This window comes from Silurus aristotelis, assembly GCF_946808225.1.
Source record: "Silurus aristotelis genome assembly, chromosome: 21".
Lineage (NCBI taxonomy): Eukaryota > Metazoa > Chordata > Actinopteri > Siluriformes > Siluridae > Silurus > Silurus aristotelis.
This window is the reverse complement of record NC_139594.1, coordinates 2,437,315-2,499,144: the sequence shown is the minus strand read 5'-3', so window position 1 is coordinate 2,499,144 and position 61,830 is coordinate 2,437,315. Positions and strand designations below refer to the sequence as shown.

The following is a 61,830-nucleotide window of genomic DNA, read 5'->3' as shown; positions in this document are numbered from 1 at the left end:
TAATTAGTCGAGAGAAACAATAGTGCTCCATCAATGGTTGAGGGGAATATTGGTGAACAATAATGCTCTGTAATTGGTCAAGGGGAATAATAGTATTTATTATTCGACAGAGGGGAATAATGGTGCTCTGTGAGCGCCTAGGGGAACAATCATGATTAACGATTGGTTAAGGGGAGCAATGGTCCTCTTTGATTGGTTAAAGAGAAGAGAGGTGCTCTGTGATTGGTAAAAGGGAAGAGAGATGCTCTTTGATTGGTTAAAGGGAACAGCGTTGCTCTGTAATTGGTTAAGGAAAAGAGAGGTGCTCTGTGATTGGTTAAAGAAAAGAGAGGTGCTCTGTGATTGGTTAAAGAAAAGAGAGGTGCTCTGTGATTGGTTAAAGAAAAGAGAGGTGCTCTGTGATTGGTTAAAGAAAACTCTGGTGTGAGTTGGGATGCAGCGCTGTTTGAGTGCAGGACAGTCACTAGTTTTCCCACGAACACACCAACTGTGGAGACGCGTCACTGAAACACTTTTTCCACCATCAGGATACCGAGATAAGAAAACTGAACGATCTACATGCACTCAAGCAAAGCAGAGACGTACAAGAACATACACAAGTAAGATGAAGTGTAATTCTGCTCCTGAACTGAGCCACCAGTTTCAACCTAAAGCGTAATTACAGCACCACCATCAGGTCAAACACACACACATATTCGTGTATATATACTGTATATATATATATATATATATAGTTTCACCTCCTGATGTCCAATAAAACAACAGTTGTGATTTCCTGAGCTCTTCGTCAGTGTCCGAGCTGCAGTGGTGATAAACCGATCAGCAGAACAAATCCAAGAACCCACCAACGTGTGTGTGTATATATATACAGTGAGGAAAATAAGTATTTGAACACCCTGCTATTTTGCAAGTTCTCCCACTTAGAAATCATGGAGGAGTCTGAAATTGTCATCGTAGGTGCATGTCCACTGTGAGAGACATAATCTAAAAAAAATCCAGAAATCACAATATATGATTTTTAAACTATTTATTTGTATGATACAGCTGCAAATAAGTATTTGAACACCTGTCTATCAGCTAGAATTCTGACCCTCAAAGACCTGTTAGTCTGCCTTTAAAATGTGCACCTCCACTACATTTATTATCCTAAATTAGATGCACCTGTTTGAGGTCGTTAGCTGCATAAAGACACCTGTCCACCCTATAAAATCAGTAAGAATCCAACTACTAACATGGCCAAGACCAAAGAGCTGTCCAAAGACACTAGAGACAAAATTGTACACCTCCACAAGGCTGGAAAGGGCTACATAATTCCAGTAAACGTGTTTGGAGGAAGAAGATTGATGAGTACCATCCCAAGAACACCATCCCTACTGTGAAGCATGGGGGTGGTGGCATCATGTTTTGGGGGTGTTTTTCTGCACATGGGACAGGGCGACTGCACTGTATTAAGGAGAGGATGACCGGGGCCATGTATTGCGAGATTTTGGGGAACAACCTCCTTCCCTCAGTTAGAGCATTGAAGATGGGTCGAGGCTGGGTCTTCCAACATGACAATGACCCGAAGCACACAGCCAGGATAACCAAGGAGTGGCTCTGTAAGAAGCATATCAAGGTTCTGGCGTGGCCTAGCCAGTCTCCAGACCTAAACCCAATAGAGAATCTTTAGAGGGAGCTCAAACTCCGTGTTTCTCAGCGACAGGCCAGAAACCTGACTGATCTAGAGAAGATCTGTGTGGAGGAGTGGGCCAAAATCCCTCCTGCAGTGTGTGCAAACCTGGTGAAAAACTACAGGAAACATTTGACCTCTGTAATTGCAAACAAAGGCTCCTGTACCAAATATTAACATTGACTTTCTCAGGTGTTCAAATACTTATTTGCAGCTGTATCATACAAATAAATAGTTAAAAAATCATACATTGTGATTTCTGGATTTTTTTTTTTAGATTATGTCTTTTACAGTGGACATGCACCTACGATGACAATTTCAGACCCCTCCATGATTTCTAAGTGGGAGAACTTGCAAAATAGCAGGGTGTTCAAATACTTATTTTCCTCACTGTATATATATATATATATATATATATATATATATACATACACACACACACACACACACACACGTAACAGCTAAACTATTTCTCGAGCGTGGTTCCTCAACACTACAGAGGCCGAGACGTGTCCTGAAAGTCACATGGAATACAGATTAACATTGCAGAGGCAGAGCTGCATCTTCCTGAATCATATGAGTATCAGTATCATTTATTGTATCGTATCTTTGGCTATGAATCGAGTTTTGGAGATGCACATCCCTATACAACACACACACACACACACACACACACACACACACACACACACCTTGATTTGATTTAAGACAATCCTGGATTCTGATTGGCTGGAGGGTGCGGGTAGTTTGCAATCAGTTGAATCAGCGTTCTGAATGATCTTACTGAGCTCAATGGAGGATTTTTGCGTAGTGTAACGATGACCGTTGAAGGAATAATGGCACCAGGGGGTTAACTCCAACAGCTTAATTATCAGTAGAGATACACATAACACACATTCTTTTACACAATACACACAACAAATGTAATCTTCTGGCACTACTTTATCTCTGGGTGTGATTCGGTGCGGCAGAAAATTGTAGCTGTAACTCGATGTCTATAAAATGCATAATGAAAATAAAGCGTTATTTGGATCCATTTAATCGGTTTTGCGTTAAACATCAATGACATTATAGCTGTGGATAATCCTTTATACACACACACACACACACACACACACACACAACGCTAAAGAGTGTAAAAATGTTTATTACAACCTAGACATTAAACAAAGGCATTGGGTGAAATCCTACACACTTGCTCCCAAATCTCAAGCCGTACAAGTTTGTCTCCTGGACAAAGAAATAGTGCAACAGACATAAAATGGTCTGATCACCTGAACAACAATCAAATAAACAAAAACGAAAGATTCCCTGCGTTTCTAAAGTGCCGAAAAGAATGCGTAATCTTTTCAGCTGAGGTTGTTCGTCCATCAATAAATACACATCCACACGAATCGAAATGAAACATAAATACGTTTGTGTACAGTGCATACGGTGGCGTCTGAGCAGAGCAGACCAGACACTCCGGCGTCTCACACTGCCGGAGGACCAGTGCGAGAAAAAGTCCCAACAATCACCAAAATCATCGGTCAATATATAGATTTATATGGGTCACCAAAAACATTTCATCCAGCACCTGTTTATAGTCAAGTATTAATAAATCACCATTTTAGTGCAAAAAAAACCCTCATTACTTAAAAAAAGAAGTGAACAAATGTCCGGCTTTTAGAAGCGATAAAGAAAAGGAGGTGGAGGTGTGATGATCCTTCACTGAGATCTTTAAATATCCAGGTGTTTATTGTTGTTTTTTTTTAAAAGGCAGCAGCAGTGAAGGTGAAGGCAGTTTGATTTCCTCTGTGATCGAGGAAAAATGTAAACACTTTGATTTTTTACATACAGAAAAAAAAGAAGAAAAAAAGACAAAGAAAACCCTGTTTTTAATGTTTTTTCCCCTCAGAATCAGGAAAATCAGGACGCTGGAGTTTCACCTGTCAGAGGAAACACAAACATTATTATTATTATTATTATTATTATTATGATTATTTCTCTCTCAGTACTAAAATCTCACACTTATATCGCAGACGTTTTCATTCTTTTTATCTACATTTCATTTGCTTTACAATTTACATTCATATATATTTTAATTTGGCTTCATTTGTATCAAGTTTTAATATTTTAGAAAGTCTTCTACTGTTACTATGGGAATGAAAGAACAAGCTGTTACTTGATTCCTTTATCATTTAAATATAAAAATCGAGGATTGTTCTTAAAAAAAACCCGGAATAAACGATGGTCCACAACGTCACCTGTTCTGCATCAGTCTGTTCACACAGAGTCCAGTTTTATTCTGAGGGAAAAAGAACAAAGAAGAAAATTCAGGAGGGATATAAATACTTCATCTTAATGGTGTGTGTGTGTGTGTGTGTGTGTGTGTGTGTGTGTGTGTGTGTGTGTGTGTGTGTGTGTGTGTGTGTGTGTGTGTGTTACTTACCTTGTGCTTTGGACATCTCAGAGTAAAGTTTTCCTCATTAAACACACATCCTATAAATAGAAAGAAAGAAAGAAAGAAAGAAAGAAAGAAAGAAAGAAAGAAAGAAAGAAAGAAAGAAAGAAAGAAAGAAAGAAAGAAAGAAAGAAAGAAAGAAAGAAAGTGAAAACACGATCCAGTTCTTGCAGTAATGTATATAAGACTAAATCAGATTTGGGTCAGTGAGTCAGTGGTTCAGTGAGTCAGTGGTTCAGTGAGTCAGTGGTTCAGTGAGTCGGTGGTTCAGTGAGTCGGTGAGTCGGTGGTTCAGTGAGTCGGTGGTTCAGTTGGTCGGTGGTTCAGTGGGTCACACAGAAGCGTACCGGCCTGGAGAGCGCAGGGGAAATGGTAGTTACTCGAGCAGCCTTTGAAGAAGCATCCCAGCGTAGCACCACCTCTGTGGCAACACGAGCAAACCTGCAACATCCAACATCGTCATCATCATCATCATCATACACACTATAATCACACTATAATCACACTATAATCACACTATAATCACACTATAATCACACTTCATACACATCAGCTGTAACAACTGCATCTGACTGTTAATCTGTTCTGTGACTCCTGTATATAATAATATAGAATTCAGTTACATTTTAAACACTCACCCTATAAATAAACAAACAAATAAATAAACAGTCAGACAGACAAACTAAGGACGAAAGAAAGAAAGAAAGACAGAAAGAAAGAACGAACGAAAGAAAGAGCTCACTGCTTCTTGCGCGAGTCGCAGCGCCTCCTCCAGTCCATACAGTCGTCCTTTGATGAGGAAAACTCCAGATGACCAGATACTGCAGTCCTCATGAACCCAGGTTTCTCTGCTCTTCACGCCGCCGTCCTCATGTCCGTTAATCAGGAGACGTGTTGGTGGTGTATTCCTGTCTGCTCCACATGGATGGTACGGTCCGTGCAGGTCCCCCAACCCTGCGGCGTTGGCCGTCCGTCTGCAGAGGCAGCACACCTCTCCGGTCTGCCCCCTGCTGTCGGACCCCAGACGTCCCAGCTGTAAACAGGAAGTGGTGGGGACGATCCCGGGGGACGCCGCAGGCTGGCGTTGCTGCTTCCTCACCTGAACGTCTTCCTCGAAGTTGACAACGGTGCAGGCGGAGAACTTCACGTGGACATAAGGTGCAAAGGCATTCCCTCTGCCTTCTCTTTTCTCGTCCTTGCAGCTCGTGTACTTCAGCTTGATCTCGGGTCCGTGGGATGGAAACGCCGGCGGAGAGGCAGATGACAAACCGTAGCGCTGCTGCTGCTTCTTCTTCTTCTTCTTCGTCGTATTCGCGCTTGCTTTCTTGCAAGGTCTCGCTCGCTTTCTCTTAGCCTCTGGCGCCCTCTTCTGGCTTGAAGATGACGATGCGGATGATTCCGGTCTGTTCTGCGTGGGGATGAAGACGTTTTCTGTTTCTGAGGTAGACGCTACATTTCTGGATTCCAACGAGTCGCTGTCCTGGAGCACGTCCGAGTCCAGCAGATGTGAGGAATTTTCGGAGACTCTGAGTCTCCTGGAGGTGCCGTCGCTCCCCGGGACGCTGGGAGGCACCTCGATCACATCGCTCTCGGCGCTGGAAATGGATTCGGCACATCCGAATCCGGAACATTCCGAAGACAAGGTTTCGACTGCACGTAACGATGCACTGGAACCCGACAGTGGTGACGGGGTTTCCTCAGGTCCATCGCCGTTCCGTTCGGAATTCCTGATGTCCGTGTTGGTGGTCTGGATGTGGGCGAGTCTGTTAAAGGGCGAAAACGACGACTCATAAATGAAATCTGAGCAACGTGAACGGATTCTGTGGGTCACTGAGGTGCGATCGCTCCGTCTCGGCATCTTCACCAGATCCTCATCCTGCGTGATCCGTTTACAGAGATCCAGAGGCTGCGAGAGATGATCCTGAGGATTCATGAAGCTCAGACGACTCAGAGGATCCATAACTACAGACAAGAGCAGAACCACCGGCATTTTGGGAATAGATTATTATTATTTATTCATACAAATTCTATACTATTTTTTTTATGTATAATATATATATATATATTTGTTTATATTTATTATAATAAAAATTACAAATAAATCACTATATATATATATTTATATCTGATAAATCTTTTCTTTCCTTTTTTTCTTTCTCGATCTCTCTATTCTTTTTTCCATTTCTTCCATTTTTCTTTCTTTTTCCTTTTTTCCCCTCTTTCCTTCTTTCTAACTTTTCCTTCCTTCCTTTCTTTTCTTTTCTTTTCTCTCTCTCTCTCTCTCTCTCTCTCTCTCTCTCTCTCCTCTTCTTTTTCTCTTTCATTCATCTTTTTGTCTCTTATTCTCCTTCCTTTCTTTATTCTTTTTTCTCTTCCTTTTAATTTTTTCCCCTGAATGTTTACCTGTTTTTCTTTAATTTTTCTATCCCATTTATTCTCTCTCTCTCTCTCTCTCTCTCTCTCTCTCTCTCTCATCAGCTTCTTATTACAATAAGTAAATACTTTATTAAAAACACAGGGATGAAAAAGAAATAATTAGAATAAAAATCAAGCCGTTGCTGAAATTATTTTTTAAGAAAAATAATAAAATATGCAAATCAGTTTTCACCTTGAAATATTACAAAATCTTTATTTTATTGTTCAGATAAAATATAAAACGACCCCTCCGATAAAAAAATTATTAAATTGTTATTTACAGTATAATAAATAATATATATGTATTTTTAAAAGGCTTGGAAGAAAAAGGTTTAGCTTAGCATAGCATAGTCATCTTAGCATAGTTAGCTTAGCATTGTTAGCTTTAGCTCGACTTACCGAAGACTCACAGCCCGAGTGTAGGAGCAGCATCCCCACGAACGTCAATAAAGGCACGAATTAGTAAATATAAATATATTTTTAGTGTGAAATAAACCAATTAATAGTGTATATTATTATTATATATAATTGTTTTTTTTTTTTTTTACATTATTTAAACAAATTAGCTCCACTGTGACACAGAGCGCTAACAGATTCAAGATGGCCGCCAGGCACGAGTCACCGTACTTCATTTCAAAATAAAAGTCACCACGTGACTGCAGTGATTTCTGCGGCGCTGCTCGAGACTTCAGAAGACTGATGATGTTTTATATTAAACATTTATTATTTTTTTCTCTTTCATTCTTTCTTACGATTTACCTTTCTTTTTTTTCTTTCTATCCTTTTCTGTTTATTTTATTCTTCCTGTATTTTAATTTGATTTTTATTCTCTCTCTCTTTTTTTTTCTTTTATTCTTTATTTCTTTCTGTCTGTCTTTAATTCTCTCATTTCTTTCCTTCTTTCTTTCATCAGCTGCTATTGCAAAGAAAAGTAAAACCTTTTTTTTATAAATAAATAAAAAAAACCCACAGATGTCATTTGAATTTTTTTTATTCACATTTATTAATTTAATGACAGTAATTTATGTATTTGATCCCAACACACACTCAGTACACTGATTATTGCCCTTTACAGGGTGACGGCATTCACCTCGTTTCTGCCCCCAAAATAAGAAACTCAGACTCCCACATCAACACTGCATCGAGTCACAGCCTAAAACAAACACCAGGACTCGTTTATCAAACTGAGATTTAATATTGATCAGTTATTTAGCATCCTGCTTGTTCAAAAGCCCCACAAACCCAAATAATAAAAAAAAAAAAATAAGAAACTATAAATATTTTATCAGCCAAAATTTTGTAAACATCATTATTTTATCATGGTTTCTTCATAAAAAATAAATAAATGAAATAAGGACTGAATGTAACGAACATGAACCTGCTCTTTTTCTCTACTCAAATTTTTATCCGATAAATTTTTTATTGCATTTTTGATGTCATGGGCTGTTCATTAATAAATTGATAGGCTCATTAATGGGTCGTACCGTGGACGGGTGTTCGTACGAACGTATTTTCTTTATTCGAATTAAAGTAAATATATAATATTTTAGAAGAAACGCTTTAAGTGCGAACATTCACACTAATTCTGCTTAGCCACAGCAGCATTTTAGTGACCGAACTCTCGCTACTGCATGCGGATTAGTGACGGGGCATGAACTAGTGAACGATTCGTTCTTTTTCAACGAGTCTTTAATGTGACTCAGAAAAACGAGTCGTCTCAAACAGTGACTCGTTCATTTTAAACAGGTATTGACAAAAGTGTGATTCGTTCATTTTTAATGAGTCTTTAATGTGACTCAGAACAACGAGTCGTCTGAAAAAAGTGATTCGTTCATTTTCAACGAGACTTTAATGTGACTCAGAAGAACGAGTCGTCTAAAAGAGTGATTCGTTCATTTTCAACGAGTCTTTAATGTGACTCAGAAGAACGAGTCGTCTGAAAGAGTGATTCATTCATTTTCAACGAGTCTTTAATGTGACTCAGAAGAACGAGTCGTCTGAAAAAGTGATTCTTTCATTTTAAACGAGTCTTTAATGTGACTCAGAAGAACGAGTCGTCTAAAAGAGTGATTTGTTTATTTTTAACAGGTATTGACAAAAGTGTGATTCGTTAATTTTAAACGAGTCTTTAATGTGACTCAGAAGAACGAGTCAATACAATGTTCAGATCTTCCCTTCACTAACTCGAATACACATTAAAGATCGGGTGAACTGAGTTGTTCTCTGAAGCGGTAAAACGATCAGCTGGAGCGATTCCACAGAACAGCGTGAGGTTCTGGACGTTTCTTCAGCTCTTTATATATATACACACACACACGACCTTCCGTTAAATAAAGCTTCAGAGAAAATCTGAAGCTAGGGGACAACCAACTTGTCTCTTGAACTAGGAAACCAGAACCTGTTCCAGCATGACACAAAGTGCACAAAGCCAGCTTCATGAAGATCTGCTTTCCATGGATTTGAGTGGAAGATCTCTTGCTAAACCAGGAGACGTTAAAAAAAGTGTCCACAAAGCCTGGTCACGTGGCTATAAAAACAAGTAGGTCATATTCAGCTTGATGAAGGAGCTCGTTAGGTGTGAGAGGGAAAAAAACGATATATTAGAAAATATATAATTTTGTAAACAATCTCAATGTAAACTAAACACGTCTGAGTTCTGTAAGAGTTATTTAAAGAGCAGACAGACGTCTGGAGTGAGATCCATCATGGAACCACCTGCCCAGTCACCGCACCTCGAACCTGCTAAACTGCTCTGAGATGAACAAGAATCTCCATCTAGTGAGGAACATATTTTACTGAGCTGGAAATCCAAAAATATTGGTGCTTTTTCATGTTATCGAGTACTTTCATGTTGGGAAACTTTTCCTCCTCTATATCAGAATGTGTGATATGAAATACTTCGCTGCGTGTCAGAAAAAACACGGTGTTCTTCACTACTTTACTCATGAGAACCAGAAGCTGTGGTGATATCACGAGCGTAACCAAATGGTTCTTCTGAGTGTGTGTGTGGTTTCACCTCAGCATCTTGTGGGTCCATGAAACTACTGAGCAACTCAAGAACTTTTGAGGACGGATTTGCTACAATGGGCTCAGGACTGCAAGTTGCATGAACAGTTGTGCACTTCAGCACCTATCACTGGACAGCACCTCAACAATGATGTGTGGAGGGTGAGGATAAGGGTTCCTTTGAAGTCTGGTTCCTCTCAAGGTTTCTTCATGAAGACTGAGGAAGATTTTTCTTTCCGCAGTCTCCACTGCCTCAGTCATTAGGGTAAAAACTTATAATTATGATGAACAACTTATACACTCTTTTATCGAAACTTTATAACCTCTTTATCTCTATAATGCTGATTTGAGATGTTTATTTTTAAAAGTGCTCCACAAATAAAACTGAATTGTACTGAAGGTCTGATGTGCAGGACCATCAAACCTGCATTCACTATCAACATAAAGTTCTTAAACAAATCAATCCTTATAAACACTAGGCTTTAAAATTATTGGCACCCCTTGAATTAATAAGGGACATCCCAAATTGCAAAATCGTTTATTTTTTCTTTTCTATAAATATATATATTAGTTTAAAAGTAATAATATAATTAGTGCAGTATAGTACAATCTCTCTATTCATGACGTTGTCGATCATCTCAAGAGCTTCTGTACCAACACCACCACCAGCAATGTAAACATCTCATTCTTGCAAATGTATAACGGCATCAGTAATGGTAGAATGTCCCAATCATAATAAAAAATTTATTTCTGTCCCCAAAACCTGTATATATACTGTATATAAATGAAATCCTAAATCCCCTATGGTAATTGTAATCATATCGATTGAAACGATGGAGGATCTCATTCAAATCATCCCTCTACGTACTTCGTTTCAGTCGTGTGACTGTTTCTGATGGAAAACGGCTTCCAGGAGAGAAACTGCAGGCTGGTGATGCACAACGGGACCAAGCAGACCAGGTAGAACATGGTGCTGTGGAGAGCCTTCAGTGCACTGGGAGGAAGGGAGAGAGAGAGAGAGAGAGAGAGAGAGAGAGAGAGAGAGAGAGAGAGAGAGAGAGAGAGAGAGAGAGAGAGAGAGAGAGAGAGAGAGAGAGAGAGAGAGAGAGAGAAATCATACATATTATTTAGATGTACAATGCCATCCTGAATCACTAGAGTGCGCCAGACATAAGAAGCTGCTTTTTAAAAGAGGCGTGGCTTCAGCGATTAAAACCAATTGAGGGAGGTGTGGCCTCTGTGAGACATTTAAACTGAAGTAGGTGTGGCCTGTGTGTCTGTGGGGGCGTGGTATTTAATTTTAAAACAAATCAGGGGATGTGGTATTTGTGATACTAACTTAGTAAAGGAGGCGTGGCATGTATTGATAAATAAGTAAAAGAGGTGTGGCATTTGTGATTTAAATAAAGTAAGGAGGCGTGGCATATGTTATGTAGAACAAGTAAAGGAACCGTGATGTGCGATTTGAAACAAGGTAAAAAGATGCAGCATTTGTGATTTAAACTAAGAAAAGGAGGCGTGGCATTTGTGATTTAAACTAAGAAAAGGAGGCGTGGCATTTGTGATTTAAACTAAGAAAAGGAGGCGTGGCATTTGTAATTAAGTAAAAGTAGAGTGGTCTCTTATCTCAGTTCAGTAAAGAAGGCGTGGCCTTTGTTCCAATCAGTTTTTAGTAAAGTAGGCGTGGCCTCAGAATTACCATATTATCATGACCTGATCTGTTCCTGGTGGTAGTTTAGATCTCGTCTGGCTCTTGGAGTTTTGCTTTGTTATGATTTTTTTATCTATATATTTCTAACTGGGGGAAAAGGAAGAAGGTTCCAAACACAATCATTATTATCATTATTGCATTTACCTCTGATCTGTAACGTTCCCGCCCTTTATTTCCTCGTAGCCATACTGGTTTAAAATGGAAACCACCAACATGGGAGCTAAAGACTGGGCGGGTTTGGTGAAGAGAGCGTTGGTCCCAAAAACCATTGAGGAGAGTGGAGAGCTGGTGGAGAATAAACATCAAGAACTAAACAAAACAGTGTATTTTATACATGTAAATCTCACTGACTGATAATGAGGGTGAGAAGAAATCTATCCATCCATCCATCCATCCATCCATCCATCCATCCATCCATCTTTCTTTCTTTCTTTCTTTCTTTCTTTCTTTCTTTCTTTCTTTCTTTCTTTCTTTCTTTCTTTCTTTCTTTCTTTCTTTCTTTCTTTCTTTCTTTCTTTCTTTCTCCTCCATTTTGCTTTAAGTTTATAGGACTGTGGTGAGACCTGAGATGTTGTATGGATTAGAGACAGTGGCATTGAGTAAAAGACAGGAGGTGGAGCTGGAGGTAGCAGAGCTGAAGATGTTGAGGTTTTCGTTGCGCGTGATGACGATGGACAGGATTAGAAATGAGTTTATTAGAGGGACAGCGCATGTAGGACGTTTTGGAGACAAGGTGAGGGAGGTGAGATTGAGATGGTTTGGACATGTGCAGAGGAGGGACATGGGGTATATCAGTAGGAGAATGCTGAGGATGGAGCCACCAGGTAGGAGGAAAAGGGGGGGGGGGGGGTCTGGAGACTGATGATCTGCTGTGGCGCCCCCTAATGGGAGCAGCCGAAAGAAGAAGAAGTTTGTTGACTTGCTTCTTTCTTTTGTCAAGTCTGAGTCTATCTATCTATCTATCTATCTATCTATCTATCTATCTATCTATCTATCTATCTATCTATCTATCTATCTATCTATCTGTACAATCAAGTGATAATACAATTTAGAAAGATTATATATTTGGTTTTATATATAGAATTATATAATAAATAAATTTCACAGGCTGAATAAACACCGCTGTGAATTCAGGTGTGTTACCTGCGTTTGTGTCTCTGCAGGTCCGAGTCGATGATGTCGGCCAGCGGGAGGTTAAAGAGGCTGAACGCGGCCTGGACCAGAATCCTGAAACACGTCCATACAGAGAGACGAGAGAAATAAAACAAGTGTATGTGATACATCTCTGTCTGTCTGTCTGTCTGTCTGTCTGTCTGTCTGTCTGTCTGTCTGTCTGTCTGTCTGTCTCGCTCGTATCACCCGTCCTGCTAAGCATCACTGAATTATGGTGTTAATAAATAATATTTAGTGCAGTAGGAGTTACAGTGAACATAGAAAGTCTTCACACCCTTATAAAATTGCAGGTTTTTTAAATATAAAGACAGAAATAACAATATGATGTCAGACTTGGTACATCTTCCATGCAATATTCCAACAAACAGAAAAAAAAAGGATCAAAATAAATAAATAAAGATGAATAAATGGATAATAATTAATTATATAATAAATTATATATATATATATATATATAGCGCCATCTAAAGACGTCCGGTACAATTGAGTGCCTCCAGATTTGTGGTCACAGTTTGGAAAAGAGCCACATACAGCAGGAAAGGGCAGGTGTCCCAATACTTTTGCAATATAGTATAATATATATATATATATATATATATATATATGGATAATTTGGATATACTTTTTACACCCACTGTACATCTCTTTCCTTTTGTTTTCACCTGGAACATTCATTCATCACTGACTTCCTGATGGACTGGTAGATCATGGGTGTGTGTGTGTGTGTGTGTGTAAGGAGGGTGTGTATAGTGTGTATGTGGAGATGTTTGATGTGTTTTTACATGTTGATGGTGATGAACACAGACAGACAGTAGTAGTGTGTGGGGCCGAGCAGCAGCATGGTCATGGCTCCTCCTGCTTCAACAGCGAAGGTGATGAGGATGATGCGATAATAACCAAAGATATGGAGCAGATTCTGACTGCACAACACCAGCAGCTACACACACACACACACACACACACAAGTAAAGAAAGAAAGAGTTAATTTCACAACATTGCAGCAATAACACAGGTTCCATCAATCTTTCTTTTTTTCTTTCTATTGGTGACTTTCTACTATCTACAAACCCAATTCCCTAAAAGTCGAGACACTGCGTAAAATATCAATTAAAACAGAACGCAATGATTTGCAAATCTCATAAACCCATATTATATTCACAGTAAAACCAAAAAACACATGAAATGTTCAAACTGAGAATAAATACCATTTTATAAGGTTATTTTGGATTTGATGGCTGCAACATGTCTCAAAAAAGTTGAGACAGGACCACGTTTACCACTGTGTAGCATCTCGTCTTCTGTCTGCATACATCTGGGAACTGAGGAAAGCAGCTTCTGAAATTTTAGAGAGGAACGTTGTCCCATATGTTTCTAAAACAGGATTCTAGCTGCTCAACAGTTCTGTGTCTTTTTTGTTGTGTTTTTCATTTCATGATGCACCAAATGTTTTTAAATGGTGAAAGGTCTAGACTGCAGACAGACCAGTTCAGCACATGGATTAATGGATGCGGTTGTAATCGATGTATTTAGCATTGTCTTGCATTAGTGTGTAAGGTCTTCCCTGAAAAAGACTGGATGAAAGCATTTGTTGCTCTAAAACCTGTATGTATCATTCAGTATTGAAGAAGCTTTTCTAAAAGTGCAAGCTGCCCATTCCACAGGCTTTAATACACTCCCATACCATCATACCAACAAGCCGGATAGTCCTGCTCCTCTTTAGTCCGGAGGACATGTAGTACATGGTTTTCAAAAAGAAATTAACATTTTACTTCATCTGACCACAGAACAGTTTCCACTTTGCCAACTATATTTGAACTGAGCTTCGGCCCAGAGAGGACGGTGGAGTTTCTGGACCATGTTCATGCATGACTACTTCTTTGCATGATAGATATTTAACCTGCATTTGTGGATGACGTGTTAAACTGTGTTCACAGACAACGAGCTCTGTAGGTGTTAATGAGCCCATGCAGTGATTTTTTCTTTTACAGAATCATGACAGTTTTAAATGCAGTGCTGCTTGAGAGCCCGAAGATCACAGCCATGCGATGTTCTGTAGATGATTAGATGTTCAACTGTTTGCCAATTTTATGTTAAACATTATTCTGAAATTGTTCCACAGTTTGTTGACACGGTCTTTTACAGGTTGGTGAAGCTCCGCCCATCTTAGTTTTAATAATACTTACTTTTTCCAGACTTCTGTTGCTCCGTCACAACTTTTTTTGAGACATATTGTTGCCATCAAATTCAAAATTACCCTTTTTTTTTTTTTTTTTTACCTCAGTTTCAACATTTAATATGTTTGCTATGTTCTATTGTGAATAAAATATGGATTTGTGAGATTTGCAAATTACTGAATTCTGTTTTTTTTATTTATTTATTTTTTTTATTAACCTTTTACAGTCTCCCAACTTTTTAAAATTGGGGTTGTATCTATCACTCTATCGGTCAATCCGTTTTCCGCTTCTTTCCTTTCTTTTTAATTTTATTCATTTGTGGGTGTTTTTCTTTCTTTTGTTTGTTTATTCAGTGTGTCAGTATCCATCCATCCATCCATCCATCCATCCTATCTTTCCCTTCTTTCCTTTTATCTTTCTTGTTTAAAAATGGCATTTCTCTTCTTATTTTTTTCTTTATTTTTTTTTCAGTCTGTGTCTATCTTGAATTTTCTATTTTCTTTATATTACTTTCCTTTTCTTTTCATTCCCCCCCCCCCCCTCTGTCCCTCCAGATTGATTGGTTTAAAACTGCACCTGAGGGCACATAAATCCGGCTCCGTACATGAAGCTCTTGGCAAGTGAGGGCAGAGCGTCTGGAGGGATGAGGTGGTCAGCGAAGATCATGGCAAAGTTGTTGAAGAAGGCTAAGAGAAAAACCTGGAAGAAGTTCATAAAGACAAAGATCTGGAAGTCTCGGTTGGTGAGGATCTCCCGTGTCATGGTCGCCACGGCGGCAAGAGACAGAGGAGGCTGCTGCTGCGAGCTCGTGGCCGCGACCTTGGCGTCGAAGCGGCTCTCGCAGTGGAAGCCCGTGTAGAGCATGCAGCCGCATCCCAGCAGCGCCACCAGCACGCAGAACACCTGGAAGGCGAAGAAGTTGTCCATGTTGTTGGAGACCAGGCCGCAGAAGAGCACGCTGGAGGAACCAAGCATAGACGCCACCTGGCTGTACTTGATGAGCCTCAGGCGAATCTGATGGTTCTCCGAGATCTCGGCGAAGAGCGCGCACTGGGCCAGGAGCACAAATGTCAGCATGCCATCGAAGGCGCACAGCGTGATGACCAGGTGCAGGCCGCTCAGTCGATCTCCATCCTCGTACGCTCGCCACGGGAACCAGGCGAGAAGGAAGGCCAGGCAGTAGAACGGAGCTCCGTACAGGATGGACAACCTTCTCCGAGAGCAACACGGAATGCTAGAGTTGTCCTGCAGGTAACCGAAGAGCGGATCGTTCAGAGAGTTCCAGATCATATACACCACCTGGGAAAGATGGAGAGAAGATTATACGTTTATCTATCTGTCTATCTATCTATCTATCTATCTATCTATCTATCTATCTATCTATCTATCTATCTATCTATCTATTATAAAATCTGGGATTATGACATTTGCACATCACTGCCACTGGTTTGGGTTTGTGCACTGATCAGGAGTAACATCATGACATTATGACATTTTGAGTGGTGAAGTGAAGAACACTGATGATCTGCATCATGGCACTTGTTAGTGAGTGGATTTATTTATTAGGCAGCAGGTGAACATTTTGTCCTCAAAGTTGATGTTAGAAGCAGGAAAAACGGACGAGCGTAAGGATTTAAGTGACAAATTGTGACGTCTAGACGTCTGGGTCAGAGCGTCTCCTAAAGTGCAGCTCTTGTGGGATGTTCCTGGTCTATCATAAGTGCTCCAAGGAAGGAACAGTGGTGAACCAGCGACAGGCTCGTGGGGGACGAGGATCATTGATGCACGTGAGGAGCGAAGGCTGGACATGTGGTCCGATTTAACAGACGAGCTCCTGTAGATCAGACTGCTGAAGAAGTTCATGATGATGATCTGGACTGTTTTAGCAGCAGAAGGGGACCAACACAATATTAAGCGATGGTGATAATGTTCTGGCTGATCAGTGTGTGATGATGATGGTTGTTGATCATCTCGCTGTGAGTGAGCAGACACACAGGTGAAGAGTTTGACTCACCTGGGCCATGTGGAAATCTCCCTCGGCTATGTTGTACTTGTTCAGGAAGAGTTTGACGTAATAAAAACTGAAAATGCTGTTCATCATACTGGACCCCAGGGTGGTCATGGAGTAGGCCACAGATGAGGGATGGGTGGAGAGTCTCAACACCTTCATGATGGTTTTTTTTGTGTATAATTATTTTAAGAATAAAAAAAATCTAAATAAAAAAACGCGGAAGGGAGGAAGTAAAAAAAACAAAACTTTTTTTTTAAATAAAAAAAAATCTTGTAAAACAATTCTGTTTGCACATCATTAACACTTGATTTTAGCGAATAACTGCGTGCATCACTAAATTAGAAATGCTACAAAAAAAACCCAAAACAAAAACAAAGACACGGATATGAAACTATCCGGTTCATTGTTGACGGAAATACGCGTCGGTGGAAACTCATTCATAAGTCACGTGATTGGAGCCGCACGCTCTGATTGGACAGCGCTCCTTGCGTCCTTCGCGGTCATTGGTCGAATACTGAGCTGGTTGTTCACTCCCGTGTTCGCCTCCTATTGGCTGAATTTCAAACCAATCGCACTTCCCTACTTGAGTGCACTTCGTAGCGAGCACGTCGACGCTGTTTAAGGGCACTATGTAGTAAACAATGTATTGATTTGGGACACTGCGTGCTGTGGATGGAGTTTGCCACGTTGCCGCAGATGCAGAACAACGCCACCGCGTGTGTGTGTGTGTGTGTGTGTGTTACAACGTGACCTGATGTCGAACGCGAGTAAGAGCTTCGTTGTGGAAAAAAGTATAATTTTGTAAAAATGCTCGCGGGTGTGATCGTGGAGGAGGAATTTGAAAAGGAGCAGGAGCTCTGGTACAGCCGGAAAGAGCTCGAGCATGGTGAGATGCCCGCATTGTAACACACACACACACACACACTTCATCTTCACCCCCTGCATTCCATTTTCACCTCCTTTTTATTCAATTGTGTTCAATAACACACACATTTCGCTCTATTTCCGGTTTGATATACAGGTTACTTTCACCGCAGGGACCGGATTTTATTTACATTTCATTTTAAATACAGGGTTTATTTCATTTATTTATTTATTTTTAGTAAAAAAAAAATACAAAATTGTTGAAAACTTTAAAACAGTAAAGAAAACAGACTTTATTTATTTCGATATTTTAATGAGTAAAGCCGCACACTTCCGCACTGGACAGTGAGGGCGGGGCTCCGATGCACACCCGGCAGTTCGGGGCGGAGCCATGGCGACGGTTACCTAGCAACGGCGTCTGGAGGGCGGGGCGGGAGAGCAACGATCTTAGATTATAAAGAGGTTCAATCAGAGGATAATCAGAGGTTCAATTTGTGTGTGTGTGGGGACAGATCTCCACTTGGCCGCAGAGTTGGGAAAGTCTCTGCTGGAAAGGAACCATGAGCTGGAGCAGGGCCTTCAGCAGATGTACTCCACCAATCAGGAGCAGCTGCAGGAGATCGAGGTGAGGCTTCCTTCCCGTTTCTTGTTCCTTCATACGTTCTTGCGAAGTTTATTTAGAAAGGAGACGATTCTCAGTCGATTTCCATGCGTCGTTTCGGGTATCGACGTTCCTGTGATGTCTGGAGGACGTTTCCTCAACATCTTCCTGTTTCTAAGTTGCAGGAAACGGCGTCAACACCTGCTGAGATTTATTTTCATTACAGGGACATTTCTATGAACTCAGGAACTGTGTAACCTGACAAGCATCTGGCAGGACTTTTTCAGGTCCTTGACTTGAGGAAAGCACTTTTCTGTGGAACTGGACAGGAGCTGTTGTGGGCGGGGCTTAACATACTAAAAGTTTTTGATTGGTCAGACGGTTTAACTCTCTTACTTGTGAATTTCCACCGATTTATGTTTAGATCATCAGGAATTCTGAAATGTGTTGCAGTATCGGAGGGAATTGTTGGTTCAGGAATTCTGTCATGGTGAACTTCTGGGATTTTGTTGCTGAGTTCAAGTGTTCCTCAAAAATGGAGTTCTGGAATTTAGTTTCCAGGAGCTTTTACTTGTCATATATACGTTACAGCACTGTAAAGTTCTTTCTTCACAGTTTAAGAAGCTCTGGTCAGAGCTCAGCCATGAGACAGCACTCTCTGGAGCAGAGAGGTTTAAGGGCCTTGCGCAAGGGCCCAACAGTGGCAGCTTTGTGGTGCTGGGGCTTGAACCTTCTGCTCAGTAACTCAGAGCTTTATTCATTGATCCACCATTCAGAAATGTAGTTTCCATTGTTGTAGAGTTCAGAAACTCTGTCGTGATGGAGATCTAGAATTTAGTTTTTAGGAATTCCTTTATGATGGAGCTCTGGGATTTCTTTCCAGAATTCTTTTTTTAAATTCCTTCATTATGGAGCTGGAATTTTGTTCCCTTTGTTACTGAGTTCAGGAATTTCTTTATTGTGGAACTCTGGATTTTAGTTTTCAGGAATTCCTTTAGGAGGTAGCTCTGGAATTCAGGTTTCATTTCATAATGGAGTTCAAGGAATTTAGTTTTCAGGAATTTCTTTATGATAAATTCCTTAATAATGTGGTTCTGGAATTATTATTATTATAAAATTTTTTTGGAATTCCTTTATAAATGATATATGGAATTTGGTTTTCAGACAGTGCTCAGCTTGGGTGTTGTTTCCATAGCAACAGGGACCTTATATTCCTTCTGTTATCCCTTCAAATTTGACGCCAAATTCATGTCTAGCCATCTCTGTAGACATGAACTTTACACCTTTAAGTCGTTAGATTAATGATCTCTGAGACCATGTAGTGCTTTTAACATTCCTCCTCGTCTGTGTAGGAGGAAGCGGCAAACAGGAAAAAGGAAGTCTTAAAGACAAAAGACTTGTAGGCCAGGAATGCGGTTTCCTGCAAAATCCAGTCCAGTTGACCTTTTTGTTTTTCGTTCTGATATCATTCTTCTGGAACATTTGACCGAAACGTGGAGAATATTGTATTTGAGATCAGGATCACAGGGAAGAGTTTTTCTTGTGGAATTGTGCATCCGATTATTAATCGAACGTCTGTGATATTTGTGATCCTATAAAAGTACTGTTAGAGTAACAATAAACTTTATAATCAAATAAAAAATAGCGTACAGTGGCAATGAAAACCTACACAGCTTCACTTCTCATTAAATATACCAGGATTCATGAATATGCAAATTGGAAACACCCCATATGCAAAATTACAAAGTATAGGTCTGGGCTTTTTATCGTTATTTTCTCAGTAATTAATTAATTAATTGAGTGGTGGCTCCAGCGGTTAAGACGCTGGGTTGCCGATCGGAAGGTCTGGGGTTCAAGCCCTGGTATCGCCAGGCTGCCACTCTTGGGCCCTTGAGCAAGGCCCTTAACCCTCTATGCTCCGGGGGTCCCTTACGAGGGAAATATCAAGGTCCGTGATGTCGGAGTAACGTGGGGCCGCCTTCCCGTGGGCTCACCGCCTGCAGGAGGGACCGTAAGGGACGGTGCTGTGAGGATTGGGCAGCAGTCGAAGGCGGGGGTCTGCTTAGACTGCTGCCCCCGCGACCCGAATTACGGATAAGCGGGAGAAAATGAATGAATCAATCAATCAAAAAAAAATAAATGCCGTCGGAATATAATGTTTTCATGACAACCATGATTTTGTTCTTTAATGATAAATTAAATGAATCAATGCTCTGCTAATTTGCATATTGAGCATTATTGGTCCAAAGCAGCAGATCTGATGTAGTGTCATTACTGGACTCAGTTCTAGGAAAGGTGGAAGGTCATAGAACACAGCTGTGTTTATGTGTGTGTGTGTGTGTGTGTGTGTGTGTGTGTGTGTGTGTGTGTGTGTGTGTGTGTGTGTGTGTGTGTGTGTGTGTGTGTGTTCTCAGTACCTGAACAAGCAGGTGGAGTTGCTCAGGCAGATGAACGATCAGCACACTAAAATGTACGAGCAGCTGGACGTGGCGGCGCGAGACCTGGAGACGAACAACCATCAGCTGGTGCAGGAAAACCGCACGGCCCAAGGAAAGATCCAGAGGTGAGGGGGATCAAGAGATTCACATCTGTGCGTTTATATCACGACGCATTGTTTTTTTTTAACAGATTTGCGTCAGGAGAAAAGGATTTCTATCTATATAATTATCAGAAGATGTTCTGTACTTTTATTATTTAGAACGTTGCCAATAATATGTGACCAGTATTTGATATGTAGATCGATTTCTCTTCGCTAAACCGTTTCTCGAGCGCGTACTCTCAGCACCGCTGCTGCTACGTGAATACACAGAATACAGATAAACATGGCAGAGGTAGAGCTGTAACCTCCTGCAGACACAACAGGAAAAGAACGTCTGGTTTTATTTTCTCGTTTTCTTTTATCTTGCTTTCTGAAGCGAAACTATTTGTACCATGTTGAATTGCAGAGTATCATATTTTTCCAATTGAAACGCTTGGTGTCGAAATAATGTTTATTTATTTTCTTTTTCTTGCATGTTTGCGACACTTAAATGATTCAGATCATCAAGTAAATTATATTGTTACAACCCAAGTAAATACAAAATGCAGTTTTTAAATGATTATTTGATTTATTAAGGGGAAAAAAAGCTCTTCAAACCTGCCTGGCCCTATTAAAGAACAGAAAGATCTTGTGTCGTATTTGATGAAAAACATCTTGATTATTAGAGTTTTGAGCAGATATTCCACAGACTAATGAGACAAGAGTTCAACTTTTTGGAGGTTGTGCATCTCGTTACATCCGGCATGAAACTCGCACAACATTTCATAATGATCTCATTATACCAACAGTGAAACTGGTGGTGGTAGTGCAATGATCTGGGGATGCTCTGTAATCTTCAGGACCTGGAACAATTTGCTTTAATTTGATGGAACTATGTAATTTTTTACTCTACCAGAAAATCCTGAAGGAGAATCCTGTCTGGACATCAGTTCATGACCTCCAGCTCAAGTTAGGCAGCACGACAATGATCTGAAAGACACCAGCAAGTCCAACTCTGATTGGTTAAAAAAAAGAAAATGAAGGTTTTAGAGTGGCCTAGTCAAAAGTCCAAATTGAGATGCTGTGATGTGACCTTAAACAGGCCTTAAAACCCCCTGAGGCTTAATTTGAAACAATTCTGCAGAAAAAAGAGCGGGTCAGAATTCCTCCACAGTTATCGCAAAAACCTCAGTTGCAGTCATTGCTATCAAGGGTGGTGCAACCAGTTATTAGGGTTAGGGGGCAATTACTTTTTCACACAAAGCCAGGCAGGTTTGGAGAGTTTTTTTCTCCTCGAACAATGAAATCATTATTTAAATAAATGAATAAAAAAATCGGGAAAGGGGGCGAATACTTTTACACAGCACTGTACACCATAAGCGTATCTCACCATCGTCTCACCCATCGTCTCGCCGCTCTCTCCGTTTCCCAGCCTGACCGAGACCATCGACTCGCTTCAGTCTCACACGGAGAGACTGCAGAAGCAGGTGGAGGAGCTGAAGGCGTCGCAGTCGGAGCGCTCGAAGAGAGAACGTGAAGCCGAGACCCGGCGAGGCCTGACTGCTCAGAGCGTCTCCTGCCTCTACGACCTGCACCGAGACACGTGAGTCTGCACACAGTTTCACACTGGCATGGAGGAGGGAAACCTGTCTAGTCTTACCTCCCTCTCTCTTCTCGTCTGACCCGGTTCCCACGTTCTGCTGAAATGATAAAGCAGGGGAGATGAAAGAACGATGGGAGAACTTACATTTCTGTAACTGATCTTCATGGAGTCGGCTTTGTGCACTTCGTGTTCTGCTGGAACATCTGAGGGGAAAAATGAATGCCATGACATCCTATACAATCGTGTGGAGGAACTTTGTGCTGAGAGTTTGGAGAAGAACCACATATGGTTGGAGAAGATACTTTTGGCCACACAGCGTGTGTGTGAGAAACATTCCTGAGGTTTCACGCAGAAGTGCAGAGAGCTCTTGCGACATTCCGAGCTGATCTAACACCATGATCTCCTCTGAAGTCCCCATGCAATCTACTGAATTGTACCGTTATCTCTTCCTACTAGTGCTTTTCTGGTTCCAATGTTCTTCTGTAGAAAGATTCCAGAGGAGATTGACAAGAGCCGCATCTCCTTCAGAGGCATTTTGGGCAAGACAAGGCAGGTTTCTTTTAAAAGACACATCAACATGGAGCTTTGTCAATCTAGGAACTGAAGTTCACATGATTTCTCCCAACATTTGTCAACGTCGTGATTTTTTTTTTTCTAGAGAATGTCTAGTATCTTGTATACCCTCCACTGAACCCCTTCACAGACCGTTTACAGAACCCTCCGTGAAACCCTCTGCTTAGTCCTCCATTAAACCCTTTCACAAAACCCTACAGAAACCCCTCTACTAAACCCTCCACAGAACCCTACAGAAACCCCTCTACTGGACCCTCCACAGAACCCTACAGAAACCCCTCTACTGGACCCTCCACAGAACCCTACAGAAACCCCTCTACTGGACCCTCCACAGAACCCTACAGAAACCCCTTTACTGAACCCTCCACAGAACCCTACAGAAACCCCTCTACTTGAACCCTCCACAGAACCCTACAGAAACACCTCTGCAGAACCCTCCACAGAACCCTACAGAAACCCCTCTACTGAACCCTTCACAGAACCCTACAGAAACCCCTCTGCAGAACCCTCCACAGAACCCTCCAGAAACCCCTCTACTGGACCCTCCACAGAACCCTACAGAAACCCCTCTACTGGACCCTCCACAGAACCCTACAGAAACCCCTCTACTGGACCCTCCACAGAACCCTACAGAAACCCCTCTACTGGACCCTCCACAGAACCCTACAGAAACCCCTTTACTGAACCCTCCACAGAACCCTACAGAAACCCCTCTACTGAACCCTCCACAGAACCCTACAGAAACACCTCTACTGAACCCTCCACAGAACCCTACAGAAACACCTCTGCAGAACCCTCCACAGAACCCTACAGAAACCCCTCTACTGAACCCTTCACAGAACCCTACAGAAACCCCTCTGCAGAACCCTCCACAGAACCCTCCAGAAACCCCTCTACTGAACCCTCCACAGAACCCTAAAGGAAACCCCTCTACTGAACCCTCCACAGAACCCTAAAGGAAACCCCTCTACTGAACCCTCCACAGAACCCTACAGAAACCCCTCTGCAGAACCCTAAAGGAAACCCCTCTGCAGAACCCTCCACAGAACCCTACAGGAAACCCCTCTGCAGAACCCTCCACAGAACCCTACAGGAAACCCCTATACTGATCCCTCCACAGAACCCTACAGAAACCCCTCTACTGGACCCTCCACAGAACCCTACAGAAACCCCTTTACTGAACCCTCCACAGAACCCTACAGAAACCCCTCTACTGAACCCTCCACAGAACCCTACAGAAACACCTCTGCAGAACCCTCCACAGAACCCTACAGAAACCCCTCTACTGAACCCTTCACAGAACCCTACAGAAACCCCTCTGCAGAACCCTCCACAGAACCCTCCAGAAACCCCTCTACTGGACCCTCCACAGAACCCTACAGAAACCCCTCTACTGGACCCTCCACAGAACCCTACAGAAACCCCTCTACTGGACCCTCCACAGAACCCTACAGAAACCCCTTTACTGAACCCTCCACAGAACCCTACAGAAACCCCTCTACTGAACCCTCCACAGAACCCTACAGAAACACCTCTGCAGAACCCTCCACAGAACCCTACAGAAACCCCTCTACTGAACCCTTCACAGAACCCTACAGAAACCCCTCTGCAGAACCCTCCACAGAACCCTCCAGAAACCCCTCTACTGAACCCTCCACAGAACCCCAAAGGAAACCCCTCTACTGAACCCTCCACAGAACCCTAAAGGAAACCCCTCTACTGAACCCTCCACAGAACCCTACAGAAACCCCTCTGCAGAACCCTAAAGGAAACCCCTCTGCAGAACCCTCCACAGAACCCTACAGGAAACCCCTCTGCAGAACCCTCCACAGAACCCTACAGGAAACCCCTATACTGATCCCTCCACAGAACCCTACAGAAACCCCTCTACTGAACCCTCCACAGAACCCTACAGAAACCCCTCTACTGAACCCTACAGAATCCTCAATCATCACACTGATTTTTTTGTTTCAGTTTTTGTGTCTCATCCTGTTTGTCTGTTTGTCTGTCTGTCTGTCTGTCTGTCTGTCTGTCTGTCTGTCTATAAGTCTTTTTCCATTTATGTGTCCTCTGTATCTTTCTATTTCTCTCTCTGTCTCTCTCACTCTCCGTCTGTCTGTCTATTAGTGTGTCTATCTACATCTGTCTTTGTGTATCTTTCTGTCTGTTTCTGTCTGTCTATCTTTGAATCTGTCTGTGTCTGTCTATCAGTTTATTTCTCTGTCTATCCGTGTCTATAATCTTGTCTGTCTCTGTATATGTATCTTTATATCTATCCAGCTGTCTGTCTGCCCCCCCTCTCTCTTTTTTTTAAGTCTATCTGCCTATCTGTTTGTATGTGTATCTATCTTTCTATCTCTCGCTCTCTTTCTGTCTCTCTCTTCTTTTCTGTCTATTGACCTGTCTCTCTGTCTGTCTGTCTGTCTGTCTGTCTGTCTGTCTGTCTGTCTATCTATCTATTAAAATGCAGTACAGAAAATTCTAAATTGTAAATTGAAAGTAATTCGCGCTCTCTCTCTCTGTGTGTGTGTGTGTGTGTGTGTGTGTGTGTGTGTGTGTGTGTGTGTGTGTGTGTGTGTGTGTGTGTGTGTGTGTGTGTGTGTGTGTGTGTGTGTGTGTGTGTGTGTGTGTGTAGACGTCTGCGTGATGATCGCTCGTGGTTGGTTCTGGACATGGGCCTGGTGGAGGAGGAGAGATCTTCTTTGCACAGTGCCTTGCGTAGCCTTCACTCCCAGCTGAGCAGCGAGCGCGAGCGGCGCGAGGCAGCCGAGAAGGTCACGGCGGTGACCGAGCACGAGAACCGGGCGCTGGAGGAACAGCTGGCACAGCTGGAGAAGGCGCGACGGCACCAAGCTGAACTGGAGGCGGAGGTGGAGGAGCTGCGCGAACTGTGGCGCTCCGAACCCTCTGCCGTCAGACCCACGGACTCGCTGGTGGCCGACGACGTGTTCTTCCTCTCTGAAGAGAAGGGGGTGGAGTCGGGGGCGGAGTCTGAGGCAGAAGAGGAAGAGGCGGAGCAGGACGCACGACGCAACCACGAGCTGACCTGCATACGGCGCTCGGAGGCGGTGAGGAGGCGCGGCATCTCCCTGCTGAACGAAGTGGATGCACAGTACGGCGTCCTGAAGACCAAATACGATGAGCTGCTGCTGCGCTGCCAACGTGGTGACCACGCCTCCAGCCACAAATCCGTCCAGACGCCCACCGTCGCATCCCTCAAACATCAGCCCGCCTCCTTCATCGATGACACGTACCAGCCCGAGTACCGGGTGCTCTTCCAGGAGATCTTCACGTGTATCCAAAAGACCAAAGAGGACCTGAGTGAGAACAGGAACAAACAGTGACACCCCCCCCCCCCCCCTCCCGGGGTTTTCTTTGTTGGTTTGAGCAGGCAGTATTCTCATCAGGCTCCACCCATTTTACACCACTTTCTTCTTTTTTTTCTTTTTGCATATAAATGGTTTAGGTGATACCAAGACGCACTGCATTGTGGGATACCAGTGCACATATTTAAGATTCCACACTCGTCACGTGATTTTTGCAGGGGGGGGTTTTCTTCCTTTCTTTCACCCAGTTACTTCGTTCCTTTTTTTAAAATTACAATTCCACTTTATTTATTTATTTATGTATTTATTTGAACAGAGTTTTGACACTTCGTTATGTTCACGCGTGCAGTGTAGTGTCTTCTCCCCATACACACGTGACCGAGTGTCGCTCATTCGTGTGATGTTGGTTTACACCGCCCCCTGGTGGCATTACGGTCGTCTGTTCTGCACACCGTTTCCCATCAAAGGAAACTCACACGTGAGATGTTGAGCTTTATGGGGATTTTTTTTTACACGTGACTGATTCCGATACTTTTGTGGAACCTTCGGTTTTTGTTGACGTATCGCTCCGGCCGCTGATTCATGGTGCTCTGTGACTGATATGGAGTACAGCCATCACCACACACACACACACACACACACACACACACACACACACACACACACACGTGTGACATTCATGATGCTCCGCTGCTCTGCACTTTATTCTCTTTCATGTATTTCAGGGGGTTTTTTTGTTTGTTTTTTTAAACATATTTATTGTTTTTTTTTTTCTATGAGTGAATGTAAATATGAGCTTTAATTTTATTTTTATTTATTTGTATTTGTTTTGTTCAGTCACTGTGTATTTTATTTTTTGGGAAACACTGAGTTTTTTCTTCACGTGTTTATAGGAAAGGGCTGAAGCTGAAGGCGGTTGAATGAAATACTGAAATGAAAAAATCGGGAAACTCATTTGTTCTTTTTCTAAATAGGGTCTAGACGTGTTGATGCTGTCTGATGTTGGATTGCTCCGTTTTGCACCGCAGCCGTGATGCATTCAGCGACTCCTGTGGTCTTTTCTCAGCCACGCCATAATAAGGAGATGCTGGAGTATATTTTGTATGACATACACTATACAGCTGAAAGTTTGTGGACACCTGACCATAAGGTTACATTCATCTTGTTCAATAGGGTTGGGGTTCTAGAGCAGGAGATCTTCTTGGAGCTGTGCACTTTGGGTCATGCTGGAACAGGTTTGGGTCTCCCAAGTTAATGAAAGATTTTAATGCTAGAAGAACCACAAGCAGGTGGGAACGTCGGGTGTCCCAATACTTTCGGCTTATCTAGTGTGGATTTGACCCGTCCTCGTTAAAATCAGGAACGTCACTCTAAGATGTTCGAGCGAGTTGTAGTTCGATCCGGAATTAACTTGTCTTTTATCATTTTCCACGTCTGGACATTTTCACACCGTGATACCAGAGGATTCTGGAGGAAAAAAAAGAGCGAGCATGAAAGGAAAGAAGGAGCATTTGCGGGATTTTTGGAGGGTTCTGAGATGATCGAGGAGATGGATGAAGGGTGGAAACGTTCGAACACGTAATGGTCGACGATGATGTGATTTGCGTGAAAGTTGAAGATGGAAAGGTGGTGATTGTATGTGTTAATGATGGAAACCAGGTGTAAAATGGTTTTTCTTTTTTTTTTTTTTGGTCGATTTTTAAGTTCAATTTGAGACGGCGGGACCTTTTTTTTATTACTACTATTTATTTATATTATTTAGTTTTGTACTAATTATTATTATAATTTTTTTTTACAAATTTTTACTCGATCAGGGCCACCAATAATTACTAACAAGAAAAAAGCGAGTATGCCTGTTTAAGTATAAGAGCTTATATTACAATTTTTTTCCATCTTTTTCTCCTTCTCCAAGTGTACAAAAAGCCCCGCCCCCTCATTTTCGGTTGGCTGCCAAGGATTGTGAGGTCGAAAGTTTATTTTTTTTCCCGTTGTTGTTTGTCGTATTTCCATTCGGTTACATTTTCCAAAGCTACTGTTATTCGAAAAATTGTAACCAAGAGTTTTATCGCCATAGCAACGCATGTAAGTATTAATTTGTCGGCAGGCGTGATTGGTGTGATCGTAACGTTTTTGTCTGGGAAAAATAATAAATAGATGGGAATAAATGTAACGCTTCAGCTATTAAAAAAAAAAAAATTTATTGCAATATATGTTATACAGCCAAAAGTTTGTGGACACCCGAACTTAAGATCGCTTAGTGCTTCTTTCTGAACCTTTTGTTCCACATTTAGTCCCCATTTTGACTTATTATAAGATCGATTCTTCTGGGAAGATGTTCCACTGAATTTTGTGGAGATTCATCCAGCCACAAGGTTGTTAGTAAAGTCAGCGACTGATGTAGATTTATATTTAAAGCACAACCACAGCAAAATCTTTCATTAATATTCAATGTTTCAATCTAATTGGCACCGAAGCAAGACGCCGACCGAAATCCAATCGTTTTCTGAGGTAAAACATGGCGAATTTTATATTCCTACTTCTCAATCTCACATTTAATGAGATCATTGTAAATTGCTCTGGATGAAGGCATCATGCCAAATGGCGTTAACGTAAAATTTGGATTGGATTAGACAATTTCTCATCAGATTTAGCCTGTGGTTTGTGCTACGCAAAAAAACAAAAACAAAAAACGATTAGCTAGCTAGTCAGGTACTGATGTAGATGAGGTGAGGGGGTTGGAGCTCTATAGTGGGAGATCTTTCACTCCAACCCATGGAAAGCATATCTTCATGGAGCTGGCTTTGAGCACAATCCTGAATGGAAATGTCGTGCCAGAGCATCCAGAGATATTTGGGGAAAGTCGGGTGTCCCAATACTTCGGTTTAGGCTTCGTTTATTTGTAATAAAATGTGAATCATTCACAGTATAATATACAGTAGTATTAGTGTATATAATAACGTCAAATGACATACTAGAGATCCGTTTATTTAACAAGTCGTCGACGGAAGTCAGCCTGTAGTAGATAGACATAAAAAAAAATTCTGCATGCCGCACCAGGAGCGTCCCGATTGGTCGGCCGGCTCGTTCGCATATTCGTATTAGCGAGGTAGATGTTATAATACAGATGTATTTATTAATCGATGATTATTCCTGCGTGAGGAATGTTTGTGTGTGGAGATCAGCATCTTCAGGTTGGTCGGCCGTTGTTTAAGGTGCTACGCTGAAATGGTGATTATTTTTTTTCCCATGCTAACACTTTAAAGGGAAAATTTATTATATAGTAGCTTTGTGCTTTTGGGCCAGATGCTAACTTCCTTTAGCTTCAGTACAAAATACTTCATTCAAAATAAACACACACATTCTTGATCATTTCATTTGATTTCCTCACCCAGCTGTATTTCAGATGTTAACGTTTTTATCACCGTTGTCGATGAAACGCTTATAAATGCTAATGTGCATTACTTGTAACATGGTGCTGAACTTTGTAGCTAAATGCTATTCAAATGCCTTTTTTCCTCTGTAAAGAGTTAAAGCACGAGGGGAATCGTATCAGGGCTTTAGCCGATCAAATAAAGATCAAATGCAATTCAATGAGTCTGACGAGTCTTTATTTTGTCGGCGGAAAACGTCCACATGGATTAAAAAAATAATAATTCAAGCTCCGCATGTATATGTAAACATTTTTTTGACACATCAGCATTTTTTTATCAGTAAAGGATTTCTAAGTGGGCTATTGACACCAAATTTCCACCAAATGTAGCCATTAAGCCAAATATTGAATTCATACAAAGAAATCAGAACATTTACGTATACAAGTTGAGTCATAATAAATAAAGTGAAATGACGCAGGGAGTAAGTATTGAACACACTTTATTTAATACTTTGTAAAAAAAAGCCTTTGTTGGTGATTACAGCTTTTAGACGCCTCTTGTATGGAGAGACCAGTTGTCTGCATTGCTCAGGAGTGATATCAAATATGTGATGTCAAATACTTATTTTCCCTGCTGTGTGTGTGTGTGTGTGTGTGTGTGTGTGTGTTTGTGTGTGTGTGTATATATATATATGATTAAATAAGGTTTGTGGACACCTGACTAAACAATTGCTATGTGCTTCTTTCTGAACATCCCATTCCACATCGAGTCTCCATTGGTTCGTATTATGAGCTCCACTCTTCTGGGAAGATGTTCCACTATATTTTGTGGCAATCTTGTGTGAGATTCATTCAGCCACAAAGATGTATGTATGTATGTAAAGTCACCTACTACAGGATGCAGGTGAGAACCATTGGTGTTCAATAGGGTTGGAGCTCCATAGCAGATATTCCATTCCAACCCATGGAAAGCAGATCTTTATTGAACTGGCTTTGTGTCATGCTGAAACTGGTTTATATCTCCTAAGTTAAATTTCCACATCCAAAAGATTCCCAGTGTTTGCTCCACTCTTCAGGAAAGATGTTCCACAACATTTTGTGTGAGATTCGTTCAGCCACAAGGGTGTGGTTAACATCAGGTTTCCACTCTATTAAAGTGGAAGGTGGTGGTTGTTTAGAAGATCTAAAAAACATTCATTAAAACTACAGACCAAATAACATAATAAAGGAGGCGCTAGGGGGCCGAGTGTTCGCTGGAGATGGAGACCATAACGTTGCTACCTAAGCCAGGAAAAGATCAACAAAAATGTGATTCTTCTAGACCTCTCTGTTTTCTGAATTCTCTCTTAAGTTATAACTAAAATAACTGCTATGCGACTAGAGAACGTCGTCCCCGAAAATATCCACAAAGACCAAACTGGATTGTTCAGTAACAGACAAGGAGCAGGTAATGTTCCTCGAGGGTTCCGTGTAGGAACATCCCATGGTGCCGTGACAGCGTTCGACAGATTAGAGCCGTGTTTTTTGTCTCCACTTTCGAAACTAAACGTTGGAGACAAATTTATTCGATATATCAAAACACTCCACACGGATTTTGAGTTTTGCCAGAAGCCTTCCTGCTTTTTTTAAGTGATGTAGACAAGAGTTCATCTGGATTATTCCCTACTGCTATTAAACCGCTAGTGGATTAATTATACAAACCATATACTTAACTAAAAGTGTCCCAAAAACTTTCACTTAAATAAAATCACAAAAAAAAAATTATAACTCTAATGTTCCTGTTATCATTTTTATCACAAGACTCTTTACTTAATCACCTCAGTTTATGTGTAAAGACTCAAATGTGACTCTCAGCACACTGATCTATTAATAGAATGATTTTAATGACTCAAACACTGATTAATTTGTATTACAATGATCATGTGCACAAATCAACTTAAACAATTATGTAAACGAGGTCACGTGTGTGGTGGTGAGTTCGAGTCTGGAGTTTCTTCATCATTTATTCCTCTCTAAATGTTCTGCTTGATGTTGAACTGATGCTGAACTGTATGTTGGTGATCAGTAGATGCACCGAGCGTCGATCAGAACACGTGTAAAACAGAGCGTGCGCTCGATCCTGATTGGTGACTCGCTGCGTGTTTCAACAGTTACGTTTTTATCCTCTCAATAAAAATTGGTAAATAAATAAATAAATAAGCAGTGCAGCAAAAACTTAGTGTACTATAATACTCTATAAAAACTGTATTTTGTCAGGCAAAATCTGACTGTATTTTCACCAGCGGTCAGGGTCAGTAAATCCTATTCTGCTGCCTAAACACTATCAGAAGCACTGACTTACATTTACAACCTAAATTCTCATATTTGTTTAATGAAATTGTATTAATTTATTCCCAACAGTTTCTTCTCTTCATGTCGTAGTGTTTCTCTCGGCTGCACTGCTTCAGTACGTGTATGTGGATGGATTTTTTGTCAGATCAGATTTCAGCCTCTATGTGCTGCCATGTGAATCTAATCTGCCCAGAGCCTTCAGAATCAGTACTGCTGGACTTTTACCACAGTCTCCTTAATAAACAGCTCTGTTTCTTTAACCAATCAGATTTCAGATTCTCCTCACGGGGCAGCTCGCTGGCCCAGAATAGCGTCAGCATTTTTCCATCCTCTGATTGGTTGGTCAGAGGGAAACTGTTACAGCCGAGTTCGACTGGTAAAACACGTGTGTAGCTGCACACATTAATACATCAGAGTTAGACTTTTTTATACCTACAGAGGAAGAGAAATTTATTTGATCTCTGGCACTTAAAACTCCATTTTGAAAAGAAACTAGACATCTTGAGGAGGTCGTCCAACCCTGAAGCTAGCTAGCGTGTCTCAGTCTGGAAAGGGTTTGTTCTCCACTTCCAGACCAGTGAATACGAGCGGTACCACTGGATTACAGCCTCTCAGGGGCGCTGTACATTATGAGTCTGTGTCTCTGGTGATTAGGTTGTATTTTATTTACATTTCTAATGTTTTTGTCATGTTATTAGACAGATACTGATTCTGAACTGCTCCAGATGTTGTAGGTGCACAGTTGTGGTTGTAGTGTAGAGTTTTGGAGTCTTAACTGGGATTGTTGCTTTAGTAAAATGGTTTTTACCTCCATATGTGAAATGTTTCTCTCTCTGTGATGCCACGTGTTGTTATATTGCGTGTTTGTATTGTATTGATGGTTTCTATAATCGCTACGTGATAGTGGTGTATTAAGAGGTGGATTAAGTCGGGTACGTCCACACTGAAGGCCCGGGTACCAAATGCACGACCCGCCACTGATATTTACCCCTTTACATGACCCTTTTCTTGACCACTTTACCACAGTTAGACCCTACTGACTGACAAGTCACATTTATTTTTATTGTTTTTTTTTTTTTATGGCACATTCTTAAACACGTAAAATTCTTAACAGACAAGTTCATGAGTCCAGAATACAAAAGTAACACGTTTAATTAAGTGTTAAAGGAAAAACCTTAACGTGGTTTAATGCGATTAAAGCATTTTTCTAAGACCAAACAACTCATACTGTACATAGTGTGTTCTTTTATTCATCTATTCACTGAGTTTGGTCTTTTCAGGTTTTCTTTTTTTCTTTTTTTTTCTTTTTTCTGTTTTTACATCTAGACTTTATTAGTTGACTAACAATTGTTTTTTTGTTTGTTTAGTCTATACATAGTGTATTTTATTGTGTTAATTTGTATAATGGCTAAAAAAAAAAAAATTTCACACCTGTACATTCCCAATAAAGATTTCTTTAAAAAAAAAACAAATAAATTATTAATCACCTAATTAAATATTCATCATATATTTAAAGTTAACAAGAACAATCATTTAAAACATGATTTATTTTAAGCGTGTTTTATAGTGTAAACGGGTGTAAATAGAAAGCGTGATGATGATAAACACTATTATTAAACTTCATTATATTTTTTTTTACTTTCACTTTCAGAATAATTCTGCTCTCCTGGGAAATGATGAGACTCAATTCTGATTGGTCAGAGCCGTGATATAAATGCTTTTTTTTTTACTCGTTGCCCCGCCCCCCTCAAACTAACTTTCAGGTAGTACAGGAACAGGTTTGCAGTGAATACAGGAAGAGCAGGAGGATCTGGATCTCTTACAGATTCAACCGTGTTAAATAGCGAAGTAATCAGGGTGAAAACGCGTTAAAGCGAAGTAGAATGTAGAAGATTAAATCAGTAAATAATAGATTAGTGTTTGGTGTTTGGTGTTTGGTGTGTATTAGAAATGGTACTCTGCAGCTCAGTACTGATTTTCCTCATCTTCTCTTTTCATCTGTCATCAGCAGGTGAGTTCTACAATCGTTACTACCTTCTGTACCTACTTCATCTGTAATATTGTACTTTTTATCACGTGTGTGTGTGTGTGTGTGTGTGTGTGTGTGTGTGTGTGTTTACACTTTTACAGTAAAACACTCTCTGCAGTACATCTACACTGCAGTTACACCAGGACTACATTTCCCAGAGTTCACTATTGTGGGTCAGGTGGATGGAGAGCAGTTTATGTATTACGACAGTAACATCGGAAGAACTATCCCAAGGACGCAGTGGATCAAGAACATTGAGGGAGAAGATTACTGGAACATGCAGACAGACATTGGGTGGGGAACTGAGGAGATCTTTAAAGTCAATGTGGATAATCTCATGGGTCTCTTCAATCAGACTGAAGGAGTTCACACAGTTCAGTGGCTGGTGGGCTGTGAGGTTGAGGTTGATGGTGACCGCACTGTTGGAGGATATAATCAGTACGGTTATGATGGAGAAGATTTCATCAGCTTTGATGTGAACACTTTAACCTGGGTTGCTCCTGAACCTAAAGCTCAGATCACCAAGTATGCGTGGGACAGTGAAACGGCTGAGAATAAGAAAGAGGAGAATTACCTGAAGAACACCTGTCCTGAGTGGCTACAGAAATACGTGAACCACACTCTGGAGAGTGAAGTTCATCCTGAGACGTTTCTGTTCCAGAAAGGATCCACTTTTCTAGTGGTGGTGTGTCATGCTACAGGTTTCTTCCCCAAACCACTGATGATCTCCTGGCAGAAGGACAGTGAGGACGTACTCGAGGATGTGGAGCTCAGAGAAACGTTACCCAATGGGGATGGAAGCTTCCAGAAGAGGAGCATTCTGAAAGTCCCAGCTGAGGAGTTGCAGAAACACAACTACACCTGCATCATTCAGCACAGCAGCTTGAAGAAGGATGAAGTGCTGCCTGTGAACGGGCACCAAATCTTGAGAAGTAGAGTATGGATTAGTATCATCGGTTGTGTTTTCCTTTTGCTGTTGTCGCTGGAATTGTGTTCTGGAAGATCTTAAGGAGACCCCAGTAGTGTGATGGTCTTCCTGAGTTTGGATGAAGGAGGTTACTTTGTGTAAATTCTCTCAGATTTAAACCTGGGGGTCTGTACTTCATACCTACATAACTACATTCGAGCTCCAATGACACATGGCAGGTGGGCAGATATTTGGAAGCCATTTTTGGCTCAATTGCTTTAGAACGTTTCTCAAATCATCCTTAATATTTGAAAATCAGTGCATTTCTCAAAACTATTTCTCCAAAGAGCACAACACTGGATTTCTTGCAAAAACCTGCACTTTTCCCAAGATCCTTCGTTCATCTATCAAAAGTCAGGATTTGTTTCAATGAACATCTCATTCCCAGTTTCAGTGTTTTCAGAGTTACAGTGATCGAAAATTTACGACATCTATGAATTTTAGCAGCACATAAAATGTATTTATTTGACAGGATTTACACTTTGACTGAACTGTAAAAGCATTTTCATAAATTGTAATTCTGGGTTTTGTTTTGTCTGTCGCCAATTGAAGGTCCACAAGATTCACCTTTGACCTGTTTTAGAGAACTAATTGATCATTGGTTGATCTGATGCCGTTTACTATATTAGTGACATTCAAGATTCATCTGCACAGTTCATCAATTCAAGTCACATTTACAAATAATATTTAAATAGGAATTTAAGCTTGACAGATTCTGACAACTGGTTTAATCCTTTTGCATTTAATGACTTATGCAATGAACTGATGCTGAGATGTTTTAAGGGTTAAAACTATTCAGGTGAAACGCGAATAGTTCGAATCTCGCGTTCCTGCTTTATTGCGATTTTCATTTTGGCTATGAAATACAACTATTTTGTTTCGCGAATGGTCCCAATTTATTGCGAAAAATCTAAACTTATAATGAATTGTTTTTATGGAGTTTTATGTTGAAATACGGGAATTTATTAATCAAAATATAATTATACAATATAAAATGAAGTAATAGTTTACCTGAAATACCGTACAGTGTGTATCACGAGACAAAGAACTTGCAGTGGGCGGAGTTAAAGACATACGTCACCAGATTTAGCCAATTAAAATAAAGAATGCAGTAAAGTGTGAATCTTTAACCCAGCCCCTTTTTTGACATCATAGGATACTTCAACCAATAAACAAGCCGAGAAACTACGCATAGGCCACGCTATGGTACTGTACTGTACAGTACTCACTATAAATGTGATATTTCTACAAATTTACACAAAATTCATCTTGCAAATGTTTTTTGTGTGTGTTTAAAGAGAAAAACCTGTAAATTACATTTTAAAATTAATTTAACTTTTACTTAAGTATGTTCTGTTTGAAGTGCTGTACTTAACATTTTAAATCGTACCCGTTACTAAATCAAAAAATAAAGAAATACAAATAATTAGGCACGACTGCACTGATTGGTTGATAGGCGAAGGACAAACATGTTAACTCGCAAGAAAGAAGGATGGACAGGACAGATAAGACAGTGATGCTGACACAGCAGAACATGAAATGCTAAAGTCGAATTGAAAATTGTATTTGACAGAAAGGAAGTACATGTAATTTGTTACTGAACTTAAGTAGCTTTATCACGTATCTGTACTTTACTGAAGTGTTTCCATGTGGGGAGATTTTTACTGTAACCACTACATTTCAAAGTCAAATTTCTGACTTTTTACTCAACTACATTTTGTGAAATCAGTCATTTCTTTTTAATTTATGAGTGAATAAAAACTGGTGAAAGACGCAGCAAGTCACCAATCAGGGTTGAGTGTGTGCCTTGTTTTACATCAGTACCTGCCCTTTGTAACACACATGTGGCTAAAGAATAAATATCCATAAGCACATGCCAAAATCTATTGGAACATAATCCCAGAAGAGTGGAGGGAATTAGAAAAGTAAACTGGGACTAAATGTGGAATGCAATGCTCAAAAATCACACCGTACTTATGACCAGTAACACAATAAATATTACACAATAAATATTGCACTTTTATTATCCTCATTTACATCAGTTCAGTTATTTGTATCTAAAACACAACACAACAAAACAGAAGTTACAACACTGCGATTACAGGAAATCAAATCCATAACTCACTTCTGAATGAGCTTTTACTTATATAAAATGTCTTCAATATCTTGTTTAATATCTTACATCTAAGTTCCATCCAAACAGCACCGAAGCGAGCGAGACGGCGACGGAAATCAAGTCAAAGAGTTTTGTGAGGTAAAATGTGGCGTATTTTCCTTCCTTTAATTCTTACATTTGGATTAAATGAGAAAATGATATCTCACCAGCTTTAGAAATCTGATTATCTACCTACACTACCAAAAAACACCTGTTTTTTCATCTATATGTGCTTCTTACCCAAACTGTTAGCAAAAAGCCAACGCCATGAAGATCTGCTTTCCATGGGTTGGGATTGTGTGAAAGATCTCCCGCTATAGAGCTCCACCCCAGGTCTCTTCACCTAAATTCTGTAGTACCTGTCTTTACTAACACACATCCTTGTGAATGAATGAATCTCGCACAAATCTCCACAACATCTACTAAAACACCTTCTTATAAGAGTGGAGCTTATTATAAGAGCAATTGAAGACTCAAGATGGAATGAGGATGTTTAATAAGAAGCACATAATCTTATAGTCAGGTGTCAACAAAGTTTTGGACATTTTCTGCATAGTGTAGGTGAAAAGGTTACATTAATGTAGTGAAGCACAGAGGAGTTCGGTGCTAACGCTACCAGCACTTGTAAAGCGTCGACATTAGAATACTGTAATCCTGCTGAAAAAATCGAATACTGTTACACACACACTTTTTCCTCGCTTGATGGAGAAGAATCATTGTTTCTAGATGAGAATCGTCCTCTTCTCCTACGGCTAAACGGCTAAATTCACGGGGCAGATCCTAAACAGAAATGACGTTGCTCATGTACTTAATCGTTTCAGAAGGAGTCTCCAGTGTTGAAACTTTTATTTTTAAACAAAAAACACAACTAAAAAGACCCAGGACTGTCTAGCAGTTAGAATCCTATATCAGGACAAGAATGTGACAACATTCGTCTCCCAAAACTCCAGCAACAGCTTTCCTCAGTTCCCTCAGAACGTTTACAGGGTATTGTTTAAATGAAGATGTGATGCTACACCCTGATAAACATGAGCACAACCCAAATTTTTTGAGACCTAATTTTTTCTCAAATGGTACATTTCATCAGTTTAAACATTTGATATTAGGGGTTTAACGGTACACCTATTCGTACTGAACTGTTTCAGTACAGGGCTTTTGGTTTAGAAAAGGCGAGAAGGCAACAAGAAGTGTGGGTTTACCATGGATGAGACAGAGGGAGTCAGTGATTTAAACATGACTGAGAACAGACACATTCCTGATCACCTGATCATCATCATCATCATCTTTTCTCTGCTTGTGTTCTATATGGTGGATCTTCAGCCTGGATACATTCATTAGGTAACAAACGATGTGAGGTTCAGTTTCCAGCATGACAGTAAATCAGTAATGGCTACTTTTTTTTTTAACTTAAGTACATTTCAGAGCCAAAACTTCTTTACTTTAACTTTGGTAAAAGTTGAAGTGCTGACTGCACTTTTTCGCTCACGTTTTTTAAAACATGAGCAGTGTTGGGGGTAACGCGTTACAAGTAACGTGCGTTACGTAATAATATTACTTTTCTGGAGTAACGAGTAAAGTTGCGCGTTACTTTATACATTTACACATTAATATCTGAGTTACCTTTTTTAAAAAAGTAACGCGAGTTACTTTTCAGTTCAATTATTTTGCATAAAAAAATTAATGAATCAAAATGAACGTAGTCACGTAGAATCGCGCACTCATACGTGCGAGCAGCGGGAACAGAAGCTGGTCAGAAGCGGAGATGGCAAACCAGAGCATTACATCACTGTGATGGAAGTGTTCTTATTATTTTGAAATAGTCGAGGAAAAGGAGAAAGGAATAATGGTTAAGTGTTGTGTGTTGATTATGTGTTGGTAAAAAGCTCTTGTCAACTGCAAAAAATACCACTTAAAAAAAAAAAAACATCTGCATGCAAAGCACAGCACTACAGAGTGTGTGTGTGTGTGTGATGTTGAATATATGGAAATGGAGACAGAAATATAGAAAACTTTTGCCGACTTTCCACCACTGCAGATCTATTGACTGCTCAGAATAAAGGTTTTCTGTGGGAGACACATGTACGACGCCATCGCAGCAGAGAAAGAGAATAAATTAACAGCTTGTTTGCTCTTTGTGGGAAGATAAACTGCCACGGTCACTGATAATAGCGTAAACTTTGCAAAAGCGTTCAGAATGTTTTAAACTGATGATGAAGCAGAGAATGATGTAGACGAGGACGAGGTCATATTTACGGAATTGCACAAAGTTTTATGAGTGGACAATGAAAGGTATGTTCTCCCTCCACATCACCGGTGTGCAGCCCACACATGTCTTTTGCCCTAATATAACTTATTTCTTAATGGCAATTATCTATATTACACCTGTTACACCTGTAAGGCGTGAAAGAGATACAAGTAACGCAAAAGTAATATAACGCGTTACTTTCCATAAAAAGTAACTAAGTAACGTAATTAGTTACTTTTTTGGGGAGTAACTCAAAACTGTAATGCGTTACTTTTAAAAGTAACGTTGCCCAACACTGAACATGAGTATTTGTATTTCTACGAGTGAAAGATGTGTGTACTTTTGACATTTCTGGGTTTATAAAATCTTTGCATTTTTTTACATTTATTTACACTTTTTCATTTTTATTTTTTTTTACTTCGTTTTGATTTTTATTTCCCACAGACAATTGAATTGATAATGAAGAAAACAGCAGACAATTGTACACAATCGATTAAATAAAAGTACCGCATTCGCGATTTGTAGAAAAAAACAAAAAAACATTGCTTTTAAGATGTGCACAAGTTTAACCTTCACATCATGTAGTCACTTGTGCACATCATATCATTAGCTGCCGCAAAAGTCGTTTAGAAAATTTCATTTCTGATCGGAAATAACGCTTTAAAACTATTCATAACTTTTACGTAAATGCGGATTGTAGCCGAAAGTGAAATGTTACTCCACCCACCTGTAAAAGTTGCTATAGCAACCAGAAATAAGAAGGGGTGTTTATAGCTGCTATAACGTCATTGTTGTTAAAGGACGAGAGCAATGAAACGCTTTTATCGGGACATTTATCCCAACATCTGCTTACTGATTCAGTTTATTCCCTCAAAGCATGCACTAAATAAAAACTCAGAAAAAAACAACCACAGGAAGAACCATAATCTGTCACTCGGAGATGTTTGGACAGACACAGCACCTAAACAAATCATACTCCAAACCCACTTCAACCACAAAACCACTCAAGAGTATAAATATTTACAGACGCTCAGAGCATTCCTGCTTCTCAAGAAGCTGAGATGGACCAGTTAGGACACAGTGTTTAAGTTGCAGAAGGCCAACGCTAATGCTGATGCCAGCGTGGAAGGAACATGAGCACCACCAGTCCAACCATCGCAAACATCATCATCATCATCAGGACGAAGCAGAAGGACTCTTGGAGAAAGGAGGAGGAGGTGGAGGAGGCAGGTTGGACAGGCCGGCTCCGGAGGTAGTGGTCCACCGAGTCGGCCAGGGTGTACTTCTTAGGGGAGAAGCCGAGCTCCCGACGTGCCTTCTCGATACTAAATGTGTGGCTCACAGCGACGTTTCTCACCTGGATGACACGAGAGAGGGAAAAAGTCTTACATGATGAGTCCCGGTTATTTAATATCTGTATGCCATCGGATCAAGGAAAGGAAATGAGATAAGACAGAGTTTACAAATCTTACAAATCCTTTGGATTGGAGTATATATATATTTTATCTTATTTTTCTATGAAAGTGCATGTTTTTAACAGTGGAGGTTTTGAACCCTATTCAAGGGAGGAAGGTGCACACAGGTGGACTATGTTCTATGTAGGAGATGCAACCTGAAGGAGATTGGAGACTGTAAGGTGTTGGCGGGGGACAGTATAGCTAGACAGCATCAGCTGGTGGTCTGTAGGATGGTTTTGGAGGTGAAGAGGAGGCGATTTAGGACTGAAAATGAATAAGATGGTGAGAACTGAAGGAGGAAAACTGTAGTGTGAGATTCAGGGAAGAGGTCAGACAGGGGCTCGGTGGTGGTGAGGAGGTGCTGGATGATTGGGAAACTACTGCAGAAGTGATGTGACATCTGGCAATAGAAAGAAAGACAAAGATGTGGTGGTGGAATGAGGAAGTGCGGAGAGCAGAACGAGAAAGTGGTTGGAGAAACAGAATTGAGAATTGACAGAGTGATGAGAAAAGTAGGCAGGAGAACAAGGAGATGCGGCAGCAGGTGAAGAGGGATGTGGTGAAAGCCAAGGAAAAGGCATATGAGGAGCTGTAGGAAAAGTTGGACACTAAGGAAGAAGAAAAGGATTTGTAGCGATTGGCCAGGCAGAGGAACCGAGCTGGGAAGGATGTGCTGCACGTAGAGCAATAAAGGATGGTGTTGACTAGTGAGGAGAGTGTGTTGAAAAGATGGATGGAGTATTTTGAGCAGCTGATGAAAGAGGAAAATGAGAGAGAAAGAAGGTTGGATGGTGTGGAGATGGTGAAGCAGGAAGTGGATAGGATTAGTAAGGAGGAAGTGAGAGTAGTGATTAAAAGGATGAAGAGTGGAAAGTCGGTTGAACCCGATGACATACCAGTAGAAGCATGGAGATGTTTAGGAGAGATGCAGTGGAGTTTTTAACCAGGATTTAACAAAGATTTTGGAAGTTGAGAGGATGCCTGAGGAATGAAGAAGGAGTGTGCTGGTACCAATCTTTAAGCATAAGGGAGATGTGCAGACCTGCAGTAACTACAGGGGAATAAAGTTGATCAGTTACACCATGAATTTATGGGAAAGAGTAGTGGAAGTCAGGCTGAGAGAAGAGGTGACCATCTGTGAGCAACAGTATGGTTTCATGTTGATGAAGAGCACCACAGATGCATTATTTGCTTTGAGAATGTTGATGGAGAAGTATAGAGAAGGTCAGAAGGAGTTGCATTGTGTGTTTGTGGATTTAGAGAAAGTGTACAACAGGGTGGAGAGAGGAGTTGTGGTGTTGTATGAGGAAGTCAGGTGTGTCAGAGAAGTATGTGAGGGTGGTGCAGGACATGTATGAGGACAGTGTGACAGCAGTGAAGTGTGCAGTAGAAACGACAGACTGGTTCAAGGTGGAGGTTGGACTGCATCAAGGATCGACTCTGAGCCCTTTTCTGTTTGCAGTGGTGATAGACAGTTTGAAGGACGAGGTCAGACAGGAGTCTCTGTGGACTATGATGTTTGCGGATGATATTCTGATTTGTGGTGAGAGTAGGGAGCAGGTGGAGAAGAGCATGGAGAGGTGGAGGTACACGCTGGAGAGAAGAGGAATGTGTGTGAATGAGAGGGAGGGCAGTGGAGGGGTGCAGTTGCAGGGAGAAGAGGTGGAGAAGGTGGAGGAGTTCAGGTACCTGGGGTCAGCAGTGTAAAGAAATGGAAAGTGTGTTAGAGAAGCGAAGAAAAGAGTGCAGGCAGGGTGGAGTGGGTGGAGAAGAGTGATAGCAGGAGTGATTTGTGATAGAAGAGTATCTGTGAGAGTGAAAGGGAAAGTTAAAAGGACTGTGGTGAGATCTGAGATGTTGTATGGTTTAGAGACAGTGGCATTGAGTAAAAGGCAGGAGGTGGATCTGGAGGTAGCAGAGCTGAAGATGTTGAGGTTTTTGTTGGGAGTGACGATGATGGACAGGATTAGAAATAAGTTTATTAGAAGGACACCGCATGTAGGACGTTTTGGAGACAATGTGAGGGAGGTGTGATTGAGATGGTTTGGACATGTGGAGAGGAGGGACATGGGGAATATAAGTAGGAGAATGCTGAGGATGGAGCCACCAGGAAGGAGGAAAAGAGGAAGAACAAGGAGGAGGTTTATGGATGTGGTGAAGGAAGACATGCAGTTGGTTGGTTTGAAAGAAGCAGATGTAGAGGACAGGGAGGTATGGAGACGGATAATCCGCTGTGGCAACCCCTAATGGGAGCAGACGAAAGAAGGCAGGGGCTTTGAACCATATTGTAAAAGTCCCTCAGGACTACTCAGCCACATAGGTGTAAGTAAATTAAGATGAGGTGAGGAGGTCATCCTTAAGGTGTTCAATAGGGTTGGAGCTGTATAGCAGGAGATCTACCAGTCCAACCCAGGGATAAAGCAGATCTTCATGGAGCTGTCTTTTGTGTCATGCTGAAACAGGTTTGGGTCTCCTGGTTCAAGTGAAGGGAAAACTTTTAGGTCTGTCTGTCTGTCTGTCTCTCTTTATATTTGTAAGCACATTCAAAGATGTCCAACACAATTGTGTGTTTCCAAGTTTGTGGCAACAGTATGAGGTAAGAACCACTTTGAAAATCATGTTTTAATCATTTTGGCCATTCAGTTCATGTCTTATAATCAGATTTCGTACATACAGACCAAAGCACGTGGCAGATTTCTTCGCATATACGTTTTAAAAATGAATGCCCCTGTGATGCGAAATCTCCGAGGTCTTGATCGGGTCACGTCTCAGCTCCTGTGGGTGCTGAGAGCTAGACGTGAATCTGTCCGAGTCTGGTTCGGATTCTACCCGAGCAGCATTCAATAGCGGGTGAACAGCCGTTTTTACGAGGTGGCATTACTTTTCCATTAAGCGTCCGTGTTCTCGCCTGGCACAGGACCGACGCCCCCTGCACCTCTCTCCTCTTACTGCGGAGGATCGGATATCTACACGGAAACTGTGTGGCTCAGGACCAGTGCCAGGCCTAAAAAAAACAACAACCTGCATACAGGACGGTCCAACTGTACTTTCACTAGTTTTTTAAAATGCGGTTATACACTACATTGCCAAACGTTTGCGAACACCTAGTTATCAGATTGGTATGTGCTTTTTGAGCATCCCATTCGACATTTAGTGCCAATTAGCTTTTCTAATTCCCTCCACTCGTTTGGGAAGATGTTTCTCTCTCAATTTTGAGTGTGCTTGTAGACACTTGTGTTCATCAGCCACAAGGGTGTTAGTTACGTCAGGTACTGATGTAGGTGGGAAGGTGAGGAGGCCTGGGGTGCAATCAGTGTTCACATTCATTTCAAAAGGTGTTCAGTAGGGTTGAGATCAGAGCTCAATAGCAGGAGATCTTCCTCTTCAAACCATGATTTTCAATATAGTTCACTTTGTGCACAGGGGCATCACCATGCTGTTTGGAGAAGAACCACATATTGCAGGAAAGTTCAGGTGTCCCAATACTTTTGCTATATTGTGCATCTCTCAAACAATATATCAGAGTGACACGATATTTAAATACATCTGACTGTTCCAGCCATATGTGGTTCTTCCTCAAACTGTTATACCATAAAGCATGCAATTGTATCGGATGTCTTTGGATGTAGGAGCATAAAATTGTCCCCTCACTTGAACCCAAACCTGTTCCAGCATGACCCAAAAAGCATGAAGATCTGCTTAAGGTCACACTGACTGCACCTCAGGCCTCCTCACCACACCTACATCAGTACCTGACTTAACTAACATAATAACCTTGTGCCTGAATGAATCTTACCCCAAATCTCCACCAAATCTAGAACATCTTCCCAGAAGAGTGGAGCTCATTCTAACAGCAAAAACATACTTTATGTATGATGTCATGTAAAAAAAAATCATGAAATTGCTCTTCAGCTACACAATTTCGCATCTCCTCCTAATTGATGTTTTTTGTCGAGGCTGATCTGAGGCGAGAACACGCATCGAGGTGGTCAGAGAGCTGGATTAAAGTGCCGCTGCATCAAAAAATAAAGTCTCTCATATTCAACTGCTATCACCAAGCAGTCGAATGGCATTGTGGGTAATTAAGTAATTAAAACTAAGTGGAAAGAATTGTATTATTTGTATAGCAATTTTAACCACCAAAGTAACTGAACAGATTAAAAACACAACTGAAATTCATACAATCGTCCGAATAAGTTGATGATAAGTTCATCCCGAATTCAATTTAAAGAAAAGAGAAAAATTATATTTTTCTAAATATCGATATGTATGGTGGATTTTTCCTTTATTTATAGTAAGGTCATGTGTGTGTGTGTGTGTGTGTGTGTGTGTGTGTGGGTGTTAAAATAACACTCGCGTGACAATTTAATGCTGTTCTTCGTGGTAAAAACGCATCTGTTGCTGTTTATGTCTGTCGAAAACCCCAGTTAACATCCAAGGAGCCCGAGCTCATGATTCATTCAGGACCAACTGAGCAGAATCAGCTCTCCGAGCCTCAGCACCGCCGTCTCACGTGTCAGGCTACGAGCAGCTGAACCACGTCTGGAGTTTACATATTCCTCGTTTAAATCATTTATTCGATTATAATTTGAGGGAAGTAAAAAAAAAAGGAACTACGATGTATGGCCAAAAGTTTTCGACCCTCTTTTCATCCCATTCCACATTTTGTCTCTGTTTACTCGTATGAACTCCACTCTTCTGGGAAGATGTTCCACCAGTTTTAGTGTGAGATTCATTCACTTATAAGGATGTGTGTTATTAAGGATGTGGGCGAGGTGAGGAGGCCTGGGATGCAGTCAGTGTGAAAACTTCATCTCAAAGAAAGTAGGGTTTGAGCTCTATTTCACTCCAATCCATGGAAATATCATGCATATCTTCATGGAGCTGGTTTTTCTGTAATCCTGAAACGGATTCCAAAGTCAAAAATGTGGTGCAAGTTACTGTTCATGTAAAACATGCAGTGTTCTACAGACAGAAAACCAATAAATATCATTTTAAAGTTCAAGTCAAAGCTTTGCATTGTCCTCGGGATCTGGTGGAACATCCAGACTTACACGCACACCCAGTCACTGAATAATTCATTGTAATTACAAACAAGGAGTTGGTGCATTAGGACGCAGTAAACACCCTGTAAACAAGCGTCCGTGCTGCCATTTTAATCCTCGCGCAACACGCAATACAGTACAGAGCGCTCTAACGCTCACGCTCGCCAACTCCTTACAACCCGACATCTGACGGGGAAAAAAAGGAATGAGGCGATACAACTGAAGTAAAAGAAAGAAAGAAAGAAAGAAAGAAAGAAAGAAAGAAAGAAAGAAAGAAAGAAAGAAAGAAAGAAAGAAAGAAAGAAAGAAAGAAAGAAAGAAAGAAAGAAAGAAAGAAAGAAAGAAAGAAAGAAAGAAAGAAAGAAAGAAAGAAAGAAAGAAAGAAAGAAAGAAAGAAAGAAAGAAAGAAAGAAAGATAGATAGATAGATAGATAGATAGATAGATAGATAGATAGATAGATAGATAGATAGATAGATAGATAGATAGATAGATAGATAGATAGATAGATAGATAGATAGATAGATAGATAGATAGATAGATAGATAGATAGATAGATAGATAGATAGATAGATAGATAGATAGATAGATAGATAGATAGATAGATAGATAGATAGATATGGATTTTTCCTGGGTTTTTCCCGGTTTCACAAACTTCAAGCCAACAGACTGAACATCATATCATTAGACCAATGAAATTGCAGAACGGGTTCAGGTGAACCAATGAAACTCTTTATATTAAATCAAATGCGCTCCCACTGAATCGGGCCGCACCACGTCATAAATATGGATGATGTTCCTCTGATGTTGGCCTGCTGCTCACTCGAACTGTCTACAGGAAATATCATTCGTCACGCTGAAAACAACCGAGCATGAAAACACACTTCACCTGTGATCTGAGCTGCACAGCATCGAGAGAAAAACTTCACCGATGGTGATTTTTAAACGCACGAAGATGCCAAAAAGAGAAATAGTTGTGAAAGGAAGGAGAAAGATAGTGAACAATGTTTTTCTTGGTCGGCTACTGTTTAGATACAAGCCATTGTAACATGTTGAGTCTGGGTGAAGGGAGAGCTCGCTAACTCCAGATGCAACAGAAATCATATAAGCACAGACAGGTTTCCAAAACTCGTGCTTTTTTATTTTTCTTGGCAACAGCGTTACGGGTTAGTCAAAGAAACTTAGAAATGAGCATTAGAAAATAATAAGGACATATTCCTCGGTCTTGGACACATGCATTAATACCGGAAAAATGCTGCGCCAGGCTATTCCCAAAATACCGCTCTGCTCTTAAAGGAAGCGCAACATATTTCACCCGTTACACCGTGTAACAGACACTGTCTTTCGTTAAAGCCTGTGTAAAGTTCATTAGTTTCAGTGTAGACCCCTGCGGCTTATAGACAGGTGCAGCTTATAGACAGGTGCGGCTTATTTATGTTCAAAATAAAAATCTTTGTCAAATTCAGTGGGTGCGGCTTATATATGGGTGCGCTTAATAGTCCGGAAATTACGGTATTCTAAGGTTTTGTGAGAATGTTCTTCTAGGAACTACTAGATGTCTGGAGTTTTGAGATCTGAAGGAGCGTGACGGATTGTAGCGTGTTAGAAGACTGGAGAGGTACATGGAGATAAACCATTTAGTGTTTTGTAGGTAAGAAGCAGTAGTTTGTAGTGGATTTGAAACTTAACAGGTAGCCAGTGTAGGGATAAGAAGATTGGGGTTATATGATCATATTTTCTCGACCTTGTGAGAACTCTAACTGCTGCATTCTGGACTACCTGTAGCTTGTAGCAATGTATTACAATAGTCCAGTCTGGAGGTTCATGAATGGAATGAAAATGAAAACTAAAGGTAGAATGTGATGTTCATGAAGAAGCACATAGCAATCTTATAATGAGGTGTCCACAAACATTTGGACATATCTTATTTATCTATAACTTGCTATTTTCCATCACAGCTCATGCCACACCAGAAATCAGCTGAAAAGAATTGATATGAAAAGCATTTATAGATGTCATGCTCATATTTTCAACTTTCCTTCTAAACGACAGCGAACCGCAAACGAATAACATGGCGAGGAAAAGGAGAGATGATTGCAAAGAGAAAAATCGGAAAATAAAAGTGTGTTTCTTGACCTCGTTCCTGGTCAGGAGCAGAGGAATCTCCACGATCGGCCTCAGAGCCACGTGTAACTGCTCCATCAGGAACGCTGCACACAGAGTCACACAGTTATGGGAATCCCTGGTGGTGAAGCGAACGTAAGGGGGGACCACATCAGGATCTGAACCCTACCTGCCGAGTAGACGAGCAGAACCGGGAGCCGGATCAGCGGACGAGTGTAGCCCAGTCTCTCGAACTGTTCGGGTCAAAAGTGTTGATTAGTTTCGTACAGCAGACGTCAAACAAATACACGTACCAAATAGAAATAGACCAAATAAATGTGTGTTATCATTTAATTGATGACGTTTTCTGCTTTTGTAACATTTCTGGAAGGAGTCTCCAGTGTCAGTGCTCTGTAACATCTTCAGGATGTTACAGAGCAAAACATGAATGAATGATATAAATGTAAATTTATAAGATTTAATGGAGATTTAAGGTGAGGAGGCTTCTGGGGTACAGGTAGCGTGAAAATTCATCCCAAAGGTTTTAAATAACGTTGTAGCTCTTTAGCAGGAGATCTTCTACTTCAGCCCATGGATAAAGCAGATCTTAATGGAGCTGGCTTTTGGGTCATGCTGAAACAGGTTTGGGTCTCTTAGTTTATGTGAAAGGAAACTTTTATGCTACAGCATCCGAAGACGTTCGATACAATTGTGTGCTTCTGACTTTGTGGTAACAGTTTGGAGAAGATTAACATATGGCTGGAATAGTCAGGTGTCCTGATACTTTTGGCCATAGAGTGTATTTTAGTCCAGTTGCGTCTTATTTTAACTCTATTATAACTTCTGGTGTTGTAGGTCTGATGTAGATTAGAGACAGCAGGGAGACAGCAGGGAGACAGCAGTGAGTCAGCAGTGAGACAGCAGTGAGACAGCAGTGAGTCAGCAGTGAGACAGCAGTGAGACAGCAGTGAGTCAGCAGTAAGTTAGCAATGACTCAGCAGTGAGACAGTAGTGAGTCAGCAGTGAGACAGCAGTGAGACAGCAGGGAGACAGCAGGGAGACAGCAGTGAGTCAGCAGTGAGTCAGCAGTGAGTCAGCAGTGAGTCAGCAGTGAGTTAGCAATGACTCAGCAGTGAGACAGTAGTGAGTCAGTAGTAAGACAGCAGTGTTACTGTACTAGGGTGATACTGCAGTTTAACTCACCAGAGGCGTCATCCAGTCAAAAACGTTAACTGATTCCCCGTCATTGATGAAGTAGGCCTGTCCACTCTGAAACCCAGACAAGACATCATCTTCATTCTCATCATCTTCATTATCATCTCTATCATCATCTCTATCATCATCTCCATCATCATCATCATCATCATCACCACCACCGTCATAATCATCATCATCTTCATTATATTTGCCATCGTTGTCATCATCATCACCATTACAATCACAATGATCACCATCAACATTATCATCATCACCATTATAATCACAAGCATCATCACCATCATCATCACCATCTTCATCACCATCACCACTATAATCACTATAATCATCACCATCATCATCTTCATCACCATCACCATTATAATCACCATCACCATCATCACCACTATCATTATCTTCATGACTATCACCATCACGATCACCATCACCACTACATTAATGTTTAGTCAAGAAGCTATCATCACCATCATCATCATCACCATTATCATCTTCATCACTATAATTATCTTTATCACCATCACCATTACCATCACTATTATAATCACCATCTTCATCACCATTATCATCATCACCATTATCTTCATCATCATCACAATCATCATCATGTATTATATGATTTATTAATTGGTTTCATGATCATCAGGACTGTAATGTAGAAGATAAATTAGACACAGACAGACAGACAGACAGACAGACAGACAGACAGACAGACAGACAGACAGACAGACAGACAGACAGACAGACAGACAGACAGACAGACAGACAGGCAGACGCACATGTAGTTTACACATCCTAAAGTCACGTAACACAGCACGTTGTGTTCTTGATACGACGTCGTATAAAACGTATTAATCATTCTTCACTAAATGAACACGTGTTAGAGGAAACCAGTGTTGTAGCTGTGACTCCAAACATCACACCACACTGATTATTCTTCCAGCTAACGATGGTGAAACGAAGAGAGAGAGAGAGAGAAAGAGAGAGAGAGAGAAAGAGAGAGAGAGAGAAAGAGAGAGAGAGAGAGAGAGAGAGAGAGAGAGAGAGAGAGAGAGAGAGAGAGAGAGAGAGAGAGAGAGAGAGAGATGGTGTGATGAAGTTCTTACTGCGATGCATCTCTCAGGTGTCAGGCCTTCAGACGCCAACACGTGAGCCAACACCAGATTATCCACGTGCACCCAATTCATCTGGGCCCTGGGGTCCCCGAACGTAAAGCTGAACAACCTGCGCTCCACATTCACCTACAGAGGGGGGGAGAGAGAGGGAGAGAGAGAGAGAGAGAGAGAGAGAGAGTGAGAGAGAGAGAGAGAAATAAGGGAGATAAAACAGAAAAAAAAGAGTGAGAGGGAGGGGAAGATAGAACGAGGAAAATAGGAAGATAAAGAGAGGTAGAGAGATAAATCATTATTATGTAGAAATACTGGAAATACAAAAATAAATGCAATAAAACATCAGTGCAACTGTGTGTGTACATGTGTGTGTTCATGTGTCAGAGAAAAACAGAACTGTAACTGGAGCTTCTCACAGAGTCCATTAATATTGTACAGCTTTGGGCACCAGAGGAAGAACTGATGCGCAGAGAGAGAGAGAGAGAGAGAGAGAGAGAGAGAGAGAGAGATTGAGTGAGACACTGAGACTGGACAGAGACAAATAGAAAGCAAGAAAGAGAAAAATAGGCAAAGGAAAAAGAGAAAGACAGAAAGGATGAAATGAAAAGAATGAATGAAAGAGACAGACAGAATGGTGGCATGAGACACAGAGAAAAACAGACCCATAGATGAACAGAGACAAATAAAAAGAAAAAAAGGGACAGACAGGCAGACAGGATGAAATAAAAACAATTAATGAGAGAGAGAGAGAGAGAGAGAGAGAGAGAGAGAGAGAGAGAGAGAGAGAGAGAGAGAGAGAGAGAGAGAGAGAGAGAGAGAGAGAGAGAGAGAGAGAGAGAGAGAGAGAGAGAGAGATACCATCACGCGGTGCAGGTGTCTCCTCTCTTCTGGACCGTAGATACCCGAGGGACGTATTACACACGTCTGCAGCAGGCCACCACCTTAATAACACGCACGCACGCACGCACGCACGCACGCACGCACGCACGCACGCACGCACACACACACACACACACACACACACACACACACACACACACACACACACACACACACACGTCTGAGTGTATGCGAAAGTTACAGACACACCAGTATCAGGTGTACAGGACTCGCTTGGCTTTATTGTAAAGCTCTAAATTTAAACAGGTATCAGGAGTTTGGTTGCACATTAGCATATTGGTACCTTCCCACACACACACACACACACACACACTCTCACACACACACACACTCTCACACACTCTCACACACTCTCACACACTCTCACACACTCTCACACACTCTCACACACACTCTCACACACACTCTCACACACACTCTCACACACACTCTCACACACACTCTCACACACACTCTCACACACACTCTCACACACACTCTCACACACACACACAAGACAAGAGACATTTCTTTCTCTTCAGGGTTTGTACCTTGTAACGTTCTCCTGTTAGCATTAAGGACCAATCGCTCGGCAATGGCTTTGGTTCTGGAGTAGTGGTCTATATGCTGAGAAGCGCAACACACACACACACACACACACACACACACACACACACACACACACACACACACACACCCACACATACACACGAAAAATGAATGAATGAAAACATGCATCTACAAGCAAAATCAAATCTATCTGAATATATTTATGGTTCTATATAAATGTACATCAGTGTTTTTTCTTTCTTTTTTCATTATTTTCAACAAATAATACTGAAGAATCCAAACGATTGAAAGTAGCGCCGTGTAGCTTTAATAACATCTTCACAAACTCATGGCGTTCTATCATCAGATTCACAAAGTTGTCACCTGGAACAGTTTTCCGTTCACAGCCTCATCAAGCGTTCATTTGTGACATTTCTTGCCTCCTTAATGTGCTGTAGAGCATCAGGTGTCTTGTGCAGATGAAAAGTGAGTACAGAGTCGAGCACAATCAGTGTTACTATAACTACCCTACAAATCCATATTATGGCATGAAACACTACAAATGAGGGGAAAGATCCATCATTACTTTCAGAAATGAAGCTCAGTCAATCCGAAAAATATCAAGAAATTTAAATGTATTCTCAAGATGGTCTAAAAAAACCCATCAAACGCTATGATGGTGCAGGTTCTCACGAGGATCGTTTCAGAAAAAGGAAAACTAAGAGCTACCTCTGCTGCAGAGGAAAGTGTATTCAAATTACCAGCCTCAGAAACCACCAATTTACATGAATGATTCTTCAGTGGGAGAAATATTTCAACATCCACTGTTCAGAGGAGACCGCAAAGGTCAGGCCTTCATGGTTGAATTGTGAAGAACAACAAGCAGAGGAGACTTGTTTGGGCCAGGAAACACAAGGAAGTGCATTGGATCAGTGGAAAAACAGTCCTTTGGTCTTATGAATCCAAATTTGAGATGTTTGGTTGTAACCGCTGTCTTTGTTAGATGTCTAAAGGGTTGATGGACGGTTCCTGTATGTGTGGTTCCTACTGTGGAATATGGTAGATGAGATGTGATGGTGTGGAGATGCTTTGCTGGTGACACTTTTGGTGATTTAGTCAAATTTTAGGACACACTTAACCAGCAAGTCTCCCACAGCATTTTGCAGCGACATGCCAGCCGAACTGGTCTGCACTTAATCAAGTCAAGTCAAGTCAAGTTTATTTGTATAGCGCTTTTCACAACAGACATTGTCTCAAAGCAGCTTTACAGAAAACAACAGTGAAGGTGAATGGTGTGTGTTTGTCCCTGATGAGCAAGCCGTGGCGACAGTGGAAAGGAAAAACTCCCTTAGATGATATGAGAAAGAAACCTTGAGAGGAACCAGACTCAAAGGGGAACCCATCCTCATATGGGTGACATCAAGAGTTTGATCATAAATCTTTCAACAATACAGAACAATTTGTGATCAATTTGTGGTCAACAAGCACTCATCACCTCTGGGGACTCCTTCAAGATTACAGGTAAGTACATTGAGAATCTGATAAGAGAACGGCATGAGTTTTTGAAGCTGTCATCAAAGCTAAATGAAGATACTTTGGACAATTAAAAATAGAAAACTTATTTTGGGATGTTTTTGTTTACTACATAATTCCATAGGTTTTTTCATTAGTTTGGATTCTTCAGGATTAATGTTGAAAAAAAATACAAAGAAAAATCTCTGAAAGAAGAAATGATAGATAGATAGATAGATAGATAGATAGATAGATAGATAGATAGATAGATAGATAGATAGACAGACAGACAGACAGACAGACAGACAGACAGACAGACAGACAGACAGACAGACAGACAGACAGATTCTAGTGTAGTTCAATAGGACATGAAGATCTATCTATCTATCTATCTGTCTGTCTGTCTGTCTGTCTGTCTGTCTGTCTGTCTGTCTGTCTGTCTGTCTGTCTGTCTGTCTGTCTGTCTGTCTGTAGCTATGACAGCATGACACAGAGTATTTACAGTAATAAACATGTACACAACACCAGAGTCTGATCTTGTGTTCTGAACACGGTCCCTCACTGACGTCTGACTTCATGACAGTTCTTCACTCGGATAAACGCTCGGCCCCGGACGTCACGTCTCTCCCATTAAAGCGAATGAGCGGAACGATCTCCTGTTGTCAGAGCGACGTCTTACTTCTCCAAACCCTTCAGTGCAATTATGCTGATGTGATGTAAAAGAAGGATTAAGCTGTCTATAATAATTGGCACCCCCAGTGCAGTCGCATGCCCTCCGTGCAGAATCGACTTTAATTGCAAGGGGAGCAGAATTAAATTTAGGGGAAAAAAATGATTGAATAATAATAATAGGATCATCATACTAAAATATATGCTGTGAAGATGAAGAGTCAAGACACTGAGGTTTTACTGCCTGTAATAATCATGCACTTACCTCTGTATTATTTATACATAATCTTTTATTTTGCATTCACTTGAATTTGGAAATCCAAACCTGTACTAGCATGGCAAAGCCCCTGTGCATAAAGCAAACTCCATTTAGGTCTCCTCACCTCCCCTGATTTTAGCCCCTCGCACCTGAAACACAGGTGATCGTGGTCATGTATAAAACAGCTCAGATCGACCTGCTGGACTGTGTTAGGAGACTTTACGGAGTCGACTCTCCAGCGTAATACGGTCATGTTACAATTTCGCAGACTTAGAAATAGACAATGGGATTTCATCCTCTCTACTTTGTCACGTTTGAGTCTTGACCAAAATCTACATTGATAAAAGAGTATCGGTCGAACGCCACTGAGTCCCGAATAGACCCAGGTTTCGGAGATAAAATCATTGAAAGTAAGTTTGAAAGTAAAGAGATCTGTCCACCTGACATTCACGCTCGGGTGAAAGTCGAACAGCGGGAGTGGATACGACTCGCCGTACCGTTATGAGCCACGATGACACGCGGTACAGCCAGCGAGGGTTAGTGTGACCCATCCGGGGTTCATTACTTGCTCATTTACATGTTTCGGGTTGATGAGACGGGAGCGGCTTGTGTAGCATGAACACACACACACACACACACACACACACACACACACACACACACATGCTTGCATGCGACCGGTGTCAGGTTCGCCCTGGTTCACCTTGCCAACCTTCCCTACATAGACACCACTCTCTCTTACTTTATCCAGAGGCACACAGGGTACCGAGTCCTCGTCCCCGTCCTCGATAGGCTTTCCGGCAAACACCACGTTTATGGTGCTTGTGTACACCAGTCTGGAAACCCCACGCTCGCAACACACTGCAACACACACACACACACACATTTAAATTAGAACAATAACAATAGTAATTTAAACTGCGCAATATTATCCAGAGCAATTTTGTTTGACTACTACGTAGTGCAATTTGTTTTTAACTACTATTACTGTACTTTTGTATTTATATACTGTACTGTATATATATGTATTGTGTTTGCTTCATATTTGCACTTGTTTTGCTGCTGTAACATAAAAATCTCCCCACTGTGGAATAAATAAATGTATTTTATCGTATCCACATATACAAGTGCGTGGTTCCAAAGTGAAATACGGCTCGCTTTTAAATCACACACTCTCGATAATGAATCTGTTTCATCTAGGAAATGTACTAAACTGTGAACTAAATCTAACTTTCAAATCTTAGCTCGCTAGCTAGCATCATTTCAGGCATGCAAATTAGCTGAATGCTAATCACTGGGCGTCAAAATACAAGCTGCTTTGCTGTGTAGAAACATCTGTGTATTACAACCTGTGATGTTTTGTGTGTATCTAATGTGTTGTGTGTGTACATGTGTGTGATGAGTAATGTGTACAGAGCTAGCTCCTAGCCAGACTTTCCAGCCTGTTCTAGCTTGGCCCCGCCTCTGCATGATGACATCACTATTGATGTTTTTATATCAATAAAGAAGAGGAGAAGTGGGTTGTGGAAGTGGTTCTCGTGGTGGTGTAGATTGTTTGGCCGATGCGAATGACATCTCGATGCATAGCCAATGACACGATACATTAAAGTTACATATGAAGCAGCTACCGATACGATACGATACGATACGATACGATACGATACGATACGATACCCCTGTTACGATGCGACGCAATAGTAAAAATGTGATCTTCTGCAATCCAATATGGTACAAATAGTTCACTTTATTTATTTGGTTCAGACAAAGGAAACAGTTATTTTCCTGTTGTGTGAGCAGGAAGTTACAGCTCTACCTCTGCCATGTTAATCTGTATATTATGTGACTCTCAGGACACGCCTCGAGTCTCCGTAGTGATGCGATGAGTCATATTTACAGAGCGGCAGTGAATCAATCTACATATCAAACATTGGTCACTTCCTAAAAAATAAAAGTAAAGCGCAGCTACTGATAATCTTATCAAAGTAAATAGTTATTTTACCGAAGCAAATATGTTAAAAACGACGCATCACAATACAAAAGTCAACTTGGATCCGATGCATCACACGCTGAATTTTACCATCCCTAATATACATATTAATGACTGTACACATTATAATTACTTAGTTCTCAGGAAGTAGCAATGTGGCTGCCATTTCTTTCAGAAGTTTAGGAACTGAATTTTTGATGCGTTTTTTTTAGGTAATGAAGCTTCAAAAATAATCTTTGGTTTATTATTTTGGCTTTGGCCTGTATAAATTCCTGCCGTTTGTCTTTTTTTTGTGTCTTTGGCTCTCATTTTCCTGAATCCTGATCTGGTTACTCTGTTTGATCATAACAGCGATATTTGAAATTCCGATCTTGAGTGTCTAATATCAGGATGATGTGATTGCTGGGAAAGACGATGAAAAGAACGTACCTTTCGAACTGTAGTAATGTAGTTTGGCCAACGCTTCTGCTACTTGCTTGCATAATTCCAGTTGGAAATCTCTGCGTCATTAGCCTTGCAACAACATTAGCCTCGCAACCCCAGTTAGCTAACAACTCACTGATCGCCTATTTTAGATAATAGCGTTAAAAAAATGGAATAAGAGCCAGACACATCCCTACGATGATGCGATCGATTGAACATATTATATACAGCAGACCCTGAGAAAAAGAGAAGCCTAGCTCACCATTTATGACGTTGTTGGTGCCACCAACGTTGACTGACTCCACCTGTTCTTTCCTGAGCTGAAGGGATAAAAAGAAAATCAATAAATGGACCTTGATTTGTTTCGTGTATGGTAACTATGCAGTTAGCTGTAAATAATCTAGTGTAAGGCAGGGCACAGATGAAGTTTTAGAAAAGGTTGTGGCACAGCAGTTATGCTCACACTTACTTATGAATAACATTTTTGAAATGTATCAGTCAGGATTTCGGCCTCATCATAGCACAGAGACGGCGCTAGTTAAGGTGGTAAATGACCTGTTATTGGCCTCTGATCAGGGTTTTGTCTCCTTACTTGTTTTGCTCGACCTTAGTGCAGCTTTTGACACCATTGATCACACTATACTGCTTGCTAGACTTGAGAACGTTGTTGGAATAAAGGGAACAGCTCTCTCTTGGCTCAGGTCTTATTTAACTAATCGCTATCAGTTTGTTGATGTAAATAGTGAGTTCTCCACACTTTATGAGGTAAAGTTTGGTGTTCCTCAAGGATCTGTCTTAGGCCCTCTGCTTTTTTCTTTATATATGCTGCCTCTTGGTGAAATCATTCATAAACATGGGATTCGCTTCCATTGCTATGCTGATGATACACAGCTATATATTTCAGCAAAGCCAGATGAGAGAGATCAGCTTAACAATGTTGAGAAGTGTGTAAAGTTCATTAGACAGTGGATGCTTAATAACTTTCTTCTGCTCAACTCAGATAAGACGGAAGTACTTTTACTAGGACCACATGCAGCTAGAAGTAAACTTTCCAATTACGTAGCATCTCTGGATGGTGTTTCTGTTTCAGCATGTACGGCTGTCAAAGACCTTGGTGTGATTATTGACCCGAGTCTTTCCTTTGAGGCTCACGTGAATAATATCACCAGGATCGCCTTCTTTCACCTTAGAAATATTGCTAAAATTAGAAATATGATGTCGTTACAGGATGCAGAAAAACTAGTTCATGCTTTTGTTACTTCTAGATTAGACTACTGTAACGCTTTACTGTCTGGGTGTGAGAGTAAGTGCATAAATAAGCTTCAGTTAGTTCAGAATGCAGCAGCAAGAGTCCTCATTAGATCTAGGAAATATGACCACATCACCCCTGTTTTAATCAGTCTACACTGGCTCCCAATCAAATCTCGCATTGATTATAAAATATTACTAAACTTTCTTTCGGCTTCTCCCGTTAGGGGTCGCCACAGCGGATCCTCCGCACGTTTGATTTGGCACATGTTTTACGCTGGATGCCCTTCCTAACGCAACCCTCCCCAATTTATCCGGGCTTGGGACCGGCACTGAGAGTGGCTGGGGATGGTTCCCTGACCGGGGATCGAACCCGGGTCGCAGCGGTGAGAGCCGCTGGGGACTGATTATAAAATATTACTACTGACGTATAAAGCACTTAGCGGTCTCGCACCGCAGTATCTAAATGAACTTCTGTACCAGTATGATCCTCCACGCCTACTTAGATCAAAAGGTGCTGGCTATCTGTTGGTTCCTCAAATAATGAAGACTACAGCAGGGGGCAGATCTTTCTCTTATATAGCCCCACAGTTATGGAACAGCCTTCCTATCAGTGTTCGGGACTCAGACACAGTCTCAGTGTTCAAGTCGAGGTTAAAAACTTATTTATTCAGTCAAGCCTTTTATCAGTAGATATTTCTTAGGTAAAGGAGCAGATCTGGAGGGATCATGGATATAGAGTGTTTGGTGAACTGGTATATTTGTATGCTGTCGTCCCCTCACATTCACACGTTCACTCGGGTTTGTTGATGGTGGTGTGGTGGTTCGTCTCTTATCCCAGAGATCCCTCATGTCTGTGTTACCTTCTGGTTCTCCCTTCTAGTTATGCTGCCATAGCGAGTCTTGCCGGAGTCCAAACTGCACAGTGACATTAACTTTCATACACCAATAGGGACACTTAATAATCCATATCCTTCTCTTCCCGTCACCCTCTTCTCTCTCTCTCTCTTTCACTCTCTCTTTCACTCTCTCTCTCTCTCTCTCTCTCTCTCTCTCTCTCTCTCTCTCTCTCTCTCGGTTGAGTTGAACATGCTCCTGAGGCTCCAGTGACCACTGTTCCTGCTCCTCTCCCCTCCGTGGATCTTCACACTTCTGTGCAGCTTGGGACAGTCTCTCATCAACACCGTGGGTGGTTCCATGTAATTCCGGAGTAGAACGGGTGCTTTGAGGATGGATTGGACTGTAGTTGGTGTCGGCGGTCTGCTGCACTGACTCGGGAGTGCAGTTTGCTTCTGATCATTTGCGTCATCACTGAACCCCGCAACATCGTATATCTGCTTCAAATGGACATTTGGTGCAACCCAGATGAGGATGGGTTCCCTCTTGGGTCTGGTTCCTCTCAAGGTTTCTTCCTTATGCCATCATGGGGAGTTTTTCCTTTCCACAGTTGCTCATCAGGGACAAACATACTTACAAAGAACATATTTACGTTTAATCACCACATTATCTGTGTAAAGCTGCATTGAGACATTGTTAAAAGCGCTATACAAATAAAAATGAATTGAATTGAAGTTGTAGCAGGACGCTAGGTAGGCTGCTAAGTAACAAAGGTAAGCAATACACTTGCTTTATTTAAAATAAATATATATTATATATAATATAGCCATTAGCTGCTAGTCATTGCAAATTTCACCTATCTCATTTTAAGATGACTATAAGGGTTATTAGGAGAGCATATGGTGTTGAGATGTTTGTCGCTAGGTCACTAGGTTTACGTAACTATAAAATTTACATGGAAATTATATTATTGCTCAATATTTTATATCAGAAAGTTACATTGATTTCTCAATTATAGTATTTAGGGGACCATTAACATCCAGAACCACTTAGTCAATTAATCAAACCGAGCAGTTTAGCATTAGGGGCCTTGCTCAAGGGCCCAGCAGTGGCATCTTGTTGTTCAGACGTTCATCATCTTAACCACTGAGATATTATATTCTAATTTCTCCAAGTGTCTCAAGTGCAGGTTAAAAAAATAATAAAAATTTCCCCAAAAAAGTCCTGTGATTATTAATGTGATCAGATTCTTCTGATCGTGGACACCTTGACCATCAGATCCAAATGTATTTTTTCTCAAAACTGTTCAACAGAAAATTTTCCAAGCACAAATTTGTACAAGAAATCGGCAACGGGGTTTTAGTGGCACCTTTAAATTTTTATTTAAAAAAATCGAAGATTACGAAAATAAAGTCGTAGCATTACAAGAATAGCTTTAAGCGTGCTGGTGTTTAACTCTTTCAGGGTCAATTTCTTTGATCATCTTCTTTATAGTCTTTTGAGAAACAGAACAACCTAAAGTAGGATTTAACCAAATCCTCCACATCCATTTTATGCAAAGCAGTTAAACGTTTATTCTCAAAATATTTCGACTTTATTCACACAATCTTAGATTTTACATATTTTTTCAAGGTGGCACTAAAACTCCGTGGTAAAAATCTCTGGATGCAGTACAATTACAAGGTGCCTAAATGTTTTAAACCTTGTTCCAGCATGACGCTGCACCTGGGCACAAAGGTTGTTGGTGTGAAGGTCAGAATGGAAGAACCTAAGTGTCCTGCACAAAACCCTGACCTCCTAAACACATTTGAAATAAACTGGAAGTGGATCTGGTGCCTCCTTGACATCCTGGCATTAGTGTCTGATCTCACTAAAGCTCTAACAGCTAAATGAACACTTATCACCTACATCCAGTGGAAGGTCTGTGCAGGAGAATGAAGGCTACTAGATGAGCAAAGAAAGGAATACATATGAAACATGAGTCTCAAGGTCAGGGGTGCACGTACTTTTGACCAATTTATTAGATTCTCCTACCTCGTGAGTCACCCTGTATTTGCTCATTCAGACACTGAACCTCATTTTGTATGGTAGCCAACCTCTAGACCGCAGAGCATCCAGTCAGTGATTCTATTGTAATGGTTCCTGTCTACTGATGGATGGGGGTAGAACGGGGTGTGGGGTGTGGGGGGAATACTTTGTGCAGCACAACAGATGGACTATAGCGAGTAACTGTACACCTACAAAGTGTGCGATGGCGAGTACTGACCTGTTCTGGTCCAGACATGCCGTAGGACGCGGTGTGAAATATGCAGTCCACTCCAGCGCACGCCTTATACAGGGTTTCATAGTCACGTACATCACCCTGCACACACACACACACACACACACACACACACACACACACACACACACACAGGTTATAAGTGATAAAGCATGGCTAGCTGTGTGTTACAGGATATTAGTGCATGATGTGGAGGTGAATAACAGCCCAAGGTGAAGTTGAGAGCATCAAAATATCTACTAATGTGTGTGGGGAGGTGAGAGTTTAGTGGTTAAAGAATTGGACTTTGGATCTAAAAGTCCCAGATCCCAGTTGCACAAAGCTGCCACTGCTGGGCCCCTGAGAAGGGCCGTTAACCATATAGCTGGTTAGTCATATGAATGAAAACAAATGTAAGCCACTCTGGATAAGTGCGTCTGCCAAATACATGTATTAATAATGAAGCTGTTGGTTTGAACGCCTGGTGCCGTTTTTCCTTCTATTTCCCAAATGAACGTTTTCGTCTCTGCTTTTAATTCGGTTGTTGTTTCTTGAACCGTTAATGAACCGTTCATCATTACGCAAAAGTCCTCCACAGACCCAGTTGATGAAGTGATAGCTCACTAGTGAAGGTTCTGGGTTACTGATCGAAAAGTTGGAGGTTTAAGCCCTGGTATAGCCAATCTGCCACTCTTGGGCCCTTGAGGAAGACCCTTAACCCTCAGTGCTCCAGGGTGTTGTATCATGGCTGGACCCTGTGTTCTGACCTAAGCTTCCAAACATTGCTGAGATATGCGAAGAAAGAATTGAACCATGCTATTTAAAAAAAAGCATCTTGTAATCATTACATTCATTGCAGATTTGCGTCAACACTGCATTAACTGACAACACGACAGCAAGAAACAAAGATCGATCTCAATCTTTCAAAATGTGATCTTAAAAGAATTACAGGATCGTGTCAAAAAGAAGAACCACCATTAGTATGAATTTTTCAGTGTATGGCAGGGCCTGATGGCTTACTCGCTGATTTTCCAACACCACCCTCCTCCTTTCACAGCCGGGCTTGGGACCATCCATGGTGGCGTACTTTATCCCC

At 41.1% G+C, this 61,830-nt stretch overlaps 5 protein-coding genes across 6 annotated transcripts in view; 2 read left to right on the top strand and 3 right to left on the bottom strand.

Moving 5' to 3' along the window:
- Nucleotides 1–2,796: 2,796 nt before the first annotated feature.
- Nucleotides 2,797–7,139, bottom strand: LOC310716897 (uncharacterized protein). Its single transcript, XM_083524525.1, has 6 exons — nt 6,927–7,139; nt 4,855–6,074; nt 4,460–4,553; nt 4,101–4,150; nt 3,916–3,956; nt 2,797–3,597 (listed from the first exon to the last, which is right to left on the bottom strand). Exons 2-6 carry the CDS (start codon nt 6,070–6,072, stop codon nt 3,594–3,596), a joined length of 1,407 nt encoding a protein of 468 aa, XP_083380651.1. The 5' UTR covers nt 6,073–6,074; nt 6,927–7,139; the 3' UTR covers nt 2,797–3,593.
- A 2,919-nt stretch (nt 7,140–10,058) lies between these two features.
- On the bottom strand, nt 10,059–17,051 carry mfsd13al (major facilitator superfamily domain containing 13a-like). Its single transcript, XM_083524526.1, has 6 exons — nt 16,606–17,051; nt 15,168–15,890; nt 13,200–13,354; nt 12,388–12,471; nt 11,389–11,529; nt 10,059–10,527 (listed from the first exon to the last, which is right to left on the bottom strand). The coding sequence occupies exons 1-6, from the start codon at nt 16,759–16,761 to the stop codon at nt 10,386–10,388; spliced, it is 1,401 nt and encodes a 466-aa protein (XP_083380652.1). The 5' UTR covers nt 16,762–17,051; the 3' UTR covers nt 10,059–10,385.
- A 215-nt stretch (nt 17,052–17,266) lies between these two features.
- Nucleotides 17,267–29,678, top strand: cdr2a (cerebellar degeneration-related protein 2a). Its single transcript, XM_083524544.1, has 5 exons — nt 17,267–17,488; nt 17,979–18,091; nt 20,482–20,630; nt 22,018–22,188; nt 25,397–29,678. Exons 1-5 carry the CDS (start codon nt 17,410–17,412, stop codon nt 26,103–26,105), a joined length of 1,221 nt encoding a protein of 406 aa, XP_083380670.1. The 5' UTR covers nt 17,267–17,409; the 3' UTR covers nt 26,106–29,678.
- A 3,917-nt stretch (nt 29,679–33,595) lies between these two features.
- On the top strand, nt 33,596–35,178 carry LOC310716231 (class I histocompatibility antigen, F10 alpha chain-like). 2 transcript variants are annotated; one of them, XM_083523238.1, is made up of 2 exons: nt 33,596–33,799; nt 33,936–35,178. In XM_083523238.1, exon 2 carries the CDS (start codon nt 34,014–34,016, stop codon nt 34,824–34,826), a length of 813 nt encoding a protein of 270 aa, XP_083379364.1. In that variant the 5' UTR covers nt 33,596–33,799; nt 33,936–34,013; the 3' UTR covers nt 34,827–35,178. The 2 variants fall into 2 exon arrangements, with proteins under 2 accessions (XP_083379364.1, XP_083379363.1); XM_083523237.1 differs by having other exon boundaries at nt 33,919–35,178.
- Nucleotides 35,179–39,834: 4,656 nt separating this feature from the next.
- Nucleotides 39,835–61,830, bottom strand: part of sdr42e2 (short chain dehydrogenase/reductase family 42E, member 2) — a 25,042-nt gene continuing 3,046 nt past the window's right edge. Inside the window, exons 2-11 of the mRNA XM_083524530.1 lie at nt 60,741–60,836; nt 56,652–56,709; nt 54,722–54,840; nt 51,542–51,617; nt 50,970–51,052; nt 50,109–50,243; nt 48,991–49,056; nt 47,978–48,041; nt 47,821–47,894; nt 39,835–40,541 (exon numbers count right to left, since the gene is read on the bottom strand). Coding sequence (XP_083380656.1) covers nt 40,290–40,541; nt 47,821–47,894; nt 47,978–48,041; nt 48,991–49,056; nt 50,109–50,243; nt 50,970–51,052; nt 51,542–51,617; nt 54,722–54,840; nt 56,652–56,709; nt 60,741–60,836 — 1,023 coding nt within the window. The 3' untranslated portion in view covers nt 39,835–40,289. The remainder of the gene's footprint in view (nt 40,542–47,820; nt 47,895–47,977; nt 48,042–48,990; nt 49,057–50,108; nt 50,244–50,969; nt 51,053–51,541; nt 51,618–54,721; nt 54,841–56,651; nt 56,710–60,740; nt 60,837–61,830) is intronic.

Coding starts and splice junctions, on each gene's coding strand:
- mfsd13al (XM_083524526.1), bottom strand. CDS start 16,761: ATGAAGGTGTTGAGACTCTCCACCCATCCCTCATCTGTGGCCTACTCC. Junction 13,355..15,167: donor CCGGATTTATGTGCCCTCAG/GTGCAGTTTTAA, acceptor GTGTGTGTGTAG/CTGCTGGTGTTGTGCAGTCA. Junction 12,472..13,199: donor GTGTTCATCACCATCAACAT/GTAAAAACACAT, acceptor GACGTGTTTCAG/GATTCTGGTCCAGGCCGCGT.
- LOC310716231 (XM_083523237.1), top strand. CDS start 33,739: ATGGTACTCTGCAGCTCAGTACTGATTTTCCTCATCTTCTCTTTTCAT. Junction 33,800..33,918: donor TTTTCATCTGTCATCAGCAG/GTGAGTTCTACA, acceptor ACACTTTTACAG/TAAAACACTCTCTGCAGTAC.
- LOC310716897 (XM_083524525.1), bottom strand. CDS start 6,072: ATGGATCCTCTGAGTCGTCTGAGCTTCATGAATCCTCAGGATCATCTC. Junction 4,554..4,854: donor TGCGACTCGCGCAAGAAGCA/GTGAGCTCTTTC, acceptor TGGATGTTGCAG/GTTTGCTCGTGTTGCCACAG. Junction 3,957..4,100: donor TGAGATGTCCAAAGCACAAG/GTAAGTAACACA, acceptor TTTTTCCCTCAG/AATAAAACTGGACTCTGTGT.
- cdr2a (XM_083524544.1), top strand. CDS start 17,410: ATGCTCGCGGGTGTGATCGTGGAGGAGGAATTTGAAAAGGAGCAGGAG. Junction 18,092..20,481: donor AGCAGCTGCAGGAGATCGAG/GTGAGGCTTCCT, acceptor GTGTGTTCTCAG/TACCTGAACAAGCAGGTGGA. Junction 22,189..25,396: donor TACGACCTGCACCGAGACAC/GTGAGTCTGCAC, acceptor GTGTGTGTGTAG/ACGTCTGCGTGATGATCGCT.